The following is a 63924-nucleotide window of genomic DNA, read 5'->3' on the forward strand; positions in this document are numbered from 1 at the left end:
TAGTTTGGTTTTGTGTGCGTGTGCTCAGGAAAAGAAATTCAGACTAAAGGAAAACACTGTATGGATAAGGAAAATATTTAAATGATAACATGATGTGATAGCCTAAACCAAGGCCGTGACTTATTTAATAAATAGCTACTGAGCTTCTGCTATGATGATTAGCCTAACAACCTGAATAAGAAAATGTGGAAGGGCTTATAACATTAGTGAGACTCTCGGGGTTACAAGAAATAGACATACCATTCAAACCAGCTCAAGTGATAAAGGATATTTATTGGCTCCTGTTATTGAAAAGTTCAAGAATTGTTTCAGGCACTGCAGGATGCCAGTACTTAATGTCATCTCTCTCTTTATCTCTTGGCTCTGACTTCCTCTAATGTAGTTAGACAAGCTAGAAAGGGAACCCACAATTTAAAAACTTTAAGACCACATTTACAATCCCATTAAGGAAAATCTTCCTTGATATTCATGTCTTTTGGTGTCAATTTCTTTGTCTTTAAAATGAAGGATTTGAGCGATCATTTCCAAAGTTTCTTCCAAATTCAACATTTAGATTTAGCAAATAAAAATACAGTAAATTTGCCATAACTGGTTTGGCTCAGTGGATAGAGCATCAGCCTATGGACTGAAAGATCCCAGGTTCGATTCCGGTCAAGGGCATGTACCTTGGTTGCGGGCACATCCCCAGTAGGGGGTGTGCAGGAGGCACCTGATTGATGTTTCTTTCTCATTGATGTTTCTAACTCTCTATCCCTCACCTTTCCTCTCTGTAAAATATCAATAAAGTATGTTTATATTAAAAAATACAGTAAATTTGAATTTCAGATATACAATGAGTAATATTTTAATGTATGTACCAAATATTGTATGGGAATATTAGTAATAAAATATTATTCATTATTTATCTGAAATTCAAGTTTAACTAGGCATCCTGAATTTTACCTGGCCACCCTAATCCTTTATATTAAATCTCATTCATTCATTTATCCAACCATCCATCCATCCATCCATCCATCCATCCATGGATTTGTTCAAACATATACTAATTGGATATCTGCTGTGAGACCAGATGCTCTGCTAGTGGTTGGGGATATCGTGATGAGCAAAAACAGATATGTTTCCTGCTCTCATGGGACTTTCACACGCTCTGGGGAGAGTGACAATGATTATAGAACCACCAAGTGAATGTATGGTCACTAGCTGAGTAAAGCATGTTGAAGGAAAAGAGAGCATAGCACAAAGGACCAGGGGTCAGGAAAAGATTCCCTGAGGAAGTGATGCTTGAATTAACAGAGTGGGGAAGTGTATTCAACATGGGGGAACTAACCAATACTTCTTGTCTATGTTGAGATTAATGAAATAGAGTTGGATTGAAAAATTTGTTGGCATCTTTTTTTTTTTTTGGTGCCATGACTCGGATACGAACCTGTTGGCATCTTCTTGAACAGAGTTGGAGACAAACATGGGTAGTGACACCCTCTTACTTCCTTAGTCATTCTGGCTCTTGTTACACATGCAGCCTTACTTTGTGACCCTAATAGGACACTTTCCATGAGCAGTACCATAGGTGTGAATACTTCTTCAGATGTCTATATAAGGTATGTGGGCATTAGAAGATACAACTTATGATGCCAGTTCTGAAAACACATTACTGGACCTATTTTATTTCAATTAAACTTCTGCTATAAACCATGACTAACACTTGGAATTGTTTTCCAAGTCGGGAGCCCTGGATCCTGGCATTAATTCTGCTTTAGCCACCTAGCTGAATGTGGGCATGCCATTTAACCTCCCTGTGCTCCAATTTTCTCACCTATGCAATGGGATTCACATTGTAAATTCAACCTACATCACTGGATTGTTGTAAAGATTAAAATAACATGGAACCTTATATTTTAAAAGCAAGTTTTAGTGTTCCTATGTTATTAGTCCTACCAAAATAGTTACTATTATTGTTTTTCATGTGAAATAACTTATATTTCCCCTGAAGTCATATGGGGTATGTTGAAACTTGGATACATATAAATGTGACGTGAATAAATGCCTTTACAGGTTTTTCATCTGTTTAGTGAGAATAATGGTGTAGTATTTGCTAGTATTCCACCAATGTGGGGTTGAGGAAGTTAATGTGCTTAGAGCTTCTTGAAAATAGGTTGCTACCTAAGTACAAATATAAATCCCAGTTATTATTACTACCATTAGAGCTGATGTTTCTTTTTTAACACATTAACATCCCTCCGCTGAACAAACTGCTGAATTGTTGGAAGGACTCACGTTGTCATTCCTCTCTTCTCGATGTGTCTCGCTGCTCTTGAGCTAAACAATTCTCTAGCTCCCACAGTGCTTATTTAATAAATGATGCTGTTAAGTCCCCAAAGAAAGACTTTCAATTTTCCTCTTGTGTGATGGCAGTGATCAAGACCCAATATCCTGTGGGCTCGTTCAATGAGAATGTACACTTGAAACTCTTTCACTCACTTGTTTATTGTATTTAACCTGTTAGATTTTATAAGCTGTAGTAGTTGGCTTTTCTTCTTCTGTTGACAATATCCTCTTCTACTTTTTTTCCAAACTTAGAAAAAAAAGGTTAATTGCTATATATTTTTGAGCTAATTTTCTCTGACTTTTATAAAATGCTGTGAAGTAAGAAGGTTATCAAGATTTTATATATAGCTCTTAAAGTGCACACACACACACACACACACACACTCACACACACACACACACACACACACACTATATCCTGGCTAGAAGTTGAGTAGAAATAATAGTAGGATCATGGAATCACTAGAGGAATTGTAGAATCATAGAGTTACTAGAGAATTTTGAAATCAAGTCCAACTTCTTCATTTCACAATAGAAGAAACTGAGGCTCAGAGAGTTACACAATATAGCCAGATCACACCACCAAGGCAGCACTAAAACTTGAACTTCCTGAGGACCAAAAGTGAGGTAGAGTGTGTGGCAAAATGGCTATAACCAATAAAGGCTACAAAGACTATCAAGGAGATCGTAAGACCAACCCCCAAAGGATTTATGGCTTAGAACCAGCAGAAGACCAGCTCCATCCAACATGGTGACTAATTTCACCTTGCCAGAATCCCTAGCCTCTTAATATTCTCATTCTAATGCATTAGCATACTAAATGACACACCCCATGCCACCATGAGCAGAAATGGAAAGTACATATAAGGATACAACATGGTAGATGAAGCGCTTTCAAGAAGTCTCCACCCCTTTCCTGGAAAAATCTTGAATATTCCTCCCCCTTATTGAATGCCCTACCCCTTGATTAAATGAACTCAATAAAAGAAGTAAATCCCATTAGGATAGACACCCCATATTGGTTCTAACATGTGATCACATGACCTTGCTTTTTATCCACAGTGATCGATACAGGAGAGAGGCACATGACCCAAGCAGGACAATCCGAGTCTTCTTCTGGGATGTTTTTGAAATGGAAATGTGAGAAAGAAGCTCTTTTCTCAAAAAAGGGGGTCAGCAAATTATGTCCTCTCCAAATTCAGCCCACTGCCTGCTTTATTTCTGCTTTTTGAAATAATCATAGACTCAAAGGAAATTTCAAAAATAGTAAGGAGATCCCAATACCCAGCATTCAGCTTCTCCCAATGACAACATATTCTGTAACTATAGTACATGATTGACACAATGAAACTGACACGGGCACAATACAGTTAACCAGACTACAGCCCTGACTCAGACTTCACCAGTTTTTCACTTTTTAAAAATGTCTTTGTATATAGTTCTATCCTATTTACAGAATCATATAACCACCATCACAGTCAACACACAGAACCGGTCCATCACCACTTTATATTAGTGGCCCTAATCTCTGAGAACCATTGGTATGTTTAATGATTTTTCTTTCCCAAAGTTTAAAAATGTAAGGGAAAACAATTTAGTTTAAAGTCACTTTTTGCCTTCCAAATATTTATTTTACATTTTTATTGAGGCGAAAAAAACACAGAAGTTCTCCTCCTGTGGAATGGTATCCACAATTTGCACAAGTTTTACAAGATGAAAAAGTTCTGGAGATTGGTTGCACTGCAATGTGAAAGTACTTAACATAACTGAGCTATACACTTGAAAATGGTTAAAATGGTATATTTTATGTTATGTGTATTTTATTTACCAAAGTTGAAAAAAAAGAGGGAAAAAAAGGAATGAAGTACTTATACATACCATGACATCGATAAACTATGAAAACATTATGGGAAGCAAGAGAAGCCAGACACAAAAGGTCACATGTTACATGATCCCATTTATAAGAAATGTAAAGAACAGGCAAATCCATGGAGACAAAAAGCAGGTTAGTGGTTGCCATAGGTGAAGGGAGTGGAGAATGAGGAATGACCACTGATGGTACAGAGCTTTCTTTTTGGAGTGATTAAAATGATAAGGAGATAATGGAGAGTGATGGTGATGGTTGCACAACTTTGTGTATATACTAAAGACCACTGAATTGTATACTTTTAAGGGTGGGTTTTATGGTATCTGAGTTATATCTCAATAAAGATGTTATTTTTTAAAAACGCTGCAGTGGGTGTCAGAGCACCTCAGGTGCTAGGGCCCCAGACAATCACACTCCCTGTAGTTGCAGATTCTGAGGTGCGTTCTCGTGGCTACCACACATGATGCTCTATCACAAGTCTATTTTTGGTGTTGATGATGATGATAGTTACCTAAAATACATGAAGTGCAGACCTGAGCAAGGAAATGGACTAAATTATTTCCCCCACGATTTCTTTTTCCAAGCTTCGGTAAATGCATGGTCTGAATTTCCCACTGAGAATAGATGAGTGTCACTGCTATTTCACTGCTGCGACCATTTTGATTCTGAGAGAGCAAAGGATATATATCAGCAGAAAATATGAAATGGTTTCAGATCTCCTTTGTGACCCTAATAAACATAAAAAGTGCCATGAAACAACTTGTATTTTCAACTGCTGATCAGAACCACACTTATGCAAACTGCCGGTGGGGTCGTTACTGTCACCATCCTCACTTTGGGCAAATCAAATGGTCGTAAGGAAGGGTGGGATGTGCCCTGCTGGAATGAGATGGGAATGCTTGTGGCGCAAGGTACATGCTAATTTTTTAAAGTTCCAGATGTACTAGCTTTAGTGGAAGATAAATCAAAATATAATTTAAAAATTTTTTCCAAAGAGGTGGAAGAGACAAAAGGAGAGACTAGTAATCAAGGTTAGATATTTCTGAAATTACTCTACTTAGATATTTGACTTTGGAATCATGTAAGTGTTTTAGATGATTCAAATAAAATAACTACAAAAGTAAAAAATGAAACTAATGAACCCCACTGTGGATTGAGTGGGTATCTTAACCACACAGAGAACTATTTCAAGGTACTTCAAAACATAATAATTTGACTGGGATGCATCCTATAACATAAAAACAACAAAACAAAACAAAAAACACACTGCAAAAACTCTGTAGGACAAATGACCCAGTTCTTTCAACCAATAATTTACAAGGGGAAAAACGAAGACTTTCTTAAGAAACTTAAGAAAAACATCAACCAAATGTTAAGTATGGACCTCATTTTGATCTTGATGACAAAACTCTGAAAAAATATTAATGAGGCAGTTGAAATTTGAACACTGATTGGATATTTGATGATACACAGAAAGTATCATTAGTTTTTAGTGATACTGATATTATGACTATCTATATATATAAAAGCCTAAATGACCATTGCAATCGAACGGATGACCAAACAGGCTGCATGGGGCAACTAGGCCGGCAGGAGGGTTAGTGAGGGGCGACCAAACGACCAAGCAGCAGGCTGCATGGGGCGACCAGGCCAGCGGGGGGGCAGTGAGGGGTGACCAGGCTGGTGGGGGGGGCAGTTAGGAGAGACCAGGCCGGTGGGGGGGGGCCAGTTGGGGGCGACTAGGCTGGCAGTGGGGGCAGTTAGGGGCAATCAGGCAGGCAGGCAGGTGAGCAGTTAGGAGCCAGTGGTCCTGGATTGGAGAGGGTGCAGACTGGATTGAGGGGACTCTCCCCCCACCCATGCATGAATTTCGTGCACCGGGCCTCTAGTGTGTAATAAAAGATCCCTTATCTTTTAGAGACATATCCTAAAATTTTTACAGAATAAATGTAAAAAGATTGCCTAGATTTAGCTTTAAAATAATCCAGTAGGGACAGAAAATGGATAAGAGCATAAATATAGCAGAAGTTTTGCCAAATACTGATAACTCGTGAAGCTGGCGATTCCATTAAACTAGTGTTTATTTTTTGTATATGTCTGACGTTTTCCATAAGGAAAGGTTTTTTAATGGCTAGTTCATCTTTTAGATTCAGATATAGGTCTGAAACCATTTGGTGTTTTCTGCTGCTATATCTTCTTTATTCTCCGGGTCAGAATGTTTGGAGCATAGAAAGGGTGGCAGCACGTTGTGGTGCTTTGTTCTTTGACTACCTCTCTCACCCTTTGACAAGTTGCCTAAACTTTCTTTCCCATCACAATAGCAGTGAGACCACTTAGGTAGGTGTCCAGTTGCCATTTGCCATTCAATGTACACTATGAAGTGATCATGGCATCTAAAGAACCATGAACGATGGTTGTCCACAGGTGAATAAAATACAGTTCTTGTCTTCGGGGAGCTTATACTCTCTTGGGGGAGGTGATCGTATCATTCATTACAAGTAAGTTATTATTATACTGTTAGCACAAGATATAGACGGACCTGAAGAAGGGATTGACACATTATATCTTGGGATGGAATTGAAGAAAACCTTCATTAAAAAAGGTGGGCTTTACACAACATTTTGAAAGAATGAAAATGTGCTTTCCAGGTTGACAACTCAAGCAAAGATAGACAGGCCTGGAAGAGCCTGGCATGTTTGAGGGACTAAACACAGCGTCTCATGTCTCTAGAGATGTTAGTAAAATTCCTGTGTATTTCAAATAATTACTGTCTTATTAATGGGAATTTTCAATTCAATAAACTTTCAGTTGAGTTAAATGACTACCTAGCAAGGCAAATGAATAACAGAAAACACTCTATCATTTAAACACTTTCTATGCTTTTAATACTCTGCCAGAGTCTGTGGAGGGTCCAAAGGAAAAATAGAAAAGACTCCTACAGGATTTTCTGGCCTTGTGAGATGGGTCGGATTTACATGTGTGGAATAATTACAGAGAATGATTACAGAATTCCTGAGGAAGGAAGAGAGTTTCAAAGAGACTTAGGGAGAAAAAAATAGGCCAGGGTTTTGTTCTAAGCAAATTTTGTTGGTAATGACAGCTAACACTGAGGGCTCCCAAGCATGCCAGGCCGTGGGTGATGCACTTACACACACTACCTCACTTCAGTGCACATTGATAAGCAGAAAAATCTAGATCCCAGGGACTGTACAATGAATATTTTTCTTCCACAGTTAAACTATAGATACTGAGAACATCATTCCCCAGGTTTGCCTCACTCAACCTTAGCTGGTCTCTAGTTGTACATGTATGCCTGTGGGAGGGTGGGCAGGGGTGGGGGCTGGAAGGGTATGTCAAGGGATGAGAGTGACCCCAGGAAGTCTTTGACTCCCCTAAAATTATGGTGAGACTTGGTGTGAACAGATGAGCTGGGCCAAAGGGGTTCCTTCTCTAGGCAAACTGATGTGCAAACATGGGAGTTGGAAGAGGAGAGAAGGGAACAAATACTAGTACAGGGAGAGCAAGAAGCCGAGTCACATTAATGGCTAAACACCAGTGAGAAGCCCCTATGGCCCAACCCAACTACCCATTCTGCTTTTTCTGTCTAATTATTTGGATTTTTCCATGGTCCCTAACCTGGTGAAGGAAATAGACATAGAAAACTATGTAAAGTAAATGCATGCAAATTCAGGGCAGAAAAGAAGCCTGGAGAATGGAAACCAGCTGACTTTTGGGTGGAATTGTGATTTTTTACCTTTTAAAAATGTTAGCAAATTATAGTATTGTGCTAATAAGCAGAGGGAACATTCTAAAGCATACAATAATCTGGACTTATAACGGACAGACTGCTTTTAAAGATTGAGAGGAAACAGGGAGAGAGAATAGAAGAATAAGGTCTGAATAATCTTTAAATTTTGGTAAAGATTAGTAGATTTCTTGTCATTTCTTGACTGGGAAGAAATGACAAGAAATTATGATATTTAGAAATCACATTAAAACAAAGCTATGGCATCTCTCTCATGTAGGCTTTGGGTAACTCCTTTTGTTAAATGGATGTGCAAAAAGGGGATAGTTTCCCTCAAACTGAACAATTTCAATGTTTGATTTGAGGTCAGATCCCTTTTTGCAGAAGACTTTTTTTTTTTTTGGTCTGATGAATACAGCAAATGCTGCCTCTCCTACTTGTCCTCTTTCTGGATTATTTGCTTACTCTGGGAATGAAAGGCTGCATGGTTCGTGAACCAGTTCTTATCCTTTGCCTGCATATCATGTTAGCTTTTTTGTCAGAAAAATCACAAGAGTATATAAAAGTTTTTGATGAATAGAGCTCTTTATTTTTAGGAGAAAATGGATGGAACAGTTTGGGGCTTTGGGGCTGCATACTGCTCTCGTGTGAGCACCTCCCACGGCCTTGACTTTTTATTCTGGAGTGTGCGGCGCCAGGATTTACATGGCGCTGTGGGGAACAACTGGATTTAGCATAAGTAAGAGTATCTGCTCTTCCCCTGGGGAGAGACAAAAAGGAAAAGTGCACAAGGAACAGAGACAATATTACCAGGAGTTGTATTCCTGTTCAGCTCTTTTATTCTCTCTGAATGCGGGATTCTGTTGCAAATAATAAAAGCAAGAAGCTGGTTGGCTTAGAGCCAACATCTGGGATTAGCAGAAGAAACTATTTTATTTTGGGCTAAAAATATATTTGTCAGTGATGGTTTTATAAATTATACACATGGCCATTTGGGTTAAAAATTGTTGTTTTTTGTGTTGTTGTTTTTTTGTAAGTTGTGCCAGGAAGTACAAACTAATAATTTGAACTAGGCAGAGAAAGACGAATTTCCATCAGAGTACCTGGGAATCCAGATGGTGTTTTGCACACACCGGTTACTGCTTTCCACACTTTCTCAGTGTACACCGGGTCTCTGAGTTTGGGTTGGATTTTTAGTATTCCCTTAATAAACTGCATCTTTTTTCTTCCTCAGTTCAAATTGTGAGATATTTTTTACTGTAACACTGTAAAACCCAATAATGTCATTTTTTTCCTTTTGACTCTCATCTCAAATATTCACTCCTCTCCCCTCACCCCCGCCCATAAAACACATTGAATTGGTTGTAAGACAAACGTGGGTTGGAAACCCAGCTTCCCCGCATGCTCCCTACCTTTGTTATCCTTGGGAAGTTACTTAATTTATCTTCAATTTCTTCATTATAAATGAAGGCTAATAATAGCACACATCTCACCGGGTTTTGTGAAGATTAATGAGACAATACATACAGAGCAGTTTGCAATGCATCTATGCAATGGGAGTTTGCATAGTCAGATAAGTACCCCCAAATTTTTTATCTTGATCATTGTTGTGGGGCAAAGTGGTATTCAGAGGGAAATTTATAGCTTAAAAATATAAAAAATAAAAAAGCCTTAAACGTGAAATAAGCATTCAATGTAAAACATTAGAAAAAGACAAAGAAAGTGTTTATGTTATAAGTACAATGACTTCTGTTTCTGGCTATAACGAAGACTAAATGCACAGAGAAAGTCTTCCAGTACGGAACTAAAAATTCTGGATGAAACACACTTCTATCTTTTAAAATACTTGGCTAGCCTATTGGGAAAAGGAGGCATATCCTTGCCATAAGTAATAAGAAAATAAAAATTTAGAGAAGTATAAGGCCATCTGGTGCTGGTGTTTGCCATGGAGGTCTGTGGCTATCTTAGGAGCCACCTGGTGAGATGGACAAAAACATGAGGCCTGTAGAAGATAAGAAGATGTACTGGAAAATGTTCACATGAAGCCACATTTCCAGAAAGGTTCTATTAGGTTCATTTAAGAGGGTTGAACTGGGGTTTGGTGGTAAGAGCATGAGAGGGAGAGAGAGAGATAGAGAGAGAAGGGAGGGATTCACCTATCATCATTAGATCTAAATAAAAAGTAAAAATGAGGAGAATACTTGGAGAATATTTAACTACATGTGTTTGGGGCCAGAATTGATACCATCTGTTGCCCACCCTCCAATAAATCTAAGCCAAATATTTGGTTCAGTGTGCTCCCAAATATTTGGTTAACAGGAGGAACAGGGCATCAAAATAAACCTAAAGAAGGTAGAAGAATGAAAATAATAAGAGAAAGAATCAATAAAATAGAACATGAAGAAACAATAAAGTACATCTTTTGCAAAGACTAATAGTACTGACAAACCTGCAGAGAGCTTGACCAAGAAAGAGAAGAAAATACAAACATTAGCAATGAAAAGAAGGCATGACTTAGGTGCTAAAAGGATGTAAGAAAACAATTGGAGCCTCTTTCTCAATAAATTTGAAAACAGGTGAAATGCACAGATTCCTAGAGCAGTTTCCTAAGCTTTCGTGTGTATCTGAACCACCTGGGAGGCTTTCAAATCCAGATTGCTGGGACTCACCCCTAGAGTACCTCCTTTAGTAGCTTTGAGATGGGGTTTAAAAATCTGCATTTTTAGCAAGTTTCCAGGTGATGAAACACTGAGAACACAGTCCTAGAAAATAAATATTACCAAACACACTCCAGAGGAAATTGAAATTTTATAATCCAGCGTTTTCCTACCCTTTTCACTTCATGCCCCCCCCCCCCCACACACACACACACAAAACCCACACAATAATATTGTATGGCACACTGGGGTAAACAAATGAGGCTGCTCTTGGCTGGGGGTAATCTGCTCTTGACTATGTTTTTTCCACATCTGCCCTGACCTACCTGCTCTGGGCAGCCTCAGTGGTTGAAGGATCAATACCTTGGGCTCACCTGTAATCCCTACTCTGCATATCAGTGTGCCTTGGTGCACCTGTTGGGGAAGCCTGTGCTAGGATTTATACTCAGATGTAGTTGTCTATTGCAGCATAAAAAATTACCCTCAGCAAATATATTGTGACAGAAGTGAATTTGACTGTGGGTGGTGGGCACACAATGCCATATACTGATCATGTGTCATAGAAATGTACATTTGAAACCTACATAATCTTATTAACCAATGTCATCTGAATAAATTTAATAAAAATTTACAAATCACTCTCAGATTTCACAGTTTACAACAACGTATATTTATTACTCACAATTTCTCTGGGTCAGGAATCCAGGTGTGGCTTAGCTGGATCCTCTGGCTCAGGGGTCTTCTGGGGGAAGAATCTGCTCCCAAGTTCACTCACTCAGTTGTTGACAGGGGTCAGTTCTCCGTGGTCGGCAAACTGCGGCTCGCGAGCCACATGCGGCTCTTTGGCCCCTTGAGTGTGGCTCTTCCTAAGCCTTAGGAGTACCCTAATTAAGTTAATAACAATGTACCTACCTATATAGTTTAAGTTTAAAAAAATTTGGCTCTCAAAAGAAATTTCAATCGTTGTACTGTTGATATTTGGCTCTGTTGACTAATGAGTTTGCCGACCACTGTAGGCTATTGGCTGGAGCCCTCAATTCATGGCCACGTTGATCTCTCTGTGGCTATAGCTTGCTGTAACAACTTGCTTCTTGCAAGTAAGAAGAGATAGAGAGAATGAGAGCTAGGCAGAGTCAGTTTTTGAAACTTCACCTCAGAGGTGGCCCTTTATATTTGCTGTGTTCTATTGGTTAGAAGCAAGCCACTAGGTGCAGCCCACCCTTAAGGGGAGGGAATTACATGTGGCCATGAAAACTAGGAGGTGAAGATGATTGGGGGAGTCTTAGAAGCCTGCTTACTACACCGGAGAGAAATTGCTAGGTGGTAGGGCTAATGCACATGTTCAGCTTCACTGGGTAGTTCCAGATTACTCTCCAGCAGTCTGAAAGTTACCATTGCTACAAATTCTCACCAACACTTGCTATTGTCAGACTTTAAAATTTTCACCAATCTGGTGGGAATAAAACAGGAACTTGTATTTCTCTAGTAACTAATGAAGTTTGAGCATATTTTCAAATGTTTATTTACCACCGAGATGCGTTCTGTTCAAGGCTGTTCATATTTGTCCATTTTATGTTAGATTTTCATCTTTTTCTTATTGATTTAAAGGTGCACCTGTGGCTGGATACTAACCTGAATCCGCCATATGTGTAGTAAGTGTCTTCCTCCAGATTTGGCTTCTGTTTTCACTCTGTTGATTTCTTTTGGGGAACAGTTTTATTATTTTAATGTAGTTGAATTTATGCTTCCAGTTTTGTGTTAAGAAATCCTTTGTTACCTCCAAGTTAGAAAGAGAAATTCTACATATTCTTTCAACATTTTAAAGTTTTGTCTTTAAGTCCTTTGTCATCTAGAATTGATTTTTGTGTATAGAGTGAGGTAGGAATTCACTTAATTTTCCCCTCATATGGCTAATCAATTAATATTTTCCTAATAGTCTGTCTCCGCTTCCTAATGTGCAGTGCCATAGTTAGGTTCTTTATACAGGGTGTCCCCCAAAAATGTATACGCACTTTAACAGCTGCTAGCTCCATTGATGCTTGTTTCTTTTCAGATTTAACCCATTGGAATTAATAATTATTCAAAGTGTGTATACATTTTTTGGAACACCCTATATATTCATCTATTCATGAGTTTTATTCTAGACTCTGTTTTGGCCCACTGATCTATCTCTGAATGAATAACATGCTCTTAATTATTAATGACTTTCTAAAACATCTTGCTATCATTGCTTTTACTTGTTCTCCAGGATTGTTTGGACCATTCTTGGCTCTTTACTGTCCTATATTTTAGGATTAGCATGCCAAGTTCCATGAATAGAATACCATTAAATCTATAGATTGTTTTAGGAAAATACTGTTTACATCTTCCTAAAGTCTTTCCTGAAGTTTTATGATTTTTTTCCATAGACAGCTTGTACATCTTTCGTTAGATCTATTCCAAGGTGCCTTCTATTTTTTGGTGGTGTTGTAATTAGCATCGTGCTTTGAATTGTGTCTTCTATATATTTGTTACTGAAGTATAGATTTGCAATTGTATTTTGTTTATTATATTTTGACAGTTTATTTTCCTAGTTCTTATCTAGTTTTAGTATCAAGGTACCAGCCTCAGGTGATAAATTGGACCCTATTTCTTCTTTTTCTACCATTTTGCAAGATTTCATGTATGATTGGAATAAGCTTTTGAGTGTTTGCCTGTGCCTGCCTTTAGAAATATCTAGGCCTTGCCCTAGCCGGTTTTTCTCAGTGGTTAGAGTGTCGGCCCAAGGACTGAAGGGTCTTGGGTTCAATTCCAGTCAAGACACTTATCTGGGTTGCAGGCTCAATGTAATGATGTTTACTTTGAATTTATATTAGTTCACACAAACACTCCATCCATGCTTTTGTTCCGGCCCTCCGGTCCAGTTTAAGAACCCATTGTGGCCCTCGAGTCAAAAAGTTTGCCCACCCCTGCCCTAGCTGGTTTTTCTCAGTGGTTAGAGTGTCAGCCCAAGGACTGAAGGGTCTTGGGTTCAATTCCAGTCAAGACACTTATCTTGAGCCTGGGTTGCAGGCTCAATCCCGGGCCCTGGTCAGGGCGGGTGTGGGAGGCATGTGGGAGGCGGGTGATGTGTCTCTCTCACATAGATGTTTGTCTCTCTGTGTTTCTCCCCCTCCCTTCCACTCTCTCTAAAAAAGCAACGGAAAAAATATCCTCAGGTGAGGACTAACAACAACAACAAAAAAGAAATACCCAAGCCCAGTATTTTCTTTGTAGGAAGACATAACTACTAATCAAATTTTCTTAATAGTAATAGCAGGGTTTTCTATCCGGTGTGCCATGTAAGGAAACTGATATTTCTGAATGGGCTTCAGAAAGTCCCCTCAGCCTTCCAAGGCAGATAGCTGAGAGGGACATGGGGCTGCGGGAGCCCCTGGCCAAGTTGCCTCTGGTCATAAACATTCTCATCCCTTTACCCCACTGTGCTTTTGATGTTTATTACTGACTTCTCTATGAAGCTCTTGCACATCTCTTACTGGATGTATTCCTTATAATTTTTTTGTCATTGTAATTGGCATCTTTCTTTTAATTGCTTTTTCTAAATATTTATTGCTAAAGTGTAGATTTGCAATTTTAATTTTTCTGTTCATCTTATTTATGGCAAACTTACTATGCTCTCTTATTAATTCTAATATTCTTTGTCTATAATAGCTATTGTGTGTGTATGTTCCATGATGGGAAGAAAATTGGGAAGCTTGCCTTGGAGAAAGTCTAACCTTAGTTTCCTTGTCTGTAACATGGGTTGAAAAGGCACCTGCTTCAAAATATTTTTCTGAAGATTAAATGAGTTAATCCAAATTAGGCAACAGAACAGTACCTGGGACACAGCAAGTGTGTAATTATTGCTAGCTGTTATCCTTATTTTTACATCCTTCCTTTTTCTTTACTTAAGACCTTATGTATCCTTCCTTCAGGCTCAACCTGATACCCTAGGTCCGTGGTCGGCAAACCGCGGCTGGAGAGCCACATGCCCGCTATTGTGGCCCCTTCAGTGTGGCTGAACTGAATTGTGTTTAGAAAACGGCGGGAGCACACATACATTGAAACTTCGTGGCCCATGCGCAGAAAGTCAGTATTTTGTGGAAGAGCCACACTGAAGGGGCCACAGAGCTGCATGTGGCTCACGAGCCGCGGTTTGCCGAGCCGCAGTTTGCTGACCACTGCCCTAGGTCATCAGCAGTGGCTTTTGACCTTTGTGAGATCTTATATCCACTTTTAGGTCCTGAAAGAAGCTTTGGTTCTCTACCCCAGGGAAATACAAAAACACATAATTTTCAAATAATTTGAGGAAGGTCAAGATCCCCTTATCAATGTGCAAGGATCTCCCCCTGCTTCCAAAAGATTTATGGCACCAGGTTAAGCATCCTGCTGTAGAACCATCTCCCAGTTTTCTAGAGGGCTTGAAGCTGTTCTGGTGGGACACCCTGGGGTGTGGGATGATTTACTTTGCTCCTAGTCTGGCTATGACATTGTGTTCCCGTTCTGACAAACGGGATTCAGTCCTGCTCCTCTGACCTGCCTCTCAGCCCAGCTTTGGGGGTCAGGTCTTACTTCTTGTTCTTGAGCCTGTGCCTTGGCAGACTGCTCAGGCCCCAGGAGACCCCTGAGAGGGGCGCCCCGCCCTGTTCACGTAAACCTCTAGGGCAGGTTTTCTCAACACTGGCACTACTGACACGTTGTGCTAGACAATTTTGTATTGTGTGTCTGTGTGTAAGGGTTGCTCTATGCATTATAAAATGTTTAACAGCATCCCTGGCCTCTCTTCATTAGATGCCATTGGCATCCCCCAATTATAGCAACTAAACATCTCTCCAGGCATTGCCCCCTGGAGAGACAAGATCCCCTCCAGTAGGGAATCACTACTCTGGGGCCTGAAGTCCTGTCCTTGAACTCCTCCTGCTTGATGCCTGGAGTCCTACTATCTGCTGACAGTCTCCTTAATACCAACTATAAGCCTAGTCCCCAAATAGAGCTTGCTCCTGGATTTCCCAGTGCCGGGTTCTGCCTCCTATACGGACGCCACTGTAATTCTTGCAGCATATTTCTGGTGACAACAGCTTGCCTGGACTACCAACTGTTGTGTTTCAAAATACTATCTTCTCTGGCTTGAGTGAATGACCCTCCCCTCCTCACTCCCCCACAAAACAGCTAGCTTTCCCGCAGGGATGAGGTGGGGCTGATTTCAGTCTTTGATCCAGTTGGGATCCAATTAGTTCTCCCGAGAGTGGCTGTGTCGTGAGATAGGACAATGAGGCTTTGTTTGTTTTCCTGGGGAAAGTCATCTTCCTGGGTTTCCTGTGAGAGAGCCTGTCCTTTCCCTGTGTCCGTGGAGACAGAGTTTTCTGAAGGCAGTAAATTGCCCCATTCTACAGTGCAGCAAGTCAGTCAGGAATGAGCAGCAGAACCACGGAATTGCAGCCTTAATAGATGCCAACAGCACAAAGGTGGTGAGCTTCATAATGGAGCCTTAGAGAGAGCGAGGAAGATTGATGGACTGAAAGCTAAGAGCAGAGAACGGAATGGGGGAAAGAACATTGTGTAATGCTTTTCACAGAGGACATACCTCAGAACCACAGGAGAGAGAGAGAGCGCAGAACAAGAAAGTACAGGACAAATTGTACCTTGTAGTATTCTAAACCTGGCCTGGTTGATTATAGTGGGGTAGGGGGTGCTGGGAGGGCCCAGGGTCTGAAAGGCTGACACAGATATTGATATTGGGAGGAAATCCACTCAAACAAGTAAGAACTGGTATTCAATGGCTTTAACAAGTTGGAAGATGATTTCTCGCTCATGTGAAAGTATGGTGGCTTTCCTTTGCAAATCATCAAGGGCTCAGCTTTTTCACCTCTTGCTGTTCTGTCATCTTTTACGTATTGATCTCATCTTCATGACCAAGAAGGTTCGTTCCCACACCAGTATTCCTGCTGGCAGAAAGGGAAAGAAGGGAAGACAAACCCCTCCGCTTAAAGGCATAACCTAGAAGTTGCCCACGTTATTTTTGCTCATATCCCATTGGCCAGAACTTAGTCCTATAGTCCTATAGTGATAACTAGCTTCCAAGGAAGCTGGAGATTCTGGAAGGCCACCTGCCAGATAAAAATCAGGGATTCTCGCCCGGAAATGCCTCTACAGGACTAGCCTGAGGGCCCCTTGTCCTCAGTCTTTCCTCTAAGTCAGTGGTTCTCAACCTGTGGGTCGCTACCCCTTTGGGCGTCGAACGACCCTTTCACAGGGGTCGCCTAAGACCATTGGAAAACACATATATAATTACATATTGTTTTGTGAGTAATCACTATGCTTCAATTATGTTCAATTTGTAACAATGAAATTGGGGGTCACCACAACATGAGGAACTGTATTAAAGGGTCGCGGCGTTAGGAAGGTTGAGAACCACAGCTTCAGTTCCCCAAGTGCCCCTAGAACATGTTTGGCAGATCCATTCTTGGAAGACAGAAGAGGGATGGGAAAAGAGTGGGCAAAGATGGAGTCCTCTTTAACAAAAAAGGGTTGCTAAACACTTGCGTTTTGTTAGCATAAAAGACAGGCGACTTGAAGGATAACACCACAGGCAAGCCCAGTGACCGGATCTTGAGCTAGGGCCCCATTTCTACCAGCTAATCGTTGTTGTGAAACTCCAGGGAGAACTGAGGCCATGTTGTGTTTGTGTTGGTTGTGATTAAACCTGAATAATTTTTCACTGAAAATAGTCACAATGTTATCTAATCGCAGCACTAAAAGAAACAACCAAATCCATTTGAAAACCACAACCGCCTTCATTGATAACCAAGAAGTCAATGGTGGCCTGTTGTTCTTGGAGGCCACTGGTTGGTAGCCGGGGAGCTGCTGCCACCTCGTGGATATTACAGAAAGCGCAGCCAGGGAGGCGGCCTCAGCCACGCCAATGGCGCGCGCCCCACAGCCCAGGCAGTCACACCTCGGTGATGTTTCAGCTGAGCTCACTTATTACCTTGGAAGACCAAGGGCCCCGGCGGTTTATTATGGGTTTGCGGTGTTTATTAATCCACAACGGCACTGTTTTTGATAGACAACCTAAGATTAAGGCCAATAAAGGACTCTGGGAAGGTGGACCAAATAATTTCCTTGACTTGAGAACAAAGAAGAAAGTCAGTAAATAGTACCTGGATCTTCCAGTAATTACTCCATCTTATAAATTACTGTTTTTCTCTTATTCCGGCCCGCAGTCTGTCATTCTAGAAAGGATGATATATTAATTTTTAGCTGAGCAATACCCACGGGGAGTAATCAGAGTCGGCGATGAACAGGTGTTTTTCCAACGAAAAAGGTTACTATTGGAATTATTTATAATCAACATCAGAACACTGAATATTAACAAAGTGATTTTCCTCTGCTCATTAGGGATCAGGAGATGCATGTTGTTTTGGCTGACATTTGAAAGGTCATGCCTGATCCAAGAAAGCAGCTCCCCACTTCAAAATGCTGTCACCGTTCCTTCCTGTCCATTTCGTTTTTCTTTTAAATGTTATTTGACATTCAATTATTGTGAAATTGTTAGATCATATAAATGGTAGAAGATTATGACGTTGATCGTGCCTGACCCTATCACTCAGCTCTAGGAAACACAATATTATCAATACAGGTGAAGCCCTCTGGGTACCCCGATTGTGTTCCCTTCCTTCCCATTGCTCCATGGTTTCCCACTCCCCTAAATTGGGTGTTGATCATACCTATTTATTTCTTAATACTTTTATCAATAAATATGTATCCACACAAACAATATAAAGTATCAGATTTTGTGTTTTTAAAACTTTATTTCAATGTTTTTTTTTGGTAACTTGGATTTTTCATTCAATGTTATGAGTGTGAGATTCATCCATTGCCTCGGTTTCCTAGGCTGCCATACAAATTGCCACACACTTGGTGGCTTATACAGCGGAAATGCTTTCTCTCGCCGTCCGAGGTCTGGAAGCCTGAAATCAAAGTGTCCTCAGGGCTGCACTTGCTCTGGGCCTCTGAGGGAGAATCTGTCCCTTGCCTCTTCCAGCTTCTGGTGACTCCAGACAGTCTTGATTTGTGGCTACATAACTCCAATCTTGGTTTCCGTCTTCACAAGGCCTTCTGCTCCCTGCTTGTGTCTTCCTCTCCTCTTATAAGGGCACTTGTCATTGGATTTAGGGCCCGCCCATGGAATCCACCATGGTCTCCTCTCAAGACCCTTACTTACATCTGCAAAGCTCCCAGAGTATGTGGTGGAGGCGGGTTTCCACCCCAGGCCTCTGACTGACTCCTCTCACCATGGATTACAAGGCCTCTAAGGGCAGATAGTGGGGACTTCTGGCCATTTAATGGGTATTTAATGTGACATTGGTTTTAATGCTTAGCCCATATAGGAGAAAGCTAAGTAGTGTTGAGAAGCCACAGTGTGAGAGAATGGTGTGCTGGCTGGGGAGGCAGGGAATCTGAGTTCTGAGGTCAATACTCAGTTGACTTCCAAACTCCAAGCACAGGATTCTATTTTGTTCCTGTTCCTCTTCCAAGCCACTCCCTGATCTAACCAGCAGGGAGATCAGTGAGACAACCAACCACCCATCCACTTCTTTTAAAGAAGATAAAAAATATCTAGGTTTATCCGGATGTTCACTTAGTAAGTTATGGAATGTCTGATCACTGGGGTGGACACCTGAAACTAATACAATATTATATGTCAACTGTAATTTGAAAGTTAAAAATGATTTCAATTAAAAGTAAAAAAAAAAAATTAAAGTAAAAATAAAAAACAACAACATTGTAGGCTTCTTATCAATCAATTTATAACCAACTCCGTTAGGCAAAAGCCACACCCATAAGTCTCCTTTAGCCCTTCTCCACCTCACACTCTCCAAAGCTGTAGGCCTTTTGTCTGCTTGTAAAGGTCTACGAAGCAACTTTCTGAGGTTTTAACAGTTTTGTAGTCACATCCCTGGCTTCACCTGTGGACTGTTTTCCTGACAGCACTCTGGATTTGATCCTACTTGGAAGCCATTTCATTTCCTATATGAGGGGGTGAGGAAGGAGAAACGGTTATTTTCAAACCCATTCCAAGTCAAGTCTCTTCCATCACCATTTATTGCCCCTTTACTCTCTTTTACCTCCTCCAACCCCTCTTTCCCTCTGGTAATTACCATACTGTTGTCTGTGTCTATGAGTTTTTTGGTGTGTGTGTGTGTGTGTGTGTGTGTGTGTGTGTGTGTGTGTGTGTGTTTAATATATTTTATTGATTTTTTACAGAGAGGAAGGGAGAGGGATAGAGAGTTAGAAACATCGATGAGAGAAACATCGATCAGCTGCCTCCTGCACGCCCCCTACTGGGTATGTACCCACAACCAAGGTACATGCCCTTGACCAGAATCAAACCCGGGACCCTTCAGTCCGCAGGCCGATGCTCTATCCACTGAGCCAAACCGGTTAGGGCTTGGTGTGTTTTTTTGTTTGTTTGGTGTTTTGTTTTTTTTTGCTTAATCACTTCATCTTTTTCACCTAGCACCCCTTCACCCCTCCCTTCTGACAGCTGTCAGTCTGTTCTCCGTATCAATGAGTCTGTTTCTATTTTGTTCGTTAGTTTATTTTGTTTGTTAGATTCCACATCTGAGTGAAATCATATGGTACTTGTGTTTCTCTGACTGGCTTATTAGCATAATACTCTTTAATAGTTCTTTCTTATCTCCTGCATTTTACTACAGTCAGTGAGAAAAACCAGGCAGCCCCTTCAACACTCTCCCTGAAGATCTCCTTAGATAGGTCATTCAGTTAATTTGGTATATTTTCTATTTTCCATGTTACCACCGATAACGGTGTTGCTAAACTTTCTACTACTATCTATGACATCTCCCAATAACATTTTTCTCACTTTCCTGTCAGCCTTAACCAATAACTTCAAGAACCACAAGGTTTTCATGAACAGTCTCTTATATACCCTCCCAAATTCTGCCTGCCACCAAGACCTGAAGTCATTGCTACAGTTTTTATTATGGTACCAAAATCTGTTCCAGTTATCTCTTGCTACATAACAAACCGCTCAAAAACGTCATGGCATAAACATTACACTGACAACATCGATTGACTCATGAATCTACAATTTTGGAAGAACTTGAAGAAGACAGTTTCTCTCTACTCATGGTCGGCTGAGGTGGCTGAAAGATTGGGGGCTCTATTAGTCTGAAAACGCACTCATTCACACGTCTGGTGGCTGATGTTGGCCGTCAGCTGGGAGCTTATCTGGACTGTTGTTGGAATGGCCACACCGGACCTTCCCATGGGGCAGCCTGGCTTGTTCACCGAATGGTGAAGTGGTTGGGTTCCAAGAGGAAGCATCCCAAGAGGGAGCGCCAGGGGAAACCTAGTGTCAGAAGTCAGGCATCATTTGCACCACGTTCCATTCTTTAGACGTGAGTCGCTAAGCCTGCCCCACGCTTAAGGACTTGGACTCCGTATTCTGATGGGAGGCGTGTCAAAGAATTTGAGGACCTGCTTTAAAATCATCGTAAAACAGAGACATGGAAGCATAGGACAGACTGCAGACTCTCAGAGGGAAGGAGGGGGAGGGTGGGTGGGTGGGAAGTGATCAACCAAAGAACTTGTATGCATATATGCACAACCCAGGAACTTAGACAATATAGTGGTGAAGGCCTGGGGTGGGGGTGGGGGACAGGCTAGAAGGGGTCAATGGAGGCAAGAGGGGGAAACATGTAATACTTTCAACAATAAAGATTTAATTAAAAAATAAAATAAAGTCACCATACACAGGTATCCTTCGCTCCATTTTACAGACGTAGAAGCTGTAAGTCAGAGAGACAGACTTGCTGAAGGTCTTACAGTTAGTAACTGATAAGGCTTGGGACCCTAAGATACACGTTACATATTTAACTACATAATGTCTAATGTGAATCTGTAAAGCATTATGGTGATACCACATTTCACACAGAAAAACAGAGATGCAAGCGTGTGAAAGAGAGAGAGGCAAGGGCACAAATTTTCTAGAAGGCCTTCATATGCACAAAATACTCCAATCGTGTTAGAATATATACAGAGCCCTTGTCCAAGCATGTACTGTTTACAAAAATCCTCAAGTGGCACATTTCTGGATTTCAACAAGTAAACATTAATATGATCTCAGCTGAGCTTTCCTCACTTCTTAATAGAAAAGTAAGAGAACTCATGAGCCACATGGGTTATGAATCAAGGAACTTTATTATTTTTGTGTGTGTGATGAAATATGAGTTGATTTTGCTTAGTGTTTATTTAATGACTCACATGGTCATAATGGCCAGAAACGTCTCAGTCCTGACTTCAGAGCATCTAACTAGGTTCTGTATTCCTGTCAACCACCCTCCAGGTTGGCATGCAACACCCTGTGCCTTACAGCCCTATATTTGGCTACAATAACTGAGCACAGGGGAACCCTACAATAACCCAGCATTGGTCTCCTTGGATTCTTATAAAGAGACAATAAGCTTACCAACTTTTGACCAAAGGTATTTTTGGTCTCAAAGTTAAATTTCTGATTAATGGTCAGTTTTCCTTACTGAATACTTCCTATGTCTTTTTCTCCGAAGGCATTTATTCGTGTCTATGTGTGTTTGCATTTGAATGTGAGTGCATGTTCTTACATGAGCATGTGCAATTGTTTTTTACTGGAGCCCTTTGAATATCCTTGGTGTTGTGGGAAGAGGAAAAACAATAAAATTATGGTATATAAAAAATCAAAACAAAATGCTGTGCCAAGCAATGCATCTAAACACCTTCTGAAAAGTGTGAAAATAACTTTTCCTGACACTATGTCCTGTATGGTCATGGTTAGTCTGTAGTTTTTCTGGAACAAAACACAGTCTCTATTGATTTTGACTCATGTTCTCCATGTTTGTAAAAAATCTACTATCTTAACCATTATGAACAGTGTTAAATCTTCAAGGGCAAATTTATGTAACCTACTCTCTCCCTCTCTTGCAAGAATAGCCAACACATAAGCATTGTTCTGTTCAGAGTGTTGTTGCCTGAAAAGAATAGTGAATTGTACACCAAGAAGAATAAGGCACTTAGCCCATGATGCTTGGGGATTTACCAGCATGGTCTTCATTTTCCTCACTGCTTTGGCCCAGGATTTCTCCCTTTTGCCCCCTTCCTCCAAGCTGTTCTGAGTCAAGTGGAATCATTTTGGTCCATCTGTAACTCTTTACTCAGTTTATTCCTTACCTCAGTCTTGTCTCTTTTGTCACCTTTACAAAGCCCACGAATACACTCTTGTTTCTGGAGCCCTCAGTACCTTGATTACCAGAGGTTTATTCCACTCGTAAGCCTTGAGAATTCTGAATAGTTCTGTGCTGAAAGATGAAGACGATGGTGTAAATTAAATTGGGTGAAAGTCTCATAAAATAACATAGACTCAACCTCCTAGCATGTGCCCAGGGCGGTGCCCGTGTACACGGAAGAGCCTGGGTAAATAATTGGTGAGTAAATAAAAATGGCCTGTTTTTGTAGAGGATGAGAGATCAGGTGACTTATCTGAGGTTACATGCCTGGACCACGATAGAGCTCTTACGAGAATCTAGGCCCTCCTGTTTTATCCCGTTCTCACTGCCCAGCTTCCCGTAATCTGCGTTCCCTCGGGAAGACTTGTGACTGCTGCTGCCTCTGGGGCTCTGGGGATCAGCAGCGCCGAAAAACAGGTGGCTCCTCCGGCCAGTCTGGTGTCTGCCCAGCTGGGCTCTTGGCAAATGCTTTGATTCCTTTTTCCTGGTGTTGAGAAAGCATTTATTTTGGTTTTAAAAATATTGCCTTTGATTTTTAAAAACTAGACTAAACAAAGATTTGGGTAATATCTATTAGGCAGGTAGATTTCTGAAAATATATATTTAAGTACTTGTAATGGGTTTTTTTTTTTAGTACAAAAGTAACACATGTTAATTATAGGAAATATAAATAAAACAAAAAGAGGGAAATGTATACTGCCCATTATCCTACTCTGCCCAAAAGAGAATCATTATTAACTAAACTATTTGGTATATTACGTATATATAAGATGTCTCCCAAAAATGTATACACACACTCTGAATAATTATAAAAGCAGTGCTTATTAAAATACATCTTATTTTCAAAATTGAGCTATCAGCTGTTAAAGTGTGTATACACTTTTCTGGGACACCATAATATGTATTATACACTGTTCATTTTACTTAATAACATTTTATGAACATCTTTCTATTTTGTTAAACTCACCTACAACATAATTTTGATGACATAATTCTTTTATAGTGTGACATTGTATTTGTTTATTCTCTATCTATTGGACATTGTTTTCAAAGACAAGAAATTGTTAAAGATGACTTGCCGTACAGATGGTCACTGTAGGAGTGATTCCCAGTCCCCACTTGCACCCGCTCACAAGCCATTGCTCTGGAAATAAGGGGGGGAGAGTGTGGCCGTGTGACTGGATTGCCTCTGGGAGCAAGGACCCACCAAAGCTCCGGAGGAAAATGGAACCCAACCACCCTCCTCGAAGGAGAAACAAAGAGTTTCACAACCTCCAGATCTCATGGGTTTCCTTCTCGAAATCAATCACGTATTTGTACTTAGGAAGGTCGAGAACGTTGGGAAATGAACAGGGTGGGGGAAGGGTGAGGAGAACAACTTCATAGATTAATACACTTTAGAAAGCTGGAAATAGAATATTTTTAAAAGGTCTTTAGTGAAACAAAGAAGGATATCTCCAGTTTTGCATGCTGATTTGAACTGCATTTTTAGGAAGGGACATGTGTGTATATGTGTGTGTGAGACCGGGGGTATGGGGTGGGGGGAGAGAGAGAGGGACGACAGGGGCAGGGGTTGGGGGGTAGGAATAGAAGAGAGAGAGAATGGGGTTGGAGGCTAGGTAAGGGAGGGGTGACTTCTATCCGTGAGGCCTGAATCATAATCACCACTCCACACTCTTGCACACGCTTGCGTTACATTTGTACTTTTGCTTCCTCTGGGGTGAATAAGGTCACACTTAAAAGTTATCATTACTGCCCTGGCCTCAGCCCTCTTTTACTTACCTTCCTCTGCTTGAGTGTTCCAGGTGAGGTCACTGGGCCCAGAATCTTCTAAAATCTGTCCAAAGACCTCTTAGCTAGAGATGTGAGGGGAGCATGAGCTCTGAGAGAAGAGGGAGGGAATGGGTGGAGAGGGGAAGGGCAAGGATGCTTCAGACTCTCTCTGCCTTTGCCCCAGCTGGGCCTGGGTGGAGGAAGAAGGAGCGCTCACACCCCTGGACACCTGCCTGCCTGTGTGTGTGCCAGGCCTGAGCTGGAGGGGGCCCCTCTGGGGACACCCAGTCTGACCTCGGAGTCCCTCCAGCCCCTGAACCACAGAATAGAGGAAATCATCTCAGAATCCTAACTTCAGAGGAATCTCATACATTACCCAGTGCAACATCCATCTGATATTTATATTTCTCCTTTTCACCTTTGTTCTACGAGAAGGAAATTGGTGACAAATCTCAGTTTGGCCTCGATGTGATAGAGTCATATAAATAAGTATCCTATCTAATAATAGACAAACATGGTAATTAACCGTACCTTTGCTACGCCTCCCATTGGCTAATCAGCATGATATGCAAATTAACCGCCAACAACGATGATGGGGAGGTCGGGTGGGACAGCGCCATCCCGCCTGCTCTGCCGCCATCTGGGCCTGCTATCTGCGACCCAGGGCGGCGGGCGTCCCGTGTGCGACCCAACCTGGGGCAGCGGGGTAGGACAGCGTGGCTCCTCTGTCACTCCAACTTCCTCATCACAGCTCCCTTGGGGGCCTAAGCCTTTAGTTGGACATCCCCCGAGGCCTCCCTGGCTGCCAGAAGGATGTCTGACTGCAAGCTTAGGCCTCATCCCCCAGGGAGTGGGCCTAAGTTGACAAGTGGACATCCCCCAAGGGGTCCTGGACTGCAAATGGGCGCAGGCCGGGCTGAGGGACCTCCCCCTCCCGAGTGCACAAATTTTTGTGCACCGGGCCTCTAGTAACTACATATAAAACATTTATTTGGACTGACTTCAGGCCAACTTTCTACCCTGTCATTAACCAAATGGAGGAGCTGCTTATGCAAGATTCTGACCTGAGGCTGGAGACCGGATATTCTTCCAGTCGACAAAAGAAAACCCGTCTGACCCCACTCAGCTTGGAAAGCTCTCGCGGCTATTGAACCAATCAAAGGCTGCCAGATGCACTTGAAATCAATCAGAAAGCCTTCCACCCACTCACTAATCAAATTCTGTCCTAAGACTTCCTCTGTTTACTCGACGAACCTCACTCTCCTTTCAAAACACCCCAAGTCTCTGCCAGAAGGAAAGTTATGGTAGCTGACTCCCCTACTCCAAGAGCTAAACACACAGGCTTTAGGCAATTCTAGAGACGTTCTTTGTCTTTTTGACAAAGCACAAACATACTCTTATCCAGATTTGCAATATAAATTTGCATGTTGGGCTACCTCCAACATGATCAGAGGTTGCCAGATTGTGGGATCCAACACACCTCACTTCCAGCAGCCTCTCCACCCAAATGTGCCCCTCCTTAAAACAGGGATGGGGGTGGGGGTGAGGTCCTATGGGTTGTGCCTCTGGGGTGAGTGGGGATTTGGGGGGAAGGGAGCTCTTTTCAGTTTGTGGTCTTTTTTTCTGAGCTGCCTAAAGGTTAACATTCTATAGTTAAAGATTTATTATCTGGGTTCCAAGACTGTTCTTCATGCAACTGACTGTAATGGGAGGAAGTCCACATCTCTGTAAGAAAAGATGTGCAGCCAGGGGAGGTCCGCAGAGAGAAGTCATCTAGGTCTTGTCTAAGAGGACCACCTAAGAAGGTGGAAGAGCCTCTTAAAGGAAAAATGCCAGCTTTCTGGGTGCTGGCTAAGGACAGAGTGACTGCCCAGTTGACTGGAAGTGCACTTTTTTCCCAGCAGCCTCAGGAGCTGCAGGCCTGGCTCGGTGCAGCCGCAACCTCTCCGTGCTCCCTTCCTCTGAGAGCTAGCCTGTCTCTCCCCCATTTATTTACTGTGTCCAGGCAGACACTGATACAAGTCCACTGTGTTCCCCAAATACCAAGAGCATATATTAATCTCTCCAACTGGTCCCAGGAAACTTCCTTTGGATTAAGGTACCCTCCCCAATTCCTATCTTGCCATTCACATTAATGTAGGTGGCTTTTGATAGGAGAAAAAGTGATAGAGTTAGTGTATAAGAAACTAGGGAGGGAAGAGACTAAGAAAAAATGCCAGTGAGTCAAAAAGGGACATTTAATTTGGCCTAGGGCAGGGGTGGGCCAACTTTTTGACTCGAGGGCCACAGTGGGTTCTTAAACTGGACCGGAGGGCCGGAACAAAAGCATGGATGGAGTGTTTGTGTGAACTAATATAAATTCAAAGTAAACATCATTACATAAAAGGGTACGGTCTTTTTTTTTTTAGTTTTATTCATTTCAAACGGGCCGGATCCAGCCCGCGGGCCGTAGTTTGCCCACGGCTGGCCTAGGGCCGAATCCCGAAACTCCTACTGTCCAGCACAGAGGAGCAGCAGCCCGCAACAGTTCCCCTGCCTCGTGCTAGTTCCTTTCTTGCTATTATGGTCTGCTTATCTTGACACACATCCATCTGGTCCTACCATAAGCCTGGGGGTGCAAATCCCAGCTCCCTAATTCTTACAGAAATCAGGGAGGGAGAGCCAGTGAGCAGAACATATAGTCTGATAAGAAGGGTTAGTGGCAGGAACCTGGTTCTTTAAATGCTCTGAGGAGAAACGCTCCACACAGACCAAGGGGTGGTGGGAGCAGGGGCAAAAGGGAAGAAGCAGGAGCCAGCGAGGGGTTTTCCCAGGTGATGCCTGATCTGAATTTTAGAGGAGATTCTGAATTTTGCAAGGCATAGAAAGTGGGGGTGATGTTTGGGTATGATTACCAGATCCTGACCATCCTATCTAATAATAGACAAACATGGTAATTGACTGTACCTTTGCTACGCCTCCCATTGGCTAATCAGCGCGATATGCAAATTAACCACCAACGAATTTGGTAGCTAATTTGCATACTGCAGGCAGGGCGGGACAGCGCAGCCACCAGTGCCTGAGAGCAGCCATCCAGGCCCCGTGTGCAACCTCAGAAGCTGCTTGCCTGCTGCCGTGATTGGATCTGATCCTGGGCCGAAGGCCAGCCCCAGAAGCCCCAGAAGCCTCCCAGAAGCTGGTGATCGGGGGGAGATGGGGGCCCCCTGCCCAGGCCTGACGCCTGGGCCAGAGGCATCAGGTCTGGGCCGGGGGGGCCAAACCGGCAATTGGTGTGAACTACAGAGGAAACACCTTTTCTGACTGCTCATTGGCTAAGCTCCCTGTATGCCACTGGTAATATTCTTAGTAACTTGGGTAATAAGAATCCAAAAAGGTGATCTAGGTTTTTTCACCACACTCCTGGTGAAAAAAACGAAGGTCCGCTGCTGGAGGGCTAAGAAATGTCATATCCTGCCCTAGCCAGTTTGGCTCAGTGGATAATGCCTTGGCCTGCGGATGGCTGGGTCTGGGTTCAATTCTGACCAAGGGCATGTACCTAGGTTGCAGGCTCCTCCCTGGCTGGGGCCCAGGTCAGGGCTCATGCAGGAGGCAACCAATCAAAGTGTTCCTCTCACTTTGATGTTTCTCTCTGTCTATCCCTTTCTCTTCCACATTCTCTAAAAATCGATGGAAACATATCCTCAGGTGAGGATAAAAAAAATAATAAAGAAATTATTATTATATGAAAGACACATCTTGAAAATGCCTAAAGAAAGTTGTCATTTTTTCATGGTGAAGGGACTGGAGTCCGTGTTGATGAAAAAACCTTGCTGGCTGCAGTGACTGGCAGTGGCTGCAGCAGTGGGTGATGGGGCTGGTGCCTTCCCCTGATCAGCCCGGTCGCCTCCCAAAAAGGGAGGCCAGACTTCGGCTTAGGCCCGCTCCCCAAGGGGAGCAGGGAGTGGGCCTAGGCCATCACTAGGACATCCCTTGAGGGCTCCCAGTATGTGAGAGGGGGCAGGCTGGGCTGAGGGACACCACCCCCAGTGCATGAATTTTGTGCACCGGGCCCCTTGTCTATATATATAAAAGGCTAATATGCAAAGTGTCCCTGCGGGAGTTCAACCAGGAGACGGGGAGTTCTATCGCTCACTATGATGTGCACTGACCACCAGGGGGCTGCATGGAATGAAGGAAGGCCCCAGCCGGCAGCTGGCAGCCGAAGAAGGGAGACCCCGGCTGGCAGTGGAAGGCCCCGATCAGCCCTGATCACTGGCCAGGCCTAGGGACCCTACACAGGCATGAATTTCATGCACTGGGCCTCTAGTCTTACAATAAATAAAAAAATAAAAGAAACTCAGCAAATTAAAATTCTTCAACCTGATGAAAATCATGTATGACATATTTAACAATAGCATATTGAATGCTTTTTCTCTATGATAGTCAATGAACTAGAAATGTTCACCCACACTAATTTACTGGATTGTAACATTTTGAAATGTATCAAAAATATGAGTATTTGACGAATAAAGAAATGGATAGATAGAAAAGTGATAAAGCAAATTTAAGAAATTATTAATTATTGACTCCAGGTGGTAGGTGTGTGCATGTTCACTCTGTAATTCTTCCAACTTTTCTGTATGTTTGAAAATGTTCATAAAAAGATATTGGGGAACCGGTATGCAAAGTCCTACATTAGAGAGACCTATTTAACTTTAACTCTGTGTTTTCCAAACTCCTTTTTCCACCAAGCAAAATTTTTAAAAACCCTAAGGAAAATGTAATCAGCCCTGCAGAAATGCTCTGGAAAACATTTCCTACTTAGATTTATTCTACACCCATTTTAATTTTTTAAACAAGAATGATGTGCCACATCCATTGCTGCATAACGAACCACCTCAAAATACAGTGGCTTAAAAGAACAACCATTTATTATTTCTCATTGTCTCTCTTCAGGTGGCCTTCAGGTGGTTTTGTCTAGATTTCCGCAACAGCATAATGGCCAGACTCCAAGAGGAGGAAACAGAGCTGTAAATTCTCTTAAGGCGTGGGAAGATTCTCAGAATGTCACTTCTACATTCCACTGGTTAAAGGAAGCCAACAGCCCAGCCCAGATTCAAGCAAAGAGGAAACAGACTTCATTCACCTCCTGGTATGAGGAGCCGCCTGGAGAGAAGGGGAAGTGATGGGGGTCATCTTTGGAGATGATCACAGAGGACATTTGGTGCCAAACTTTCCATTGAAAGCACAAGTTGTCTGCCTTATTAAAGATGTTTAAAATTTACAAATGAATGAGTTGCTGTTTATCTTGCAAAAGCAAGCTTTGATTTTTAGATTAGAGCTTTGTTTGTTAGGTAGCAAACTGCAAAGTGCACTGAAGCATTGATTTGAGGTGGAAAGTGTCCTGTACTTGAGAGTCAGAAGACCTAGGTGTCTATTTTGACTGCGGTTTTTCCAGCTGGGGAACGTGGGCGAACACTTAACCTCTCATAACCTAAGTTCCCTTGTCTGTAAGGTGGTGTTATTTAACTCACAGAATTTTATTTCCGGCTAAAAAGAGACAGAGTTCTTTCGTGGTTCCCAGAGAGCAGGTCTCAGGGAACTGGAACCGGAACCAGAGCAGTTCTGAGGAATCCTCAGCAGGATCTGAGTCTTCACTCCCCCGCTCCACTGTGCATGTGTGCTTCCCGTCATTAATGACTAGTTCTTCCTCTCTACCATCAGTATTTCCTCTTTACCACATAGTTCTTGATTTTTCATCCTCTCAGCCTGCCATGAAGTATCATGGTCAAACCTCATAGTCAAGTCGAGGCATTGGCAAACGTGGTCCTGTGAGCCAAAGGTGGCCTGCCACTGCTTTTATAAATACAGCTTTATTGGAACACAGCCAGACTCATGCATTCACTATTGTCTGTGGCCTCTTTTAGCTACAAAGGCAGTGTTGAGTGGTTACAACAGAAACAGTGTGGTTCACAAAACCAATATGGCTTTTTATTTTTATTTATTTTTTTAAAATATGTTTTTATTGATTTCAGAGAGGGAGAAGGAGAGAGAGCTAGAAACATCAATGATCAGAGAGAATCATAGATTGGTTGTCTCCTGCATGCCCCCTACTGGGGATGGAGCCCACAACACAGGCACCACGTGCCCTTGACGGGAATCGAACCTGGGACCCTTCAGTCTGCAGTCCAACGCTCTGTCCACTGAACCAAGCCAGCTAGGGCCCAATATGTCTTTTTAGAGACAGTTTCCTGATCCCTGGTCTAGATTCATGGCTCCTGTCTCTAGGCATTTGTTTAGCTTCTGCTCTCACTACCTCATTCTTCAAGTATTTCCCAGTCCAAGTTCCTAGAAGAGAGAGAACCAAATTCCTCTGAAATCCTTATTCCTCAGTCTGGAATGAAATTGAAGGACATCTTCTTTTCATGCCAGGCCACCTCCCCAGCTATGGTGAGGCTGTATACAGGTGACATGTTCTCTCCCACGTGATTCAGTCCATTGTGGCAGAGATGTAGGTAACATGGAGTCAGTAAAAGCACAGCTGCCTCAGAGGGGTGAGAGCATAGTGGGCACTGGTACAACTGAAAATGGAGTTAAATGAGCTAATACATGTAAAAATTACATGGTAATGTACTGGAGCCATATATTTATAAAGTGTCCAAAGTACTTTCCAATTAAGATCAATCTGAAATGAAATACATGCCCCTGAGGTTAAATATATAAATCAGTGACAAAATAGGATCTATAATAATGAAAGCATAATATGCTAATTAGACCTGACGTCCTTCCGGACCACCTTCCAGATGAAGCCAGGGCTGCAGCCAAGGGATCGAGGCACCACCACGGCTGTGAGGGAGGGATCAAGGCAGCTACTACAGCTGCAAAGGCTTACTCTTGCACAAATTTCGTGCATCAGGCCTCTAGTGTAACATTAGAACTCAATTCATTCACAATACTTTAGCTCTAAGGAATAATAGGACATATATTATGGTGTTATTACATGAGATACCACTAACATTTCCCAGAAGACAAAAAGTAGGTGAAAAAAAAAATAAATGAAAGGAGAAATTAAGATCGGATGAGCATTGGCACTAGTTAGATGTGAATGATCTTTCTTATTTAGAAAATAAAAACTTCAGCAATGTGTTCATTACTAATTATGTACTTTCTTGAGGACAAGGAACTAGTAACATAGAGTTTTGTAATAACCAGCACTTTAAATAGGTTATTCTTCCAAGCTTTTCCAACTGGAACTGTGCCTGCTGGGGTTGCTCACATTTAAGGCTGCCTTTCACACCACAGAGCATGGCTCCAGTTAAGATCCCATGTGGAGGAGACCACGCCAGGTTTGCAAGGCGTCTAATCCTTCTAGGAATGCAAAAGGTATGGCACTCAGAGTACACTTTAGAGAGAAATCTGACAGCGTTTTCAATAAAGAAACTTTACAAAATTTTCCATGGGAAAGAAACTTAGAACCATGCCTACACGTACTAGCCTAAACGAATTGATAACACAGACAAATAAATTCCAAAATAACTTTTATTACTATATAAAACCGAGTCAAGAAAAAAATAGGTGCATATTTTTTTCTACAAAATTTTAAAATACTCAGGCTATTTAATATTTTCCCATAAATGTGTTGAGATAGAAAGACAAATTCACACACACAGATATTTTTCCAGGTACCTTATAGGAATAAAGAGTAATAGTTTTCTTTCTTCTCCACTTTCCTATGTGTAGCTCTAAGACATAGCAGTTACAGTTTTCTGTTGTAAACCTGCAAAAAGGGCTTTCCAAGAGAAAAATTCTATCATGTTGCAATAAAACTAGCAGAAAGCTCTACTTCATCTTTGAGCTTTTAGATTTGGCAGCTGTGGTCAACCAGTAGTGCACTGGAATTTCCAACTCGGCTGGGAAAGACCCTAATTAAAAACAAGACACCCTCTTTACTTTGTCCTTTAGAAAACATAGACCACTTGTCAGTATCCCTTAAAAGGTGCAATTGCCTCCTTTGTCATTTGATTGTAAGGCCTGCAATGCTGTTTCTCACCATCACAGCTCAAATGTAACCACACATTTGGAAGGTGGACTCAGTTTGACACAAGGAGCATAAGAAGCTGCACACTTGATAACATTAAATCAAAAAGTATATTCATTTGAGCTTCTCAATAAACCCTTCAAGAGAAAAGGCGTTAGTGTGGATTTAGATGAGTGTTAAAATAAAACTTTCCCCCCTGAAATTAGATTATGGGGTAAACCAAGCCAGATTATCTCTGCAGATGACAGAAGCTATAATTGTTTATGGGGATCTCAGTCACTGTTTTGGAATTGATACCTAAGGCTTTCTTCTCCCCTATTCTTTCTTGTGGGCTTTTAAATGAGATATTCTTGGGGGAGATGCTTTAGGTAGAAAATATTAGCTTTTGAAAGATAAAGGTGCAATTATCTTTAGAATAGGAAGCCCATTAAAAAAAGTCTCAAAGAGGAAGTTTTTCTAGGTATATTTTGCCATGCATTGCTTTCATAAAGGCTGAGAAAGAACGGGAAGAAGCTCCTATAATATCTGTAAGATTACCCTCACATTAGCCAGAAAGAAAGACAAAAGAAAGGGCTGAGATGAGGGGTGCTCAAATAGTTTGCAATGGAGCAGAATGTTCTAGCACCAAACCCATAATTAACTTTTCACTAATTACCTCTTTCTTGGCCTGTGTAAAATGGAATGGCAGTTTCAACTTTTGAGGATCTCACTGACCCTTCCCCTCTAAAACTCCTGGAATTCTGTACCGCTCCATGTAATGAAGTATCCATTTATCACATGTCTGTGTGTGACAATGGAGTTCCTCTTACTTAGCACAAAAATTGTAGCCTGCTCAGCCGATATGAAACTGACACTATTACCAATTTTGGAAACAGAATTACATAAGAAAACAGTGTTTCAGAGAGGGGATTTTGAATGGTTATCCATGAAGCTTAAGGGATGTGGTGGAGTGTATTCAATATTCAATCTATAGAAGTAATTACCAGTTATCCTAAGAGGAAATCCACTAAGCACTAAAAAAGTCAAGTGTATTTGCTGTAAAACTGTAAGGTTTTTATCCTTCTTAAAGTGCTCCAGTTTAACATTGCAGGGAAACCGAAAATCGACCCGCACATGAAAACCATCACTTCAGCATAGACACTGCTCTAGGTTTTAGTTTAAGTCAGCCCCGAGAGGTCTCCATGCATGAAGGTTGTCACCTCTGAGTCGCAATTCACGACTGAGAACGCAAAGCTCAAGGTATCCCCTAAAATTCCAGGCAAGTCTGGAAGGACCCCAGCTGCTGCCCCTAAGAAGGGCAGACCCTGAGGTAAGTCTCTCTCTCCCATCTTCAAACTGAAAACTGTCCAGCAGCTAAGATCGTAAAGAACAAAAATCTCAATTGATTATCTTGAAAGCTACAGGTGTTCTTGCCCAAACTTCCTCTGTCATCAAGACGCAATTTTAAGAACAAAGAGGCATCAAGGTAAACCGTGGCTTGTTGGCCGGGGAAGGGCACCCAGGACCTATTTCCAGGCCCTTTTCCTTGGTTATCTGAGGAATTTTGGCAAAAAGAGCCGGAAGGTAACCATTAACCATGCCACTGCACTCCAGCAACAGAAATTTATTCAGGGGAGGGTCAAAGTAGGTGCAGATTAGTATAAAACAGAAAAAAATGGCATCGTGAAGTGGTGAGACTCATGGACTGAGGAGCCAGACCGGCAGGTTTTGAATCTTGGTTCCACCACTTACGACGTTGGGGCAAGTTACTAACCAGTTCAAGCTTCAGATCTTTCATCTGTAAAATGAAGATAATCATAGTCCCTACCTCATAAGGTTTGTCTGGAGATCGAATGAGCTAATATCTATAAAGTGCTTAGAATAGCGCCTGGCACACAGTAAGTGCCATGCAACTACTTTAAAAAAATAAAATAAAAACAGAAACTGGAGAAAAAGTGCTCTGTGAGGTTTGTAGAGCAGTTGGTGCTGCTTAAGAATTCAGGCACATTCTTGATTTAATTGGGTTTGGAATCTGGATCATAAAATACGCCAAACCCCAGGGAAGCCTTGGGACTAAGTTGAGTTTTGGAAGAACTTCCGGGGCTGCCCTTTATCAGATTTACCAACTGACAGATGCAGTGTGAGCATCTGCGCTCTGCAAGGCACAGGATGCTTTGGCCCTCAACAAGCGGTAACAGAACCACAGTTTATAGCTGCTATCATTTACACTGACCATCTCCTTTCCAATGCAGGTAAGTTCATAGGCCTCGATCAGTACCAACTCTTTCAAGAAATCCTACTTTATGATTAAAACAATATAAACTCTATGGAGCTCAATCATCTTATGGCTAAATAGGAGACGCTAAACTGTAGGGCTAGTTTTTTAAAAGCAAAGTTACACGACTACACCTCTACATCTTACATGGTGGACTTCTGACCACTCTCGTCAAGGGCAACGTTTCTTTTCCTGGCTGCTGCTTCATTGTTTAACTCTGAGTCTGATTTGTCCGTGTTGCCAAAGTTGATTGCCATGGAGCCTTCCACTCCCTCTGGAGTGCCTCCGTTTGGCTGAAGGCGGACAGAAGCTGGTTCTTTAGGACGTTTCCACTGTGGTCTGGTGACTATCCAAAACACGAGGGCCCCAAACACCAGAATCAGAAGGCCCAGGGTATTTGCAAAAACACCTTCTGGTGGGAATGTATCATAGCCAGGTGTTTTCCTACCAAAAAAATAAAAGAGAGAGCGAGAGTCAGTCCACTTACAGACAGAGACAGCAACATGCCAAACAGTTTTGAATTTATCTGCTGAAAATGCACACTGGTACAGCTTCAGTGTCAATTCCCTTAAAGCTTGATAGTAAGGGGAAATTTATACTATCATTCACTCAGTGGAATAGTATGATATTGTTTAAAAAAAACCATTAGTATAAAAATAATAGAGCTTCTGGAGCACCTGTACCACTTAAAAAATGAAAAAAGGATGATACAAAAATGTACATACACCATAACTGCAATCAATAAAAACATGCACATCAAAAATATGGTAAGGGCATGCGTAATTTCAATAGTTGTTTTAAGAGTAGTACAACTTGCCCTAGCCAGTTTGGCTCAGTGGATAGAGCGTCAGCCTGCGGACTGAAGGGTCCCAGGTTCGATTCCGGTCAAGGGCATGTACCTTGGTTGCGGGCACATGCCCAGTAGGGGGTGTTCAGGAGGGAGCTGATCAGTGTTTCTCTCTCATCGGTGTTTCTAACTCTCTATCCCTCTCTCTTCCTCTCTGTAAAAAATCAATAAAAAATATATTTAAAAAAAAGAGTAGTACAACTTATTGGATTTGTGGTCCTTCTTCAAGCATTTAGTAGTATTATATTGTATAATATAATAACCTGTATTTATATACAATGTTATATTGTATTATAAAATAAATGTTTTTAAGAATAAATATTTAAAATTTTTAATGTTTTAGTATTTTTAAAATTTTGTTATATTTGATTACCTTTTCCCAATGAATAAGTATTTTCCATTTATAGCTTAAGTATACAATTAGGGAAACTATGTCACTTACAGGGCAAATATCAGTTTCTCAGTCACTCCCATGAGGGCTGTTACAATCACTGTTCCAAAGATGACAACTCCAGAATGAGCATGTAGGGGCATGAGAAATGTTCGGAGAGAAAGTGGAGCCCAAGGAAGCAGAAAGACGAAAAAACCTAGGAGAAGCTAAACATCAAAAAGTGCAATGGTTATCATTTAATTTTAAGTTTTAACTATAGAAATTTAACATTATTATTTAAAAGCAATCTGTGCAAAATGAGAAAATATTTCATATAGAACTAAGGACATAAAATGAAAAGTAAGTTTTCCCACTCCAGTTCCACTAATCCAAGGTAACATCTAACATCATCTTCTAAAGCAGCGGTTCTCAACCTGTGGGTCGCGACCCCTTTGGGGGTCGAATGACCCTTTCACAGGGGTCGCCTAAGACCATCGGAAAACACATATATAATTACATATTGTTTTGTGATTAATCACTATGCTTTAATTATGTTCAATTTGTAACAATGAAAATACATCCTGCATATCAGATATTTACATTACGATTCATAACAGTAGCAAAATTACAGTTATGAAGTAGCAACAAAAATAATTTTATGGTTGGGGGTCACCACAACATGAGGAACTGTATTAAAGGGTCGCAGCATTAGGAAGGTTGAGAACCACTGTTCTAAAGCATCCTTCCAGAAAATCTCTGTGCCTATATAAACAAACGTGTGCTCTCGCGCATGTGCGTGTGTGCACACGTGCACGCATATTTTTTTGCATATTGTGTTCTTGGATATCTTTTCATAGCAACACATGATTATCTAGTTTATTCTTTATAAAAGCTAATATTCTATTTTGAGGATGTAACATAATTGATTCAGTTCTTTATGCGTGTTCCTGTTTCCAGTTTTTTTGCTATCGATCCATTAACAAGGCTACATGAACATTGCAGGTAAGTAGCAAGGACAAGGACAAGTCAATAAATGGTGCTGGGGAAATAGCTTACCCATATGGAAAAAAAAAAAAGAAGTTGGATCACAACATCACATCATACACTAAGCTAATTCCAGATGAATTAAGTACTTAAATATCAAAGCTAAAACTTTAAGACTCTTGATAGCCAGTGGTTCTCAAACATTAGTGTGCATCTGCGTCACCTGGAGGGCCTGTGAAAGCACATTTTTCTGGGCCCCACCCACAGTTTCTGACCCAGCAGGTCTGGAGTAGAACCTGAGAACCCATTTTGAGTTCAAGGTAGAGAAGGTTTTCATAAACAAGTCACCAAAACAAAACATAATAACCTTAAAAGAAAACATGATTCGTGTTTTATTAAAATTGAGAATTGATTTTAAAAATACTAACGAAAGAGGAAAAGTACAAGCTTCAAATTGGAAGACATATGCAATACATATAAAAGGAATTTGAAACAGAACTACAAATGTTTAAGAAAAGGAAAAAAGAAACTTTTTTTTTTAATGGGCAGAAGACACGAACAGGTGTTTCTTAGAAGAGAAACAAGTAATCGGTGAAATAAACATTAAAACCACAAGAAGACATCATTTTATACCCACTAGCTTACAATAATTAAAGCATTTGAACACAAGAGTAATACTTTTATGTCAACAAAGGAGGTTTAAACCTGGGGGGCGGGGCCATTTGAAGAGGATGCATGTTGACAGGGATGTGCCAAATGGGGACTCTTAGACCCTGCTGGCAGGAACATAATTGGGATCAACCACTTTTGAAAACAATTTAGCATTTTTTTAGGCTCCGTCTATAATTCCACTCCTAAGTATACATCCAGAGAAACCTTTGCATATGAGAGCCAGGAAATGTGTATCTGAATGTCCAATGTCACAGAGAATAATTGAAAATAACCCAAATGTCTAATAGCATGAGAATGAGTAAGTAAACTTGTGGTATAGTTATACAATGCAACACAAAAGTAAAAATGAATGAACTAGAGGAAACAAGATAGTTGAATCAGTACAATGAAAAGAAAGGTTGCAAAAGAATTAAAACATAGTTACATTAGACTACATATATTATGAGACTTTTAAAAGTTAAAGGAAAACTAACCAATATGTTGTTTAGGGATTCACAGTATGTGATAAAATTATAAAGAAAAACAGAGAGTGAGAAAAGAAAAAAAAAACTTCAGGAAAATGGTTACCTTCAGGGGTTGGGATAGGTGGAGAGATGTGGGATCAAGGTGGGTAGGGATTCTATGTTTTCCAAATTAGGTTGATGGTGGAATCATGGAAATCAATTTTATTATGATACACAATTTCAATATACATACAAGAGGTGTTTTGTTGAATCCTCACCTAATGATATTTTACCATAAATTTTTAGAGAGAGTGGAAGGGAGGGGGAGAGACAGAGACAGACTTGGGGGATGGAGCCTGCAACCAAGGTATGTGCCCTTGACCAGAATCAAACCTGTGACCCTTCAGTTTATGGGCCAACAGTCTAACCACTGAACAAACCACCTAGGACCGTGGTCGGCAAACTGCGGCTTGAGAGCCACATGCGGCTCTTTGGCCCCTGAGTGTGGCTGTTCCTAAGCCTTAGGAGTACCCTAATTAAGTTAATAACAATGTACCTACCTATATAATTTAAGTTTAAAAAATTTGGCTCTCAAAAGAAATTTCAATCGTTGTACTGTTGATATTTGGCTCTGTTGACTAATGAGTTTGCCGACCACTGATTAGGACAAGAGTTTGTTATTTTTAAAAAGTGACCCAGAGGCTAGATCTTACAAGTAGAAAAGAAGTCTACACTTGAAATGCTTTATGACCCATAGATATACAGGAGGAAGTGTATTGCTTGTATTGTTTTCCTGCCTGCCTCACCTTCCCTCCTTCCTCAAGGGACACAACCAACTTTGTGAGTGAAGTGCACAGCAGGGTGGCTGCGTAAGTGAGCCACAAGCAGGCTGCAGCTCTCCACCCACAGTGGCAGCGAGGAGAACCTCCACTTAGAACTCTTCTAGTTCAGAAACAGAAACCACTTCCCCTTTTACTCTTAACCTAAGAAATCTGGTAGAAACACATCTCTGTCAAAGCTGTATTTTTATGGCTCGTGTATTTTTTCAACTAAGGATGTGGAGGCAGGAATCTTTGTGAATCGTAATCAGGACAGAGTTGGGCTCCTATCAAAGGTGAAGAAAGCAAGTTTAGAATTGGTTTCTTTCCATTGGGAAAGGAAATGTTTTTTCATTTAATTTCTTCCTGAGCACACCTGGGTGATCTGTTCTGTCACTTTTACGGACAAGCAATGCAAATACTTAAAAACAGCTTTTATGCAATAACAACAAAAATAAAGCTGGAATGTAGTCATTTTTTCCACAATAGGAACAGGAAGCCATTCACCTGGCTCCTGAAGGAACAGCCAGAAGACACCAAGCACGACTCGAGTGCTCACAACTGTGGTGAGGAGATGCCATTTGCTTAATTTAACTTAAAAAGTCATATATGTGTGATTTGTATGTAACATATGCGGCTTCCTTCTGTTTCAAACAAAAGAGCTGCACGTTCAAGTCAAACAAGATATAGTTTAAAAATTAATAATCCCCCAACCGACCCTACCCACCCCCACAGTTATAGCAGTTTGGTATATATTCCCATACCTTTCTTTGAACATCTCTACATACATGCTTTTTTCCTCCCCCCTCCCATTTTCTACACACATTACTCTTCAGTATTGTTTACACTGAAGTGCATACCATGGATTTCACTGCTGATCAGTAGATATAACTACATTCTTTGTAATAGCTGTATAACTGCCAACAATATGGATTTACCACAAATGATTTAACCATTCATTCCTTTATTTGGACATTTATTTTGCTTCCCGCTTCCTGCCTATACAAACAATGCTACACTAAACACCCTTCTTAGAGTTCCTTATACCACGATCGTAGGGAGCGGCTATAGGGTCAAGCCTCAGACTGACCTGTGGCAGAGCCACCTACAAGTCCCAGCTTGGAGGGCAGAGCCCTCCTAGCACAATTAAGCTTGACCTTATGGTCCTCCCTTGTTCCTGGGTAGCTGATGGGCTGTGGGAGGTGCGGCAAGTGCTACCAAAACAAGGCTTGAGTAACAAAACAGATTTGAAACTCACAAGAAGATTGACCACTCACCTTGTCTTGCTTTGTGTGATCTGACTATAAAATAAAGCTTGGCTTACAGGCTGTGTCACTGTTGCCTCATCCAGGCACAGTGATCCTACCTAGCCCCAACTGTATTCTCTTGTCTGTCTTCTTTAATCCTTCACCACCCCTTCTCAGGTTCACCCCTGGCCGTGCTGGACACGGTTCAGACAATATGGTATTTCTGCTCCCCACCAAATGTGCCATTGCTAGGTCAAAGAGTAAGTGCACCATTGCTAATGGAGGGGAACACAGAGAGGACTATAGGAGCTGAGGACAACCCTCAGCCAACAGCCAGCAAGGAACCAGGTATCTAGTCCTACAGCCGCAAGGGAGTGGACTCTGCCAATAACCTGAATTAGCTTGCAAGCTGATTGTACCCCAAAGTCCACCTGTAAGAGCCCAGACCAGCTAACACCTTAATTTTGGCCTTGCGAGACCCAAAGCAGAGAAAACAGACAAGCCAATCTGGACTTCTGATAGACAGAAACTGTGAGGTAATAAATTGGTGTTGTTTTAAGCCACTAAATTTGTGGTAATTTGTTCCGGCAGCAATAGTAAACACTAACACAACTGTTCATGGCTTTTTTTTTGGATCTTCATTTTTCTTTTCTTGGTTTATTTTGCTATTCTTTTTAGTTTCTTAAGTGAATACTTAGTTTATGTATTTTAAGTTTTCTTTCCAAAAAAAAAAAAAAGCATTTAAACCTATATTTCTCTGAGAACCATTTTAGCTAAGACCCATAGATTTTAGAATAAGTATTCTCTTTTTTGCTAATCCCTAAATATTTCTTAATTTTACATATTAAGATATAGAGCAGAGTATAAATTAATTTTTAGAAAAATCATCCAGATTTAAAAGCATAAATTTAATCATGAGAAGGCATATCTGGTATAAAAAGCTGTTTAGCTTTAAAAGCTTACTACTACCACTACTAATACTACTACTACTGCTATACAAGGAATGCTTATGTGTTTAGAAAATTCAGAAAATAAAAAGAAAAATAATGCACATCTTTCCAGATGTTCAAACAATGCCTTGTCATATAACTAACTCAGTAAAGGCATTTATTTAGCTACTGTGCTCAGGAGTACAGAACCCTTTCACAGCGAAGCTACAGAGAGTTTGGGTAGTTTCCACGCCGGTCCTCAGAAATACAGCCCTCCACTGCGAATGCTCCAACACGAGCTGAGTGATCATGGGGACATCCTGGAAACAGAACCAAGTGCCACTGACTGTGTACCCTGTGCGTCCTCAGCCCCTTGAAGGCTATGTCACTAAAGGACTGCGTGAGGTGAGTAGATGCTCCCCACAGTGCGCGGGCTCTAGAATTCTGCGGTGGCGCAAAGGAAGTGGAGCAACGCCAGGCGAACCAACCACTGCAAGCGGGAGAGGCAGCTGAAAAAAGTCCTAAGGAAATGACAGGAGTGAAGAGGTTCCCCAAAGCAACTGTCCCCATGTCAATGTTCCCTGCAGGTGTCATCCCTCCACTTTGAGATGTTCTCCTTGCTTCTTCCTGACCAGGAAGATCATGTTTGCTGTAGGGTTTCCTCTGTGCTCCTCTCCGGTCTGGCACCTTTCCACTCCCCAGTCCCTACCTCTGGGCATGGTAATGCAAACTTAAATAATTAATAGTGTCATATAATTAACTTTAATTAACGTTCAAAAAGCCTTAAGCAGAAAGGTGACAAATAAATGCCTGGTAAGAGGTCCTTTTTTTTGAGAGGTCATACATTCATATATTTTGTAAATTCACTCCAGTTTCTTACTTTTCTATCTACAGAAAACTGAAGTTCACAATGATGTGCCAAATAAGGGAGTTGAATGTATACTGTACTAACTAAAGAAAGGAAGTAAATCAACACAGTTCACAAAGATTTTTCAACCAAGTGGTTAACACCATAAGGACTTTTAAAATTTACCTTTTCTTTAGTGACCCAGAACAGCCCAATCCCTACCACTCTCCATTAACTTATGTTTAAATACAGTGCTGTCCAAAGTATGTATTTTTAGTAAGTGAGGACAGAGGAAAAATAAAATAAACACTGAGTCTTCAAACTCAAAGAATCAACGAGATACAAATTCATCTTTTCATGCATAAAGTTAAACCTAGAAAACAGATGTGATTGAATGTGGAAAAGAAATCTATAGCTCTTGTCTGTGCTAGTTTATTCAGCACATGAAACTTGAAGTCCCAACAACAGCAGTCTAGATGTGATCTGTGGGCAATTTCCCTGTATATACATATGCCCATATTTAGAATCTCACATTCAGGCTCACAGGCTGTGAATACTGCAGGTCCCCAGCCCCCGCAAGGGGAAATACTTATAATGGAAACAAGTGGAACAAGGACTAGTGGGAATGAGAAGATGATTTCCAACAAAATATTAATGTATAGAAAACATCTACAGTATCTGAACTGCTTTACTTTTTACACCTTGTTTATAAACTTACTGAGACACTGACCTGTGACATGAAGAGTATGACAGCTGTCAGTCCAATCCAGCTATGTAGACTGTACATATTGGGGATGTTCAGCGTATTGTGGAAATCAAAGACAGCCACCAGAGAAATAATGGCAAGAATGGCTGCAACGAAGTGTAACCCCGCGTGGATGGATTTCATCAGGAGCTTGCTGCATTTCCAGGTCCATGGCAGTCTGTATACAATGATGGCTACAGGGAGACAAAGGGGGACAGGATGTGGGTGTGTTTTTTTTAAAATCCGCACGATACACAGTTTGACACACTGAACACTCCCTTCCATGGAAGCCTTTCCTCTTGGTTTCTGCTTCTACCCTCTTCCCACCTTTCAACGGTTTTTCTTGGGCTCTTTTGCTGGCTTCTTCTTTACTCCCAACTTGTGAACAAACTTTGGTGCCCCCAGGCTCAGTCCGAGGGCTGTCCTCCTGCTCTTGCTGTGGGTGACCTCATTCACTCTTTCACTGAGATGCCACCTACATGGCAGGGACTCCGGAACTTTAATCTCCAGCCCAAAACTTTCTTCTGACCTCCAGACCCACATCATCCAACAGCCTCTTGACATCCATATAGATGCCTCCTAAATATCTCAGACTTCACACATCCAAAACTAAATTCTTAATCTTGTGACCTGGTTTCTTTCTAGAAATGTTTTCGTTTGATAAGAGAAAGGCAGACTAAGGATGAGAAAAATATGCAAAAAGATTTAAATAAGAAAAAAGAGTATATCCAAGTGGCTAATAAACATAAGAAAGACATAAACTTCATTATTCAACAGAGAAATACAAATTAAAATCAACTGAGAATACCTCTACCACATATCTGAATGATGATACGGAATATTGAAGCGGATATGAAACAATCAAAACTCTCATGTTATGCTGATGGGAGCTTAAATGAGAACAAAGACTATGGAAAATTAGCAGTATCTACTTCAGCTGAACTAAGGCATACCTTAGAATCCAGCAATGCCACTCCTAGGTATACACCCCAAAGAAACATGTTCACCAAAAGACATGCACTAGGATATTATTAGTAGCACTATTTTTAATGGTCCATCCTGGAAACTCCCCAAATGCCCATCAATAGAATGAATAATAAAGTGTGATATATCCATTCACATCACATAATAGAGCAAAGAAAACAAATAATTTATAACCAGAATGTCACCCAACAATATGGATCAATCCCAAGAAACAAGATATGAACAAGTATATCTTGTATGAGTCAATTTATATGAAGTATAAACACAGGTAAGACTCATCTACGCAATAAGGAAAGTCAGGCTAGTGGTTGCCCTTGTGAGGAAGGGTTATAGCAATTGAAAGGGAATACACAGGGGTTTCTGCTAATATTCTCTTTCTCAGTCTGGGTGCTGGCTACATACCTAGATTCATCAAGCTATACATTTACATGTACACTTTTTGGCATATAGATTAAATTTCAACAAAGAAGATTTTTAAAGCAGGTGTGTTTTTTAAGTGTCCTGATTTAAATAGTGGGTTACATGGCCAGCTTGCAACTACTTTTTGTGCTGAAGATTTACCTGCCTCACCCCACCCCTTTAGTCCATGTCAGAGAAAATGTAGAGACCAGGAAATGTATGGCCGGTTGAAAAAGTTTAAAGAATGCTTCCTTGGAAGATGGATCCCACTACATCAGCAGTGTATCATGTAGATTTCCTAATTCTAGCAAGAAAAATAAAAGCCTCCTCCCACCAAAGATATTTATGAATTAAATATATGAAACTTCATAAAATCATAAAAATGTAAGGGATTCCATTTTCAGACAGAAACATGTCTAAACCCAACCCACAAAGACACATGTGAAGTCAGCCTCACGAGGTGTCGTCATTATCATATCAATCAAGCCCCACCCTAGGGGAAGGAATCTCAGATGAGGGAACTTGAAGATCTTGTAGATAATACTCAGAAATGTGTTTGCTTCAAAAGCAAGTTATGAAGAGTAAATCACAAGAGCTTTTTCTCCCCAATTTGAATGATATTACATCAGAAATTTCCAAAATCAAAACTAATCTCTGATGTTGAAATCAGGCGTGATTATCATGACTGAGAGGAGTTACAAGGGTTACTGGGGGGATTCTGGTGCACTTGGAATAGTGTTTCATGATCTGGGTTCATGAGTGTGTTCATGTTATAAAAAGACATCATTTATGATTTAAGTACTTTTCTTCAATAAAAGTTTACCTAAAAAGAGTTATCAAAAAATTCAAAGACAACTGTGTTCCCAGTGAAAACTTTTTAACTCTTCTCAATCCTATAGGCATCCGAGAGAAATGTGTCAAATATTCCATAAAACTGAGATCTACCCCCATTGGGTACTGAAACTTGATTTTTTTTACTTTAAAAAAAATTTTTTTTTCTTGATTTCAGAGAGGAAGGGAGAGGGAGAGAGAGAGAGATAGAAACCTCAATGATGAGAATAGAATCAATCATTGATCGGCTGCCTCCTGCACACCCCCTACTGGGGATCAAGCCCACAACCTGGGCATGTGCCCCGACTGGGAATGGAACTGTGAACACCTGATTTTTAAACCTTATAAACTTGATTTGAAAACATTTGTTTACTCAAACAAATTTGTTACACACTAGCTTTCCTTCTCCAGCAGTAGCACAAATAAAGCATAATTTAATCTTTTATTTATGATTCGGGATAATAAGTAAACATATTGTCCTATTAGTCTAAGAGTCAGCTCTTAAGGGCTCTGCAGGAGGAGAGGTGCTAGCCTCTGATCCAAATGGGCCCAGACAATTACAGATTTTCAGTCCCTGGGGGTCTTGTTTAGAGTTTTTCTCTTCTTTTACATATATATATGTAACTTTACATATATATATATATATATATATATATATATATATATATATATATATATATCAGAGAGGAAGGGAGAGGGAGAGAGAGATAGAAACACCAATGATGAATCATTGATCAACTGCCTCCTGCATGCCCTCTATTGGGGATGGAGCCTGCAAACCAGGCATGTGCCCTGATCTGGAATTGAACCATAACCTCCTGGTTCATAGATTGACGCTCAACCAATGAGCCACACCAGCTGGGCTCTATCTCTTCTTTTAGTTTTTAGCTCAGGTTAGGGTGCACACCCCCATCATCTTCCCTCCTTCCTGCCTTACATTTTATTCCTACCAGCTCTAACTTCTTGCTTATAAATTTTTATGTTGGCAAAAATCTTCACATTTGTTCACTTTGGGTGGTGAGCACATAGCAATCTGTTTATTATTTTCTGTATGGTTTAAAGAATTCATGATAGTTCTAAAGTGTAAAAACACTGTTGTAAGCTTGCAAATCCATAGCCAACTAGTCTCAACGACTACTTAGGCAGCTTGTGGAAATCTGAGGGGCTCTCCTGAGTGAGGCACGGGATTCTCAGCAGCCATCCTGGCTATAGGGAAGCTCTGCTGGATAGTGGAACTTATTTCAAAACGCTGTCTGGATACATGAAGGATAATCGCAAAACAATGCACTTGCATAAGATGTTCATATGCTTTAAAAATGTATAAATAACCCAAATGCGGTGGACTTCAGGAAAAAAGGGCAACCTTAACAAATCAGACCACATTCTTCAGTCTATTCTCAACACTTAGAAAACTGCCTGGAGAGCCGAATTTAAATAGTTCTTGCTTCTTTGGCTTGGCACTTACCTAGACACCATTCCTGAGGTTCAGTGGGAAGGAAGAAAAAGGTCTCATAAGCCCATGAGGAGGGGAACAGCTATTAAATAGTTACTTGTGACTGAAACAAGAGTTTTCTGTTAGAGATCCTAGTTGACAGACCATTTTCCACCAGAAAATGAAGGGAAACATAAACGCATACAGATGTTTGACTTACACTGGGGTTACAGCTCAGCAAAGCCATCCTCAGTTGAAAATATCGTAATGCATCGAACATCATAGCTTAGCCTAACCTACCTTAACCATGTTCAGAACACTTACATTAGCCTATAGTTGGACAAAACCACCTAACACAAAACCTGTTTTATAATAAAGTGATGAATATCTCATGTAATTTATTATGTGTATCACTTTTGCATCATCATAAAGTGAAGAATCCTAAATCAAATCACCACAAGTCGGGGACCACCTGTATATGTGAGAAACACATTTAAAACCTTTAAAAAAAATTATTCATAGTGGGACCTGCTATTGTGATAAATTTAAAAATAAATGAAATGCTCTAGCTGGTTTGGTTCAGTGGATGGAGCGTCGGCCTGCAGACTGAAGGGTCCCGGGTTGGATCCTGGTCAAGGGCACATGCCCGAGTTGCGGGCTTGATCCCCAGTCAGGGGCGTGCAGGAGGCACCGGGAGCTGGCCTAAGCCGTTAGTCGGACCTCTTTAGCACTGCGCTGGCCATCCATGAGCCGACTTCTGGCTGAGCGGTTCTCCCCTTGTGGAAGAGCACTTACCACCAGGGGATAGCTCCTGCGTTGAGCTATCCCTGGTGGTCAGTGCACGTCATAGCGACTGGTCATTCCGCTGTTAGGATCAATTTCCATATTATCCTTTTATTATATAAGATTATGTATAACAGGATATTATAAAAATTAAGTCACAATTTTTTTTTATTATTGATTTTTTACAGAGAGGAAGGGAGAGGGATAGAGAGTTGAGAGAAACATCGATCAGCTGCCTCCTGCACACTCCCTACTGAGTATGTGCCCGCAACCAAAGTACATGCCCTTGACTGGAATTGAACCTGGGACCCCTGAGTCCACAGGCCGATGCTCTATCCACTGAGTCAAACCGGTTAGGGCACAAAATTTTTATTAAAAAGTTTATTACATACCGTTATATTGGCTGGGCTACAAAAATATTCGTTGTGGGCCACATGTGGGCCACGAGTTTGACATGCTTGCTTTAGAGCAGCGGTTCTCAACCTGTGGGTCGCGACCCCTTTGGGGGTCGAATGACCCTTTCACAGGGGTCGCCTAAATACATCCTGCATATCAGATATTTACATTACGATTCATAACAGTAGCAAAAGTATAGTTATGAAGTAGCAATGAAAATAATTTTATGGTTGGGGGTCACCGCAACATGAGGAACTGTATTAGAGGGTCGCGGCATTAGGAAGGGTGAGAACCACTGCTTTAGAGGCTACTATTATCATCACACATAAATGGCTGTAAAGTTGAATTTTATTACTAATAATTTAATGATGGTACAGAAATAATCATTCATTCTTTCAACAACTACTTATTGGCTTACCATATGCCAGTTCTAGGCATCATTCTAGTTGCTGGGGAAACAATAGTGGACAAAATAATCATGTCTAAAACATTTTTATTAGTTATGTCATAAACAGATCCATATGCATTTATTTATAGCAAAAACTGTGTTTTGGGTTTGCCTTGAATTATTTTGTTATACTCTGCAAAAACGCCCATCTCCCTAATATTGAAAGGTTTTATTATCAATTGTGTTCCCAAGGCTGGTTTTGGAGTAGGTGTTTGGGGCACTTTCTCCATTATCTTCTTTGCCAGGTTTTACCCAAGAGCCCTTTCAAATATATTTAACCGGTCTTGAAATTTGGCCACTTTTAGATACATTAATAGGATATTCCAAATGCTTTTTAAGAACTACTCTTCATTTCTTTTTGTTACTCTTTTAAATGTTACTTAAGTGTAGTTAGGTTCTCTCACAAAACCAACTTGATATCATGATACTATTCTATTTCTCTTCCTTCAGTTTATACAATAGAGTTCTACAAGTGGAAAAACAAGGAGTATAGAATTGCTGAGACTTCTTTGCGCTAAATTTATAAACTTGAATTTTCTATGTTTTACTAAAGAGCACATTCCACCTGTTGAACCTTTTAAAAGGTCAGCTGCCACTCTGAGAGCGTTCGTTTGTTTCAGTCTGCTGTGGCCTTTTCAAGGTCTGTTTCTCTGATTTCCTGGCAGGATACCTGTTTCATGGGAAACTTTCTCTCGGAGAAGCACAAAGCCTCCTCTAAAGTTCTCTTTGGAACTCTTCCTCATTCATGCGCACCAGATTTCCTACCAGTTTAAATTTTTATTTTGGTTTTAGATATTCTATAGTCTGCCGTACTTTATTTTAGAAACCAAATATTTTCCAAAATATACTTGGAGAGAGAGGGGAGAGACTTATTTTTTGTAACTCTAGGCAAGCCTTGCTTTCTTCAGACCTTACTTCTTAAAGGTGTTTCAAAGGACTCGTACTTGTTCTCACATAGTTTCAAATACTGTTTACTGTTTGTATATTGCATTTGTAAAGCATTTTATGCTTAGAGCAATGCCTGTATGTACTTTAGCTTTTCCTTCCTCGTCTCTAAATGCTTGTGCCATGTCCATTATTAGAGATGTGAAATATTTTTTACTTATTTTTGATTGATTTCCAGAGAGAGGAAGGGAAATAAGGGTTTTCACAGAGTATAAAGAGACAATTCGCCCTAACCGGTTTGGCTCAGTGGATAGAGCGTCAGCCTGCGGACTCAAGGGTCCCAGGTTCGATTCCCGTCAAGGGCATGTACCTTGGTTGCAGGCACATCCCCAGTAGGGGGTGTGCAGGAGGCAGCTCATTGATGTTTCTAACTCTCTATCCCTCTCGCTTCCTCTCTGTAAAAAAATCAATAAAATATTTTTTTTTAAAGAGAGACAATTCAAGGCAACCCAGAACACCATTTCTGTTATAAATAAATGCATGCAGAACTCTTTATAACAGAACTAATAAGGATGTTTTAGACATGATTATTTTGGTCACTGTTGTATCCCCAGCTCCTAGAATGATGCCTAGAACTGGCATATATGGTAGTCCAATAAGTAGTTGTTGAAAGAATGAGTGATTATTTCTGTAGCATTAGTAACAAAATGCTCCTTTACAGCCATTCATGTGTGATGACTACAGTCGCCTCTAAAGTAAAAGTGCCCTCTCTTCCCCTCAGTGATCCTCTTGCTTGGAGGCCAGCTTGGAAGACTGGTTTAGCCAACCTCACAAAAGCATGGGCATCATATTACATTACATATGCATAGCCTAAAAGTTTTCTCCCTGAAGCTATGCCACATAGGGGAAGAGTGTACTATCACAGCTAGGCTGTAATATCTGCTTCCCTCCTGGCCTATACAGTCAACCATTTATATTCCTAGTCTCTCCGCGGGAGCCTTCCTACTGTTGGGTGCGAGGAGGTAAAAGTGAGCCAAGATTTCTGAGAACTTGAAAGTACTATGCATGTGCCTCTATGTATGAAAAGGTTATGTTCATGTCAATTAAATGTATTGTGTGGTTAAATGCTTTGCAATTCTGGAATCTAAAGAGTAAACAGGATGGGTAATGTTGACAGGAGAAACATTCCAAAACTGATACAAATACAGCAACTAAGCTTTAAGAAAACAAGGTTTGCATAAAAGCAGCAGATGAACATTTCCAAAACATCCACTTACACAATTTTGCCCCAAAGTGAGTACAAGCAGATTTTAAAAAGTTCAAATTTTGGAGAACTAGAAATCCTTTTAGGAAAATAGTAATGAACTCTAATATGAATGAAGAGTTCCAAGGTATATAATAAATGAAGCCTTTTACCTCTCTAAAAAAACATATTTTGCAGAAAATAAGCATATTCCCCTAAAAGCAGAGAAATCAACCTTGACAAGAAGGCCACGGAAACACACTACTCCCATCAGTAAGTTACTCAAGTGCTCTGTGACTCAGTTTACCCTTATATAGGAAATAATGCACTTCGTGGGCACACAGAAAGCACTCGATAAATGGAAACTTGTTTTCGACTTGTTCTCTTCTTTGGTAAGTCAGGATACAATTAACACTAAGTATGAGGAAAAGATACTCCACAACCTCTGGAAAGTGACTTGGTATTAGGAGCTGCTCTGAAGGCGTGGCTGGAAGAGATAAAGAAACTGTTCCTACTGCTTGGAGCAAGCAGAGGTGTTGACAGCTCTGGCCAAACTTAAGGGCTCCACCCACCATGAAGGAAGAGCGCTTCTGAGGACAGCGACTTTGAAACTTGAGTATGTGTTTCTCATTTTAGTTCAATGAGGAATAACTGGGATTATCCATTGAAATAACTGACACCCCAATGCCAGTCTCACAGCAGGGAAGCACGCCGACCACGGCTGGGTGGTTAGTAATGCTGGCCACATGCCGACCATGGCTGGGTCGTTAGTAATGCTGGCCACTACATCTCAGAGCGGGAGAGTGCCTGCCGCACCTGCCCAAGGCTGCAGCACCAGCTTTAAACAGAAAATCTTTTCTGTAGGAGTGAGGTGGGCACTTCTTTGCTTGCTTGTTTGTGGAAAGTTAAATAGTGGTGAAGAAAAGGCAGCCTGCTTCCAAGAACAGGGTACCTGTATCCAAACCCCTCCACTCCTCATCACCCCAGTGCACCACGTTCTACCTTTTTCTAAATATTTTCTCTGCCAAGGCGTAGTGCTTGGAAAGTGGTTTCAAATAAATGGCACTTGTCCCACTAGCTAGAGGTCCCTCCGGTGAAACAACAGCCAAAGGAAACTGCAGAACATCCTGGGAGGCACTAGGCCACAATATAAAGGGCCAGAGGAGGGTGGGAAGAGGTAGGCAGGGGAAATGGTGAAGGGGTGAAAAAGCACCAATTTCCAGATATAAAATAAGTCAGTCCTGGATGTCAGGTACAGCATGGTGACTATAGTGAAGGATGACGTACTGTATATTTGAAAGCTGCTAAGAGAGTAGATCTTAAAAGTTCTCATCACAAGAAAAAAAATTATAACTATGTGTGATAATGGGTCACTAACTAGATTTGTTGTGGTGACCATTTAGCTATATGTGCATATATCGAATCATGATGATAGAGACCTAAAAGTAATATAATGCTATAGGTCAATTATACGTCCAAAATTAAACAAATGGCCATCGTCGGAGCCCTTCCTCCCTCCGCTCCAGCCTCATCCAAGAGGACGCAGGCCCCGAGCTGGCTCCCCGCGCGCGTGGGCCAAAACCTCGGGGACATCCTGGGCAGAAGCCAAGCAGGCCGGGCCCCCTGCGGGCACCTCCGGCCCGAGTTAGCGGTCAGCGCCCAACAGGAAGCCTCAAGGGGAACTATTCCATCTGCAGCCACATAAACAAGTTGGGCTCAAACTGAACAGTGCAGGCCGGGCCTCGAAAACACCCTTTGGAGTCCTGGCAGCTCCCCGGCCTCGATGGGTTGGCTCCTCTAAGAGGAGTAAAACCAGAGCGGACGCCGCACGCACCCGGCTCCAGGGGACCAGCGCCTGCACTCGGGGCTGAGCCGTAAAGGGGCAAACCTCGCACCTCCACCCTCCCGGCCCCCTGGCCTTGCTCCCCTAATCTGCAGCCCAGAAAGTGCAGCGAAGGCCTCGCCTAAAGAGCGGCTTCGCGCCCCTGCCTGCGCGAGTTGGGTCCACAGGGAGCGATTTCCCCGGCGGGTGCACTGCCCGGGCCGGGCCCACGGCGCTCAGGCATGTCTCCTCGGCTCCCGATCCGGGTGTCGCTGGGGCGCCTCAAGTGCCCCCCAAGCCACTCCCTGCAAAGAGTTAACCAAGTTCGCTCGGCGCCCGGGCCAGCTCAGCCTGGCGCCGCCGCTGCGCCCGACCGTCCCCGAAACGAGTCTCGCAGCGGATCCCCGCCCCGCGCGCCGGGGGCCCGCGCCGCCGCTCCCGCGATCGCTCATGTCGGCCACGGTCCCGGCTCTGCGGGTCCGCGTCCCGCACCCAGGCCCCCCGGCTGGGCAGACCACCGACCTCCCCCGGACCGCCCGGCTCCGGGGAGCCTCCCCCCTCCCTTCGCCCCCTGCGCTCCCTGCATCCACCCTCACTTCCTAACTCGCTCACGTCGGCCCCACTCTCGGTCGGGGACCCCGGCCCGCGCCCCCTTCCCGCAGCCTCCCAGGAGGCGCCAGTACCGATGCCCTGGATGAAGATGAAGCCGGTGACCGCGAGCACCGGGTGCCAGTTAAACTCGGGCGCTTTCCCGTCCCAGCCGAGCCCCTCGCGGTAGTGGAGGACCCAGATGAGGGTGAAGATGACCGACAGGAAGCCGACCAGCAGCGGCGACACCAGCAGCCCCAGGGAACCCCGGTAGCCGTCCATGGCCATCAGCACCCCATGCCCCGCGCCGCGGCAGCCGCAGGAACTGGACTGGCCTGCGGCGGACCGCGGGCGTAGCCTTCTAGGAGGCGTCTCCGCCCGGGAGGAGGGGCTTTCCCGACCGCCTGCCGGGGACGTGGGGCCTCCAGGGGGCGGGTAGCCGCCCTCACTCAGACACCCGTCCTTCCTCCGGGATCTCCGGCCGCTGAGAGCTCTCGCTGCGCGGCGGGCGCCCCTGACTCGGCGCCCCAGCTTGCGGAGCGCGCGAACAATCCATCCACGTAGTTGTCGCGAGTCAGAGCCGGGGTGATTCCGTACCCACCACTTCCTTTTAACTCTTCCCGCGTCCCTTCCTTATTTGTGGGAGGCTGAATAGGGCAGTTCACACCGGGCTTATTCAGCTAAACGGCCATAGACTGAGTCCTTCAGGATGTCCTCGAGGTTTTGGCCCACGCGCGCGGGGAGCCAGCTCGGGGGCCTGCGTTCTCTTGGATGAGGCTGGAGCGGAGGGAGGAAGGGCTCCGTCGATGGCTGTTTGACAGACAGGAGGGTCCGTTGGGTGGGGTTGTGTATGTGACTTTGGTTAATGAAGGCTTCCGAGCCCCAGTCCGAGAGGACTGGCCATCTTTTGGTGCCAAGGAGGAACCTGTGGGGTGGGATGGGCTTGGCCCTACCTGGCAAGGAAACTGCTTGCCGTTCGCGCTTTAGGGAGGGAAGAGAGACACCCCCGAACCCCGGACTTGCCTATACTAGTAGAGTGTGATGAAGTGGATCTGAAAAGGACCTCCCTGCCCAAACCCATCGGGACCAAAGCCCCACCTTGAAGTGAAGCTCACTCCCTGCCCTCTTTCCCGACGTTATCATGACCCGTTCTCCGCGGGACAGGAAAAGTGTCGGTGGTGTCTAGTGCCATTAAAGAAAACGGGGCCCTGTTAGGGCTTCTAGATTGCGTGTGGGGACATTCACTTCTAGCCTCTCCTGCAGCTCATCTCTAAGGACTGGCCTTGTTGCCATTTCGAAAGGCCTTAGAAAGTGTGTGGAGGTGGTTTTTAGTGGAAAAAAAAACAAGTTTTAGGCCAAGAAAGTAGGAGTGCAAAGCCCTGATAGTGGGCAGGATTAACGGCTCAGTTAAGAGGCTGCAGACTTCATTGTTTTTCTCTTGGCGGAGAGAGGAGAGGGAGAATAAGCACATGGAATAGAAGGACCCTTCCCCACAGTACAAGGCTTTCTGTGGTCTGAGCCAGCCTAGTCCTCCACTCTAATCCTTTACCACAATCTGACTGGCCCTGGTGTCCACGGCTCTAAACTTTTCTTCTAGCTCCTGACCACTTCCTACCACCTTCCTGCTCTTCTGACAGGGAGCCAACCAGCCGCCCAGGAAGCCCCTGCAGCCGTCCATGGCCATCAGTGCTCCATATTCCTTGTCCCAGCAGCCACGGGGTATGCCTGAGCCCATCCGCACCCAGCAACCTTCCCTGAGTCTGCCCACGCCCCATTTTACACCTACCCGCACTTCTACAGCCCATGCATGCCTACACCACTTATCAGGATGCAACCATCTGTCCCTGCGCCTGTCTCCATGTCCCAGACTGCCCCTTGAGGGTATTAACCGTCTAATTTCTCCTTATATTCTCCTCAGCATGTAGTAGTTACTCAGTAAATGTTTGCTGAGAGATGAACGGGACTGAGTGTGTGAGTCAGGGTCCTGGCAGGAAACCGATGGCACATCTCAATTGAGCAATTTAATAACAAACAGGACCTAGTATTTATAAAGTTGTGGGCAGGGTGTGGGAAACCTCAAGGGTTTTGCAGTGCCCAGGCCTGAAGGGGAGAGAGCTACTGAAATCCAGGGAGATAAAAATGCATAGAAAAGGCAATCTGATTAGGGCTACGGCCTTGAGTTGAGGGACTAACCTGCAGGAACTCCACAGAGAGGAAGACTGGGAGGCAGAAATATTCCAGCCTTACTCTCCTCCCCTCCAATCTCCTGCCCAGTCTGAATAGCTTAACTCAGTCAGAAGCCAGAGGGGAGTTCATGTAGTCCAATAGCTCAGCCTCCTAGGGAACACCACGGAGCGGAGAAAGGTGAGAGTAGGTCTACAGAATAAACAAAATTCACTGAATCTTCCCGTCTCATTTTTTTTCAGACATTTTTGGTTCTTGAGTGCTGCCAATATTTTGTTTAATTTTATGCTGTTTCTCTTCTTTTGGAACACTTAGTCAGTAAAAAAATTTGTTAAGGAAGCGTTTATTGATTTTGAGAGAGAGAGGAAGGGAGAGGTAGAGAGAAACATGTGAGAACACAACATCAATTGAACCGCAACCTCCTGGTGCAAGGGACACACCCGCCAGGGCTTAACTAGAATTTTTTAACAATAGTGTCATCGTATCCCTATTCTTCTCTCTATAAGTATCTACTTAACTTCCTCATCCCCTTGACCCAACACCTTCACTTCACTCTTTTTTTAAAAAAATATATTTTATTGATTTTTTACAGAGAGGAAGGGAGAGAGATAGAGAGTTAGAAACATCGATCAGCTGCCTCCTGCACATCTCCTACTGGGGATTTGCCCGCAACCCAGGTACATGCCCTTGACCGGAATCGAACCTGGGACCTTTCAGTCCGCAGGCTGACGCTCTATCCACTGAGCCAAACCGGTTTCGGCTTCACTTCACTCTTGAATTGATTTTGCTCAGCAGCAGCAGCAGCAGCAGCAGCAACAGCAGCAGCAAATAAGAATTCCTGGGATTCCAGACTCCATCTAATGAAAGCATGGCCAGATGGCACGGAAGGTGTTGAATCATCTTGAAGTTACAAACTAAACTGAGAGAAGTTCAATTTGTAAGTTGTCCTTTTAGGACCTAACTTTGATGAAACTTGTCACTTGAAACAGAAAAAAATTCATTAAATATTATCATAATGTTAACAACCTTTTAAAAGAGTTGTTCAATTAAAAAGTTTCCCACGTGAGATGGTAAAACAATTTGTTACCAAAGTACTTAGAGAGACTAGGTAACCTGTCAGCAATGCTATCTAAGGGATTCCCAATATGTGTGTATAGGGGGGATGGGGTGTGTGGGCGGGGCATTCAGCCTTCCTAAAAACCCTGATTCTGGAAACATATACATGTGGACACAGATTTTTATTGTCCCTGGTGTAGTCATTGAATGCAGAGTGAGGAGATAAGGTGTGAAGACATGAGAAAAGAAAAGCCGCACCCCAACCATCATGAGAATTGGAACCAGGTGCCCTGTATGCCATCTATCTATTAATTGTTCACACAGTAATGTTGCATTTCTTTTGGTGCACACAGAAGCCCAGTATTCTAATGTAAAGTATAATAAGCTGTACATAGTAGCTTACTTTGTGGGATAAGTGGGCCATTTTTTTTAAACTTTCAAATGTTGACTGTGTTGGTTGTCCCTCCATTCTCCACCTTTCTTTGCCTTCCTTTGTGCCCAGTCACACTGTGCGCCCTTGCTTCTCCAGGCCTATGTGAGATATTGGTCGCCTGCCCTTGCTTGTCCCGGGGCCTTCATCCCCCCGCGGTTGGGTTCTCTTAAGTCTGTTTGCATTTCTGTAAATAGTCCCTTGATTCAACTGTCTGTTTTGCACCAGCTGTTTCCTGCAAGACCCTGACAGAGACAAGCAGAAAAATACTCTTGCCTAATGCTGTTTCCCCAGCCACCGCCCCCCCCCCCCCCCCCCGCCCAATTGTCTATGCCTTCTGAGGACACACTGTGAGAGGAGGAGTATACAAAGCAAGGAGATCACACACCTTCCTGTCCTCCCTTCCAGTAGACTGAGATTTGGGGATCAGAAAGCTGTCCTGGATGACTGAAATAAAGCAGCTTACAGCTGATCCCTGATGACTAAAATAAAAGAACTCACGGCTGACACTGTGACTGATGACATAAGCCAAGCCCAGGCAGTGGTCCAAGGCTCCTTAGCAAAACAAAATGGGTTCCGGTTTTGAGATGAACACAGTTAAACTGATGTTAATGTGAGGAACATACATTCCTCATGCGAGGCTAGACTGTGTTGTCTTCAGGAACAAAACCCAATGTCTGCTTTGCTGAGGTGTGAGGTGTTTCTGCTCTGAGGGAACCAGTGAGGAGAGGAACCTCAGACCGAGCTGTGTGGAGACCAGCTGTGGAGCAGCCTGTACCACCTCCCTAACTCAGAGTCCATTTACCCTAAGCGGGCAAGGCTGAAGCAAGGAAAGATTCCATTTGTATCTGGCCACAGCCCACAGAAATCCAGTTTGCAAAGAGGCAAGAAGTAGCTCTTTTCCTGAGGGAGCAAAGTGGCACACAGACTGGGAAGCAGACCCAAGGAGGAGAGGATTCTGGGAAGGACATGGGGAGTGAGGAGAGCACCTTCCGAGGTGGCCAAGCAAAACACCCAACTCAGTAGAGCGTCTTTCCCATGCTGCACTCAGGGGCGGGGGAGGGTGTGGGGTGAGCATAGGTCAGACCAAGGCATTACTTCCATTCCTTTCATATCATAGTGCTTTGTAAGATCTACCTGGCCCTTCATTCAAATTTTTTTTTCTGCAAAAAACTTTATTTTGTTTCTATTTGGTCCAATGCCTGGGAGAGGGCTACAGGGTAGTTAAAGAATGGCTAGTGGTTTTGGTGAGAGACTCAGGCAAAAGACACCCAGGGAGCCCTAACTGGTTTGGCTCAGTGGATAGAGTGTCGGCCTGCGGACCGAAAGGTCCCAGGTTCAATTCCAGTCAAGGGCATGTACCTTGGTTGTGGGCATATCCCCAGTGGGGAGTGTGCAGGAGGCAGCTGATCTATGTTTCTCTCTCATCCATGTTTCTAATTCTCTATCCCTCTCCATTCCTCTCTGTAAAAAACCAATAAAATATTTTTTTTAAAAAAAAGAAGACACCCAGGGAATGCACATGGGCCACTTAAAGGCCTCTGGGCTCCAAAGGCTCCAGGTGAGCCTTTCAAAGAGATACTCCTCCAGCCCAGCCTGGGGGTTGGCCAGCCTACGGAGGTGAGTCAGGTGTTGCCCATCTTCTTGATGAGTTTCACCTCCTCACCCAGGAAGTGGTTCTCCAGGAAGTCAGAGAGCTGAGGGTCTGTGTGGGTAGAACTTAGGGCCGGCAGACCCAAAAGGGCCTGGTTCCGGGTCCTCTCCAGGCCAGGGCAGCTTCCATGGCATCCTGAGTTTCACCCCACTTGTCTTGGGAAGGCTTCAGCACATCTTGAAGAAAATGCGGCCACCACGCTGGTTTTGTAACTTTAAGAGAAGCTGGTGCCTTTCTCTGCCAACTCGCAGAAGTGGCCCTCGCCCTCCAGAGCCAGAGCCATATCCGCGCACGCGGTAGAAATAGAAGACCAGAGAGAGGTAGGTGCGGGAGGCCCTCGGATGCAGGCCGGCCAGGCGGTTGGTGGCAGCCTCCACTTTGGGTGGAATAATTCTGACGAATTTGGGAGCTGATGGTTGTTGGGCAATATGGAGTTAAGGCAGAAAAACAACAATGGTGTGTTGGCTGGTCTTGGAGGCTGCGATAGCTGAGGTGGTTCTGAAGGTGGTGATTGGAAAAGTGGGTGGAGGGTGGTTGGAGACTGGAAGAAGGGGCGTCCCTGGGTCTGTTCCGTCTGGAACCACTGAGGGCACTGCCTCATGTAATTTTTTAAATTGCTTCCGTTATCATCCTGTTTCAGTTGGGTTTGGGGATAACTGGCGAGGCAGGAAGCACTTCGGCAAGCCCTTGGTAACTCTTCCTGATCATCTGTATCTTCCTAATTCTCTGCCAAGACAAGATAGCAGTGACCCATCCCTTCCCTACCCTCTCAGCCAAAGGGCTGCAATCCAGTCCAGACACAGAGTGTGGTCTTTATCCAGGCAAAAGGGAAAAGAATTAAGTTCCATGATTCCCCAGTTCTCATCCACCACCCTTACCCCATAGGTTAGTAGGAAATAACCAAGTGAGGGGAAAAAAAGAAAAAGAATGAGGTTTGGTCACATCTAGGTTCTATTTATTTTAGAGCCCTCATCCCCATGCAAACTTACAAATCCTACTGAAAAGCTGTTAGTGGATCCATTTTTTAAAAGAGCCAGAGCAGCCATCCAGGACCTGCTTGCACATCTTGCTCCTTGGACCTTTGGAATGCTTGTGCCGGGCAAAATAAACCTTTGGACGGGGACACACCAGCATTGTCTTCCAAACAGCTGTCTGTAAAACTATCAGGAAAGCAGGCATTGTGACCACAGGACTGATGATTTTGCACACTCTTTCTGAAGATAAAGCCAGTAATCAGCTAGGTATAGCTAAAGAATAACTCAGTTTGTTAACACCAAGACAAATTCTTTTCTTCTATTTGTGTAATTATTTCCCATCCTTTTTAAATTAAAAAACAAAACAAAACATCCTTGCCTTCACTCTGTAATTGGGACACAATTTGGGTTTCTGCTGGAATCTGTGCCCCTGAACTGCAATTCTGTGATCTCAAATAAATGTTTGTTGCCTCTCACTTTTGCTTTTTATTCTTAGGTTAACATCCTAGTTTAAAATATAAGCTCCTTCAGGGTGAGAATTTCTTTGAGGCAGGTGTAGGATGACATAGAGACATGAAAATGCTTACCATGAAGGAAGAAATTATTTTTTTAGTATTCACAGTCCCCTAGGAACAGGAGGCATGGATCGCCATGCACTGCCAGTCGGGGAAGGTCGGAAGCAAGATAATCAGGCAGGGAGAGAGGGAACTGCAGCCAGGAGCCTCTCCTGTAGTTTTTGAGGGAAGGCAAGAGAGATGCAAGGTAAACAATCGGAGCAAGCTAATAATTGGATATTTTAATAATTCCAGTGGGCTCTGGGCTCTAGGGGTGGTCCGCATTGCCTGGTACCTGGCCCTGCAGGGCAGGGGGATGGTGTCCCAGACTGTAGAAGTCTCATAAAAAGAGATGGGGCGGGGGGGGGGGGGGCGGGTATAGACACAGATTTGGTAGATTTGGTTGTTCTGCATATCAAAGGTATTCTGGCAGGCAAATTGTTATCGCTAGGAATTAGTCAACTCTAAAAGGAGTGGTTTCCCCAGTCCAAAGGCCCCAAAATACCAGAGCATCAAGAAACTGGGGGGAAAAAAAAATATATATATATATATATAGTTACTACAGCCTATAATTGTTATTGACAAAGGCAAGGCCTTTAATATAACACATCTGTGAACTGACTAGAAAAAAGTTAAAGAATTAGCAGGGAAGGAGTGCTCTGGGACACTTTTCTCATCACCGAGCTTTTCCCTATGTAAACCAGATTTTATAAGTACGCTGAACTGTTTGGATGGGGCATTATAGCATGTGAAGAACTGGATTATACTGTAATTAATGAGTAATCAAAAACATCACTTACCTTTGGAAAACTTTTATTGGATGCTTCTTTGGCTTTGTAATAGCAGGACTAAGGGCTCTAATTACAGTTCTCCCGAACATGGATGCATATTTTTAAAGGGCATTCATGGGCAGAGTGTCTCAGAAATATATTTCCAAAATTTTGGCTCATGGATCTCAAGGTTTTATTGAAATACTAGAGGCCCTGTGCACGAAATTCGTGCATGGGGGATTGGGGGGAAGGGAAGGTCCCTCAGCCCGGCCTGCACCTTCTCCAATCCAGGACCCCTCGGGGGATCTCCAACTGCTGGTTTAGGCTTGATCCCTAAACCGGCAGTCGGACATCCCTCTCATAATCCAGGACTGCTGGCTCCTAACTGCTCGCCTGTCTGCCTGCTTGATCACCCCTAACCGCGTCTGCCTGCCGGCTTGATTACTGCCTAACCACTCCCCTGCTAGCCTGATCGCCCCCAGCTGCCCTCCCCTGCCAGCCTGATCACCCCTAACTGCTTGCTTCCCGCTCCCCTGCTGGCCTGATCACTCCTAACCGCCTCTGCCTCGGCCCCCACCACTGTGGCTTTGTCGGAAAGGAAGTCGGACATCCGGAAGATGTCCGGTTGACCCGGTCTCATTAGCATATTACCCTTTTATTAGTATAGATGGATTCGTGCACCGGTGGGGTCCCTCGGTGTGGCCTGCGGGGATCGGGCCAAAACTGGCAGACCAATGCGCCTGCTGCTCCTGCCTGCCACTCCTGCTCATCCCGGGCCCCCGCTGCGGGCCCTGCTGCGCCTGCCATTGCTGCTGCTGCTCCATAGGCTTGCTGCCGCTCCACTGCAGTCTCCGGGCTACAGGGGCCAGCTGTGGGAGCGCACTGACCACCAGGGGGCAGCTTCTGCGTTGAGTGTCTGCCATCTGGTGGTCAGTGCGCATCATAGCGACTGGTCAACCGGTCGTTTGGTCGCTTAAGCTTTAATGTATATAGAATGATGAAGGAATCATGTATGCCCAAAAAAGAGAACTCTGAAAATAAACCAGAGAGTTTCTTTTAATTGGCCAAACATTTGGCTAAATAAATTTTATTTGCAAGTGGCTTACACAGACCTCACTGAGTCTCAGGAAGCGTTGGTTGTCATTTCTATTAGTAGGTAAAAGCTCTTTTTAAAGAGAACACCAAATGGGATAAGTCCAAATTTTACTTTTGTTCCAAAATAATTTAGCTTGGCTTCTGTTATTTATGTTTCCTCCAAGCTTAGATCTTTGAGATTTCAGTCAACAAGAAGCAATTTGGAATAAGAAAATGCATGGTTCTAAGCCTTCAATCTGCTGTCAGCTTGCTGTGTAATCGGACAATTTATAGAAACCAAAAAGTGGGCTGCAGTTTGCTAATCTGTGACAGGATAGCTTCATACTAGATCAGGGTTCTTAACCTGGTATCTGTGGGTAGAACCTGAAATGGAAAAAAATTGCACCTTTATTTTCATTAACTTAGAATTGAAATTTAGCAATTTCTTAAACTATAAACACAAGCCCCACTAGTATTGCAGTGGCAATGACTTTGTCACCAGTACAAATCACTGATATTTTCATCTCCCAGTAAGAGTTGTGGATATCTCAACTTACCATTTATGCTCAGTGCTCCTTCTGAGCAGCAGGAGTTATTGGACCTGCAGCTAGATCTCAAGGCATCAGTAATGAAGCGTATATTCTATTTTATCACAAATTTGTTTTTTTAATTTTGATAAGTCCATTTCAATGGAATTGGTTTCCTTTGTAGTCCTTTTTTATTTTATTTTATGCATTTTAAAACAATATTTGGAGGAGAGGTCCATAGACCTTATTAGTCTTCCCCCCTTTTTATTGAAATATTTGTCTGTTAAAGGAGCCAATACACATGAAGGCTGAGAATCCCTCAACTAAATGACCTTTAAGGCTTTTTTTCCTGCCTTTAAATCTATACTTTGTGCCATTGAGCCCAGAAACTCAGGGAAGGCTATCAACTAAACCTCACATCTTACAAAGTACAGTCACCATCCTACCATGATAGGAATGTAAAAAACAACACTTGAAGAACTTGATATGTCTCTTAGAAGATTAACCTAGGGGTGGGGCCACAACATTAGTAACAAAGAAACAGAATTTCCGGAGGACGAGGCCCAGAAATCAGGATTTTAAAAAGATTCCCAGGTGATTCTAATGTGCAGCCAAGGTTGAGAACCACTGACCTAGATGGAAACTTAACCTTCCTTCACCTTCTACCAATATGTAGTATCACAGGTCTCTTTTATGCTAAATATTGATGGTCAATGGTCATACTAACTCCTCCAAGCCCTTGTTTCTATCTCTAGGTAATGTATGTGCATTTAAGGTGTGTTAAGATGATTACTTAAGTCCAAAGTGCTCAAACGAGGTTCTAGTAATCTCCTGGCTCCCCTCCTGTTTCATCAAAGCTTTCTTTGCTTATGTACAGAGTCATAAAAACCACTGATCTGAGACTTGACCATATCTGTTTATGTGGGAACAGTCTTTATTTGGGATAATTAAGAAATAATGACTGTTTTTTCTTTTAATTTGCATGACTCACCCAGGTTAAACTCATAAGAAAGTCTTTCATGGAAATGTATAATGATTTGAAAGTCCAGCCTGAGCTCTCTGGTTTGCCATGGACATCGAAAATGAGAATATATCTATGTAGTCTGCCCTTAAATAGTTTTCCAAGATTAAACTTAGAACACTTTGCATTGACCCCAGGGTGGAGTAGTTTTGGGGACAAGGATATTTGCCATCATCCTTAAATTTTGGGCGGGAGCCTTTTAAGTGATGGTTCTCCATCAGCATTAAAATGACTATTTTAGTTGTCCAGAATTTCCTCTTAATTACTAAATTTCAGCTACAAACAATGAAGTTATTTTCTTTGGATAGTCTCTATTTGTATATAAACAATGAATCTTAGAACAGACTGATCCTATATAATAATATGCAAATCGACCGAACAGTGAAACAACTGTTTGCTATGGTGCACACTGACCACCAGCAGGCGCTCAACACAGGAGCTGCCCCCTGGTGGTCAGTGCACTCCCACAGGGGGAGCACTGCTCAGCCAGAAGCCAGGCTCACGGCTGGTGAGTGCAGCGGCAGTGGTGGGAGCCTCTCCACTGGACTGTGAGAGGGATGTAAGTCAGCAGGCAGACATCCCCTGAGGGATCTTGGACTGTGGGAGTGTGCAGGCAGGGCCGAGGGACTCCCCCCCCTCCACCCCCCCAGTGCACGGATTTCATGTACTGGGCCTCTAGTTGTTAATAATTGACTTCAAACTGAAAACAATCCAAAAACGTACCAACTGTAGAATAGATCAATTTTGATACAATTGAATATTATAGAATAATAACAATAAACTAAAATGCAACAAAGGAACAAGTTGGAGATGCCTACAAAAACATAAATGAATAATGTTGAGTAAAAAAGCTGGACACAAAATAATATACGCAATGTAGTTATAGATTTAAAATTCAAAAAAAGGTAAAAATAAGCCCTTCTGTTTAGAGATGCATACAGAGGCAGGACATTTATTTTAAAAATCAGGGAATTGTGCCCTAGCCAGTTTGGCTCAGTGGATAGAGCATCGGCCTGCAGACTAAAGG

At 42.6% G+C, this 63924-nt stretch overlaps 1 protein-coding gene across 7 annotated transcripts; it reads right to left on the reverse strand.

The window, feature by feature from the left end:
- Window positions 1-19403: 19403 nt before the first annotated feature.
- LOC102432264 (cytochrome b reductase 1) lies at window positions 19404-52978 on the reverse strand. 7 transcript variants are annotated; one of them, XM_023744938.1, is made up of 7 exons: window positions 52749-52978; window positions 42828-43036; window positions 36230-36384; window positions 35088-35384; window positions 23187-23380; window positions 22841-22968; window positions 19404-19642 (listed from the first exon to the last, which is right to left on the reverse strand). In XM_023744938.1, exons 1-6 carry the CDS (start codon window positions 52939-52941, stop codon window positions 22916-22918), a joined length of 1101 nt encoding a protein of 366 aa, XP_023600706.1. In that variant the 5' UTR covers window positions 52942-52978; the 3' UTR covers window positions 19404-19642; window positions 22841-22915. The 7 variants fall into 7 exon arrangements, with proteins under 7 accessions (XP_023600706.1, XP_023600712.1, XP_023600709.1 ...); XM_023744944.1 differs by lacking the exon at window positions 23187-23380; XM_023744941.1 differs by lacking the exon at window positions 22841-22968.
- Between the last annotated feature and the right edge of the window lie 10946 nt (window positions 52979-63924).

The sequence above is a fragment of the Myotis lucifugus genome, unplaced genomic scaffold (assembly GCF_000147115.1).
Source record: "Myotis lucifugus unplaced genomic scaffold, Myoluc2.0 scaffold_5, whole genome shotgun sequence".
Taxonomy (NCBI): domain Eukaryota; kingdom Metazoa; phylum Chordata; class Mammalia; order Chiroptera; family Vespertilionidae; genus Myotis; species Myotis lucifugus.

Coding starts and splice junctions, on each gene's coding strand:
- LOC102432264 (XM_023744938.1), bottom strand. CDS start 52,941: ATGGCCATGGACGGCTACCGGGGTTCCCTGGGGCTGCTGGTGTCGCCG. Junction 35,385..36,229: donor GAGAAACTGATATTTGCCCT/GTAAGTGACATA, acceptor TTTTTTTGGTAG/GAAAACACCTGGCTATGATA. Junction 23,381..35,087: donor AGTGGTCAGAAGTCCACCAT/GTAAGATGTAGA, acceptor TCTCAACACCAG/GAAAAAGGAATCAAAGCATT.